The sequence below is a fragment of the Silene latifolia genome, chromosome 8 (assembly GCF_048544455.1).
Source record: "Silene latifolia isolate original U9 population chromosome 8, ASM4854445v1, whole genome shotgun sequence".
In the NCBI taxonomy this organism is placed as follows: domain Eukaryota; kingdom Viridiplantae; phylum Streptophyta; class Magnoliopsida; order Caryophyllales; family Caryophyllaceae; genus Silene; species Silene latifolia.
The window spans coordinates 102,252,877-102,324,965 of NC_133533.1; the positions used below are offsets into that span (position 1 = coordinate 102,252,877).

Here is a 72,089-nt window from a genome sequence, read left to right on the forward strand (position 1 = left end):
AATAAGCTCAAGAACAAAAGAGAAAGGTGATCTCTTTTGTGCCCTAATAACCGAAATTCATTATGTAAGGACATGATTTCTCCTCTATTTATATTATTGTTTGCATGCATAAGATCCGTTTTAATTTTATGACAAATTAGTTTAGACATATATGAGTATGTTAAATATGTATATGAATCTACATTTCCTTCAATTGGTATCAGAGCCACGGTTGTTTGCATGCAAATTGGTTAAAAGTTTTTCCGAGTTATATGAATAACAAAATAAAACTTGTAAAATTTGTGTTATTATGAGATATCACGAAATAATTACATGCATGTTAATATTTCTGGTCCTAAAGTGTTTTAGGATTTTTTGGTTAATTTTTCGGATTTTTATTGTTCATATTCAATAATAATGACATTTAAATGTGATTTTATGAGTAAAAATGTCATTTTTGGTCGAAAATTAGCTATACTTCGAATTTTCACTTGGTTTTTGGATATGTTGTTACATATATTATTTTGAGATAACCTGTAAATTTTCATAATTTTTGCACTTGTTATGCTCGAAAAATGAATTTTTCATTATTAAATTCGGATTTAAGAGAAAAATAGGTTAATATGAGTTAAATTTCGAATCTGGTCATAGAAAATTAATATGTTGTCACATGCAATTTTACAAGATGTGTGTAAAATAATTGGCTATAAAGAAGTCTTTTAGCATGATTTATGAATTTTTGAAGAAAAATGGCATAAATAGTGACATTATTAGTTGAAAATTAATAAAACATAATCTATGACTTAGGAAAAACGTCTAATGTTGCATTTTATTATATTTTCAGATCTTAAATTGAAAAGTTAATGAATATAATTTTTCCATGTTTTTATGATTATTTTATTAAATATCGATAAACCGCAACATTGTTTTTCCGGAAAATTTTCGAAATTTTTAACCTAAGATTTTGAACATTATGAGTGTCATGGAATTTTTCCAGAATGTTCATGAATTTAAATTTCAAATTTTGAATTTATTTGAAATTTTTCGGTTTATTTGAAGTTTAATAGCTTATTTTTGTAATTTTTGGTCCATTTATGAACAATTTTGTAAATAAAAGTTAATTATGGTCAAATTACTAGTGGAGACTATATTTTGAGTCCTAAGAGGTTAGGGTAATTAACTTATGCATAAATATGAGTTTATGCATTTTTGTGATTATAAAATGTTGAAATCACGCAAATCCGTAAAAACCGAGTAATATACGATATTGGCTAATTAAAAGGCGATTTAGCATAAAATTGAGCATGTTCATACATATTATAATGCTGCATTTTTCTTTATGATTGTCATAATTTTAATTTATGTAATTTTGAATTATGTAATTTTACTTAGTATGGCCTTAGATTTTAATTGGTATTTCCCGAAATGTATGGGAATATCGATTCGGTTGTAATTTTTATTGTGATCTCGTATCACCGTTTTGTAATTTAATAGATTATTTTATTTTAGTTACAAATGTATAATAGGAAATTATGTAATTTATTATGTAATTTTATTCATTCCGGAGTTCCAAAAGACGGATTTCTTCAAGAATGGCGATACATAAAGACGGTGTTACCTCGAGATGCGTGCCACAACCGAAGTTCAAGGGACCAATGGAGTTGGTTTCCGAATATGTAATAGATTAATAGTTTTTCTTTTTTAGGAAAGGCCATACTAGGATTTATTTACTTTTATGCTTGCATTTTATTTTATGTCACATGCATCGCTAAATCGCCATAACTAAACATGCATTGTCTTTTATCGAGTTTATCGACCGTGTCAATTAGAATTATCGTAGTTCACCACTTTAGTTCACTTAAAACATGATAGATAATAAATTGACATGACCTCTCGCTAAAACAATCAATTGAGACATAGCCTTACCAAATAGTAGAAACCATGAAAACCTATTTCGCGAGGGAGTGCACTTGGCCACACCGAGGTACAAACCTTGTTACGTAGGGGAAGTGGGTGATGAATGTTTATCCACCAAGTTCATGTTAATGAAGGGTATTTCGGCACACCGTGCCCTAAATTGATATGGGTTTGGATTATGGACACATTTATTCGAAATTTGGGTTGTACTCAACGAAAGTATTCACGACGATTTCCGGATGTGTTTCGGGCTAGAGATGAATATTAATGTAAACATCATCGACCAAGAGTTCTAAAAGTAGAATCGATTAAAAGGTTAATCCACCGAGTTATGTTAATAAGGGGTATTTCGGCACACCGTGCCCTAAGTTAATATGAATTTGGGTCTTGGAATCATTTATTCTAGTTGGGTAGAGGTCACTAGAAAAATGCATAAAACTTGTTTAAATCATTCATTTTTACGAGTTTTGTTAAAAACGACAATTGTTTTACTCCTTATATTTTGTTTTGTAGACCACTTCTTATTCATAACAAATGGCAACACCAACTCCTAATGCTACACCACTCGCTACTTCATCTTGGCTCCGATCCTTCATGGATCGATGTAAACTTGAAAAGAATGGGTCAAATTTCTCCGAGTGGGATGCCCAACTCAAATTAGCCGCCGAAGGTGACGACAAGCTTCGTTACCTTACCGAGGCCTCTCCACCCGAGCCCTCCACTAGGTCCACCGCGGCCACTAGGGAAGCCTATGAGGCTTACCAAAAGGAGTCCGCCGCAATGAAAAATGTCTTAATATTTGCGATGGAGGCGGAACTCCAAATGAGAGCCTTCAAAATGGGCAATGCTAATGAGATTTACTCCAAACTTGTGACCATGTTTTCACAAACTCCGCGGATCGTCCAATATGAGGCGGCCGCGGCATTCTTTGATCTCGACTTCAAAGAGGGCCAAAAGGTTAGCCCTCATGTGCTCAAACTCATGGAGCTTGTCGAGACCTTGAAGATTCAAAAGGTTGAAATCCCCAAAGAACTCATCGTAGATAGGATTCTACACTCCTTGTCTAAGGTTAAGGCATATGTGCAATTCAGGGTGAATTTCAATATGCAAGACAAGGATGTGTCTCTTGAGGAGTTGCACAAGTTACTTGTGCAAGCCGAGAGGGACATGGGGTTAAATGTGAACCCTCCCAAGGATGTGCTTAACATAAGCACAAAGAGTAAGGGAAGTTCAAGAAGAATGGGAGAAAGGGTAAAAAGCAAGCTCCCACATTCACCAAAGCTAAGTCTTGTGAAGCTAGCACCTCCAAAGTCAAGAAGGGTCCTCTTGACAAATGCCATTATTGTAATGGCATGGGACATTGGAAGAGGAATTGTTCCAAATACCTTGGTGATATCAAAGCTGGAAAGATCACTCCAGTAGGTAAATGACTAACCTTCTTTTATGTTTCTAATACAACTATGGTAATGTGATGCAAAGTTGTGATAATGTATCTCCCTTTTTATTGTAAATAGGGCCTCCACCAAGCAAAGACAAAGGAAAAGAAAAGCAAGCATAAGAAACCATGAAGAAGCTAAGGATAGCTTTTATGGAGCTTTGTTTTTCATTGTCTTATTTTAAGTTATGTTTTGAATTTTTAGAACTTTAAGTTTCCGTGTTCGACATGGAAAGGTATTTTGGATAATGGTTTGTATTTTGGATGATAGTGACTTGGTTTGCAACCCAAGTCACACGTTTCATCATTTATCCTTTATGTTCTAAAATTTCATCTTTAAATGCTTGCGTTTTGAAACATAAGATTATTCACTTAAAAGTGATCCAATAGACAATTATAATGACGGGTTTCATTATATGTCCACATGCTTAAGGCTTGTGTATGATCATTTATAAAGTGATTTTGAGTCTATGAACTCTCTTAAAGGTATGTCAACCACCAAGTACACATATGAAATCAACCTATGAGGTAGTCCTCCTTATACTTCAACATCATTAATTTGTGTCTCATATGCTATCTTTGAATGCTTAGAGTATTCATTCTAAAGATAGAGTGGGAGAAAAATGAGGACACAACACACAAGGCAAGATATAATTGTGTACTTGTGTATATGAAGATCTACGCAAGAGAGAATGATTTGAATGAAGGTATATCTATTTACATAGTATACCAAATAGATGAGATCTATAGTCTCAAGTTAGTTCTAAATGACTTAAGAGACCAAGTGAAGTAATCATAAGAGTTTATTCTCAAGATAACTACACGAGGAGACCAAAAGAAGTTTTGGAAGAATAATGACTAATGTAAAGTCTTAACAAGCTTTTGACTAAGGTTATGAATCATTTGACCAATAGTTTCAATCATGAGTTTTACTTAAGAGCCTAAATGAATCAAAGTAACATACTAGTTATGATCAAGTTGCAAAGATTGATATTCCGATATCTTCAATAGCCAACGTTTTAACCACGCAAATGTCATTGTTTAACCTCGCTATGAAATGGTTAAATCTCCTTCCAAAAGGGTATTTGCGAGGGACGTATTTTAAATATTATTTACTTGAATAATGACATGGCTGCACATCATTATGACATGAGTGTGTTAGAGATTTAAAATCTCTTTCCGTATGGTTGAGATAAGACCACTTCAAAATTGGCATTTTGAAGGGATATGATGGGAACATATATGGTTTTATCCTAATAACTTGGAAATGCAATTTATATTTCAATTCTTGATAAATTTCGATTGAGAAGTCAAATTCGAAATGTGTAGAATTGAGTGGGAGTTATGAAATTCTCATGTGAAGACATGGAATTTAGTGGGAGCTATCATCCTTAAATGTTTACAACTCATCACTCATTAAAGAATGACGAGCTAATACCTTCTTTTCATAAAGAAGCTTTTGAGTTTTCAATTCTGGATGAAAATGGACAAAGATGAATCCAATTACCTCATGGGATGTTGGATTAGTATTAAAGAGATACACATCGTATCAACATATACATAGGTTATTCATATGAATGAAAATGGGATTACCATTAGCAGTCATGGTAGTTCATTGAACCTGAGAACGATTGATCTCATGATTATTAGTGACTAATGTTTCCGCCATTAGAATAATCATGTACATGTCCAATAATGAATCATATGCATGAGAGCATGATGAATGATTTGTGAGCCATAATAGAAACGTCATGAATTCTCGAGTAGAATTCGATGAGCGATTTCAGTGATTGACGGAATGTTCCATTGTGTGTTAAGAGGTTGCACATATTGTAGAAAATCCGAGCACATATGAGGATTTATGAGAATCCCAAATCTTTCAAGCCTAGAAAGAGAAATAAGAAGTTTTGGAAAGATGCTTGGTCGAATAAGAGGTTATTCATAAACAATCTTTCCTAGTAAAAGCTAGGACTTATGAGAAGTGCTAAGCTAAATAATCTTGTCAATTGTTACAAGATTCTACAAAACATATACCTAGTGCATTGTGTGTGGATGGAATACTTGATCGGTACAAGTTGTATTATTCATCGCAAATTCGTTCGTTATGAGATGATCGATAAGAAAGTTCTTTCAAGTTAAAGAACCAAAACCAAGGTCGAGAACCTTGATGTGTACTTGGTAAGATTCATGCTATGAGAACATGAATGTGAAGGAAATTGCAAGTGTAAGAAGTTTGAACACATGGACACATGGGATGTTAAACTTCTATTGCAATCAATGAGTGTTTACACTTATGATATACATCACAAGGTTGTAATATGATATTGACTGCCCAAGTGTGATGTCGACATTTGTCGTTTGAGTTATTATTAACTCACTTGGAACATTGTTATATCCAAACGGGTTGTAGAGACAATTGAACCCCGTTAAAGTGAACATGGATTAACATTGTCTTTGCCCATAGTTACTTATATGAGGTGACGTCTCGAAGTGACTAGAGTGTGATGCGATTGATGACAAGTTCAAGTGCCATAGAGTCATGTGGGATGACTAGTCGATCACATAGGCAGACTGTTAGGAACATTTTGTCGGGCCTAATGACCGCTTATAGAGTTCTGGCAAATTTATATAGCCTGGTCGTGGCGAGAGCTACTATAGTATTCAAATGAGTCGATTCTTTTGACTAAAGACTATTCGCCTAAGATGGCACAATTTCAGATTAACTTTGATTTATGTTACTACGACCTTCGTAAATGGGGTCAAATGGGCATATTTTGGGTTATGATGGCTGTGGCTAGTCGAAGGGAATGAGTGCGATAGGAATTGTCCACCCCTAGTCAGGGTTATAACAATATCTCAGGGCCACTCGAGGAGTAATGAACTGGAAATGCGTGGCCACGCTCGGAAGGTATCCAGAGTGGATAAATCCGGTCAATCAGTTATTCTCCAGATCGAGGAAACCACTCTCGATATGATCACTTGCAAGTACGACCTGAAAGACACCTTGCATTGAGTGGGAGATAGTAATAGGACAAGAGAATTGGTGACGCACACTTGTCGAGGACAAGTGGGAGATTGTTGGAATATGTGTCCTCCGACAATAATGCGATCACGACTGTTGATCATGATGATCACATGTTTAAGTCTCATTATAATGAATACAATTGGGAAGTAATATTGTTACTGTCAACTGGTCAACATATATCGGTAATGATTGGCTGACTAGAGTTTGACATTCTTGTCGTGTGTGACGGTGGTGATCGAGTTGACCCCCTAGGTCATACCTAAAGGGCAATACTCTTAATTGATTATTTAATTAATCGTATAATGTTACGAGTTAGTTAAATTACTTGAAAATTGACGGACGATTTTGGAAGTAAAATTTACGTATCATATTGAAATGTGATTAAATAAGATACGGTCTGAGTAATTAAATTGTATAATTACTCGGATGAAATAAATTGTTTAATGTAACAATTAAATTTGAATGAATTGTTATAAATACAATCTGTTGTGATTTATAAATGGTAAAATATTTTTGGCACAAGTAATTATGAAATTACTAAGTCAATTTTTGTATGTGACGTATTTTTATTAATACGTTGATTTTTAACATGTTAAAAATACATAACAAATATATGTGACATATGACATGTAACATATAGACAATTGACAAAAATAATATGGATACCATATTACCAAATGGGCCGAAAAATAGAGGGACTTAAGCTAATTATATGTTGTTTATAATTAGTGGGAAAACACAATGATTAAAGGCAACCCTAGCCTTGCATACCTATTGTTCCTTGTGAAGAACAATTTCTTCATGCATTGGCTCCCTTTATGTCCTCTCTTACACGGTTTTGGAGAAGCACAATTCATCATTGTTTTTCCTATTTTTCCACCTAATAACACTAAAAATGTTTAGTAGGGTATTCATTCTAATTCCATCATCAAATATAGAGATTTTTCTAGAGAAATAAAATCCTCTCTTCTTCTCTCTAAAACCGAAAACACATAAGGGTTTTTATAAAGTTTTTGGTTCAATTTTCTTCTAAATTTAATATTATAACTAGTACTTGTAATATTAATTTTAATTAAGAGGAGCCTTGGGTATAATACATAGGGAGAGATCTTACACTTAGATCTTCATTCTTCCATTGGAATAAGCTCAAGAACAAAAGAGAAAGGTGATCTCTTTTGTGCCATAATAACCGAAATTCATTATGTAAGGACATGATTTCTCCTCTATTTATATTATTGTTTGCATGCATAAGATCCGTTTTAATTTTATGACAAATTAGTTTAGACATATATGAGTATGTTAAATATGTATATGAATCTACATTTCCTTCAATCACTTGAACCAGCCATTTGTTGTTAAGCAGTTTAAAAACGTGATCTACACTGAAAAAGAAAGAAAAACAAAACGAAATAAGCAACTCATCGAGGTGATTTAAGTCTATTTTAAAATTCATTTTAAACATGTAGACTCTTGCACTTGCATAATTGATCTCCCTCAAGAATGATACAAGTGATCCCAAGACTCAATTTCTGTAAATTGATAAGCCATTTGTTTGTTTAGCTAATTCTTAGGAAGAACTCTTGGTCGACAGATTTCCGTAAATCCTATCTATAGTCCACCATGATCACAGGATCGTACGAGTGACCATAGTGTTGAGATAAAATAGGTCAATCGGTTCCAACTTACCCGACGTAGAAGGGGTCATATTATGCCTACCGACGAAGAAGGGACTCATTGGAGTTTGACCTATAAAGACCGTTCTCAATTTTTGTTTATACGAGGAAGATCCCATCAACTAAATTATAATTCATTTTAAGTGAACAAATAACTAGCGTCTGTCGTGAATGAATTTATTTGGATGATGGCTTTAAAACGTGTGACATGAGAATGTCAATGAAAACTAACTCGTGACCTCTATATGTGTCAGTTTTCATGCAATTATTAGGTGGTTTGGTTTTTAGGCGGAAAATGATGCATATTATCGTAACGATAAAAAAAAATAAAAAATTGAATGCAATACGTAAATAAAAATTCCTAGTGTGGCCTATCCTAGTAAAACAAAACATAAAACAACTTTGGAATCCACCGTTGGACCCGAGAAGCTTGTCTTGATGTTCCATCTTGATCCATGTAGCGGGAGTGAGCATCCGGTCTCCATCTTTGGTCTTCTCAAAAATTACAATTTAAAATTACAAAATATAAACCTATTTACATTCTAATTAAAACTGTAATTACAAGTGAAAAATCCAAAACGGAGATACGAGATCTCAAAATACAACCAAGACCGTGTTCCATCATTACGGTAACACGTTCTACTAAGGCCACACTAAGTTACAATTTACTGTAATATTAAATACGTAATAAAAAGGCATTCACGGCATTCAAAGATTAACGATAAATAAAAATGCATCAACTAAAAACAAATTCATTCGTGACATAATTCCGTAATTATGTTAAATTTATCCAAACCACCTTTTAATGATTAAAATTCGTGTGATAAAACCGCTTCTATCATTTAATTTTAATCTATTATAATCCGTTACTTTAAATACGTTTTTAAAATAACTTAATGGTACGTGTGTGAACTGTTTCACAATCATAGCGAGTGTACAATATCCGTATAAAGTACATATTAAAGCCAAAAGAAAATTTAAATCAAAAGAAACAAATTTTCAAAGCTGTCAAAAACGAAATCCTTCGATCCAGGGACATAAGTGCTCGATCGAGGACAAAAAGAACTCGATCGATGAATTGAAAGTCGATCGAGGGGTGTGCTAATCGGGGAGGTGCTCGATCGACAACACTGGTGGTCGATCGAGGACTTATATCAGCAATACTGCTCGATCGAGTACGAGGACTTCTCGATCGAGCGGTGGGGTTTTTAAAAGCAGGTCGATCGAGTACAACAAGGACTCGATCGAGCAAAAACTTGTCAGAAAAACCACTCGATCGATTAAAACTTGGTCGATCGAGTGCAAAAACTTCTGAAAACTTCAAACCCTCGTGAAACAGTTTTGGCGAGACAAAACAAACGCTATTTTGATCAAAACTGATTGAAAACAAAACTACAAAATGCTAGACATTAACATATTGTTATAATGATCGTGTAAAATAACAATATGCATAATATCAAAACGAAAATAACCCGTGTAAAACATGTCACGGTACGGTTTTCGAGACAAAACAACAACAAGAGCAACCGTGTAAACAGGACACGGTTCCCAATGCAACCAAAAACGCAGCAATAACAACAACAAAAATTTCTGCCGTGAGAAAAACTGCTGCCGCACGGATTTTTATACAAAACAAAAATCGTTTCAAGATAGTTTTATGAAAAACACATGGAAAAATTCACGTGGCCTCGCTCTGATACCACTTGTGGGTTAATATCCGTATACTACCCTTTAATTGCAGGACTATAACGTAAATTTAAACATGCAATTTATAGTCATAAAACGAAAAACATAATGAAATGATTAATGTATAGAAATCAACCTCGGGTCCTTTGATGCACGGCGTAAAGAAAGTAAATCAAACCGATTCCCTCCTAATTGTTGCACCCAAGACCTTGTCGAGATATGCCCTTGTGCTAGATGGTGTTCTCCGATTGCTTTGCAATATTGGGAGAACTGATGTGTGTTTTTCTTTCGAGATGAGAGATCTCAGGTTTTTCAGAGGAGAATGCTCTTCCAAACCCTAATTTTGTTTCAAATGATGATTAGGTCAGAAGGGAGGAGAAGCTCTCCCTTTTGATCCCTCTCACTCGGCAAAACCGAGACCCACACAAGGGAAGTGGGCTTCCACTTCCTCTTGGTTTTAACTTGTGGTCCGGTTCATTAAATTCCAAATGTATATGACGCGGTCTGATTATAAACTGTTATCGGTTATCGGAAATTAAGGCATCGCTAATAATACGGGTTAGCTGAATTATTAATACGTGTCCGACAAAACAGTATTGTATAATTTATTCAATATACATTAATTAAATATAAAACGCTTATATTTAATTTTACGAATTAACTGGTTAATTCGCCTTAGCTCATGATATTTAATCCGTATTAAATATAATATCTCAACATCACATTTTGACTAATTACTAGTCAAATAACTCGGACTAACTGGTTAGTCAATTTTGGCATCTACATGACAGTATTTTCATACCGTCACATCTCTCGAACGTATCCTATAGGTGTGACTTTTAGGGACCAGTTGATCACCGCCATCTGTATGACAATAACGTCAAACTTATCTAGCAAGCCAACCGTTATTGATAAACGTGGATCAACTGATAATAATACCAAAGTATGCCCTTTGATCCTTTTAGAGGTTTATAAGTCCTTGCACTAACTGTTAAGGACACCAACCCCAACACTCCGCGTTTGAGTTTTGGTAGGACGGAAATAATTCGATTATCTTATGAATATTACGGAATATTATTTGCCAAAAGATAGAATTTGTGAAATATGGAATAGAAATATCCGGAACATTCCAGAACATTCCGACTCGGGATTTACATGATTATCGAGAAAATGGAGACGGTTTTTGACCCGGACTCGAATGTACTCTAATTCTTCGCCAAAACGACCGTATCGGGGCGTAGATGACAACTATGAGGTCGACATTAATATTTGAGCAATCACTTGACGATAATCTTACGAATTGTCACAAATCGTTCCGCGAATCAAACATGCGGCTCAATCATCACCGGGTGGTTTGCGGGAGGTGCGAAATGAGGTATCTCTGAGCCCCCACTTTGACCGAGGCTTGGACAAGGCGAAAGTTAAAGTATAGCCATCAGGTCAATCGAAGATTACAACTTGACGACTATGGCGACGCGAGGCGGTTCAAGAGGTCGAACCAAGGACTGTCGTCGGGAACATTTTAGAGTCGTCGACTATCGGGAGGGTCGTTTAAAGTCCATTAGACTACGTAAGGAAGCTCGCCAGCCATAAGAAGAGACCATACCTGAGACTTCTGGAGAACAACACCTTTGTCGAACTCCGCGGAGAAACAAGGAATATTGAAAGCAGCAGGACGTCGGTAGAAACTGCTGGGGAATCCGCTTGCGTCGGTCTTAAGCGAACTCTGGCAAAAACTTGAGGTTGAATCTGCTTGCGTCGGTCTCAAGCGAACTCTTGTTGGGGAATATATTGACGATTAGGAACATCTTGATCGTCGTGAGAGAAATCTTGAGTGAGCAGTACTGCAAAATACTACTGCGCTGGATGTAATGATCTTGAACAATACTGCAAAAATCTTTGCTGCTATTTGGATAAAATGCGGGCGGAACGAAAGAAAATCATCGAAACGGACCAAAAGAATATAATAGCGTTGAAGAAGAGGCGCACCAAAGATTGGCCCACAAATAACGAACTCATAACGAATTTTTGAAAATCCGTATGGAGGGAACACAAGGAAGAGGCGCAGCAAGAGCTGCGTCTCTTGGAAGAGGCGCAGCGCCTGCTGCGTCTTTTCCCCAATTTGGCTATGTCTGCGTAAAAACGCGAACTCAGAAGGATTGTATTTCATTATTTCGAAACACAATTCTTTCAATTTCTCTCTCAAATCTTCACCATTTCCGTCGAGGTTTGATCCAAAAGCTTGCATTAAATATGACTAATCGAGGTATGTGTTCCAATCTTGCATTAATCATCTACATTTGTTGAATTTTGAGCCGCGAAAACTAGGGTTTTCGACCCTTTTGATCGAAAATTTGGGGCTTTTCCCCCACATGATTTTGCTATGCCAAATTGATGTTAGAAATGGATAGTAGGCAATGTTAGGAACATAACCATGTATTTGCTTCGAATTTTCATCGAGTTTTGAGCCCTTGAATAAATTTTGAGACGGTTTTTACAGCTGAACCGTAAATTGCTTCGAAAATAGCCTTAGGATTGCCCATTGGCGATGAAATTTGATATTTGGGATCCTTGGATGATGGGTAAACTTTCTACCATCTCGAAATTTTGGTTCGTGACAACTTTTTCAGGACACCTTTCTAGGGCATAATCGCCGTTATGACGAAATGCTGCCGAATTTTCGACTTGAACCTAGAACTAGGCTTTGACTTGGACTTGACTTGACCCAATTTATCACATGAGTGATTGGGTTGGCGGGAATATGGCCAAAGATGGCATGGAAAGGGCGGTTTTCAGGGCTCTAGAGGCTCGAAAACTCCTTAACAAAGGCTTGTCGTCATGTGACGCGGCCTGAATTTACTTTAACGTTGCAGGTGATGAGGCTTCTACTTCCGGGAGGACTCCCATGGAGATAGACGCCGCGATCTTGTTGAGGAGGCTTTAGAGCGAGGCCTTCACCGCTGCGGTGATGGCCACCGGAGACGAGGCTCACGAGGAGGAGGCCGTCGAGGAGGAGGAGGAAGCCCCGAGGCAGGCCAACGTTGGGCGAGGAGGTCGTCGGTGAGAGGAGCTCTGCGTGGCCGAGACTTGGGAGAGTAGGCACCTTGTGTGGGCTGCAGAGGGTCACCTATCCTACAGGACGGTGAAGAGCTTGGTAAATCAGAATTCACTACTCATTACCTATTCTTTTTCGCTCTTTTTGTCCAAACTTCTTGCAAATTTCATTCAAAACTAAAGATAGCTTTGTTTCAAATCATTATAGGAGGCTGGGAACATCAGGTCGTTCTCGGGTTACACGACAGCGATGGAGCACTACGAGCGGCTGTCGGCGGAGGAGAGGGCCATGATCGAGCGTGGAGCGTTCGGTCCTCTAGTTGTGTCCGGAGGGATATCGTGAAGAGGAAGTTGCGGGCTAACCTTAGCCTGGTCCGCGCTTTCTTGGATCGATTCAGGGATACGACTTCCACGTTTCACCTGCCTTTCGGTGAGGTGGGAGTTACTCTGGAGGATTACGGCATGATTTCTGGTCTGCCATGTGGGACCGAGGAGATGGTGTGGCCGGAGACTGCCATGAGGGCGGACTCGGCCGAGGCGAGGAGATTGATCGGCTGGAACTTATCGCCGAAGGCTGTTGCAGTGCCGGGTTTGGTACCCAGTATCTACGTTCGAGACTACTTTGCGGGGAAGACCCCGGCGCTGGTGACGATCGATGAGAGGGAGACAGCTCCTCCTCCTTGTACAACTGAGCAGAGGGCTCGTTTGTGGCTTTGGTGGTTCCTGTCTTCTATTTACCTCGGAGACAAGGGCGAGAGGCTATCGACGAAGCTCCTTCCCTTTCTTTCTGACCTGAGTTCCCTAGGACGCTGGGACTGGGTTACTGCTGGTTTTGCGGTCCTCATCCGCTTCATGAGGGCCATGGTTCGTCCGGAGTTGATGGAGAAGGGGACTTCTCCGGCGCCGCTTTATCGGACGGACTCTGTTGGAGGTATGAACCTTCCTTTAGACCAAAGTAAATTCCTTTCTTTATCGAATCACGAAAGATCGTCATTGATTATTCTGTTTTACAGGCATGGGTGTACTCTAACTTCCCGAGTCTCGCGCCTAAGAGGACGGAGCCGTTGGAGAAGGCCTATCCCGTGGTGAGGGATTGGGTGATGTGCCGGACGAAGAGCAAGCGCTCTTCTCACAATGTCTACCGGCGGGACGTGAACGCCCTTGGTGGCGGACTTGAGTATCTCACTCGTATTCATTTATATTTCTTATCCTTTGCCTTCATTTGATCATAGGAATGGTCTTTGCCTTATCTTGTCGCAGTGGGTGCCCAGACCTTGGGCGGAGTACGCTGGAGCGCCTCCTTTTGTCGGTGAGGTCCTTCGACCTAGGAGCCCGAGTCATTCTTTGTTGTGGACGTCGATGGGTCCTGTGTGGTATCCGGGCGAGCGTTTGGCTTATCGTGCTCTCGGGACGCGTTGACGGTTCCGTCGATCCTCCCAGACGATGTTTAGGAGCCTTCGAGGCCGAGAGGGAGGCGGACTTGGGCGGGTGCCGTGGCGACGACCTTCTTCTCGTCTGGCGAGGACTACTCGGCGTTCCTTTACGGGAGGTTGGCGTAATGGCCGGTAGTGGTGAGTATCTTTTACTTTTTCTTGATTTTGATTTTGAGGATTACGACGAAAGATCGTCGATTAATGAGAGCTATTTGTCTTTGCAGGAGGTTGAGGCGGCGGGCGTCGAGCCCCCAGAGTATCCCGAGACCCTCGAGTACATTGACGCGACTGGGAGGACGACGATCTCCGAGTTGCGTGACTTTGACGTAGCTGTGACGGATGCTGGCTTAGATGACTGGCAACATCTGATTCGGAGGGTAAGCCTCCGACTTGTATGACTTTCGTGTAAGAACACATTTGGTTGAACTTGTTCAATTTACTGAGACTTTCTTTTGAAATGCAGGTCACGCCATCTCGGTTCGTGGCACTATGGAGGGTGGCCAACCGGCTACGGGCTACCGCCATCGAGGCACTCGTCGGTGGTCGAGGTCGTCAGGTATGAACCTCATTTGATTTCTTTTGATTTTTGATTTTCAGTTTTGTTTGAATTGATTGGCATGAGCCAATTTATTGCTGTTTATAGGCTGACCGTGAGCTGGAGCGAGAGTTGACCCAGTCTCGGGAGGAGACAGCTCGCTTGTCGAGGGAGCTCGAGTTTCGGGATGCCGAGATTGCTGCTCTTGCGGCGAGGGTTGCTGAGTTGGAGGGTGCCCAGTAGTAGTTTTGTGTAGTTTTGTAGACTTGTACATTTTGGACATTTTTGGACTTTGTTTGGGGCGCAAGCCCCCAGTTTGCTTGGACTTTTGGACTTTGTTCGGGGCGCAAGCCCCCAGTTTACGTCTACATTTGTATATACGATGGCCTGAGTGCCTTTGCTGCTGGGTCGTGTTGCTTGTACCTGCAGGTTAGTTTTTGAACAGGTTTGGTAGATAACGGTTTACGCCGTCAGGCTGCCGAAATTTACATAGAAATCACGCAAAACATACATTTAATACATATGGCCTTTGACCAGCGCAAAATGAGACTCGAAAGAGCACGAAAAATGCAAAAATGCAAAAAATTTTGTCGGAAATGACCGGACGGTAGGGAGGGTTACCCCCTAAAAAAAAAGAAAAAAGAGAAATATGTAAGTGTAGAAATGAAATGTTGAAATGAAAACAAAAGAAAATTATTTCCAAAATGAAATTTACTTCCTAAAAAAAATAAATAAATAAAAAAAAATGAAATTTATTTCCTAAAAAAAGAATTTAAGTGTCATGAAATGGCGAAGGTGTCGATGTCGCCTCGAAATGCGTGCCCGCGAAAATAGGAAACTTGAAACATGGTAAACTGCTCGTATTTACCAAAATAAAATCCCGTAGGAATAGGAAATTATTCGTTATAGAATTAGGAAAGATCCAAACGCGAAATCACGAAGTGAGATCGGGAAGAGCGCGCAGCATGAGCTACGTCCCTTTGAAGAGGCGCAGCAGGTGCTGCGCCTGTTCCCAAGCTTGTCCGTTCTGGCGGATTTTTGGAAACAGCAATTAGTATAAATAGAAGCGTTGACGGGGCGTTAAATCACACAATTCTTCCGTCTCTTCCTCGTCCATTCTCATAAAATTCTCAAAATAAATCTTCAAGAGAGAATTGTCATCATGAATACTTTGGAGATCCGCTTGAAGGAATGGACCAACGAGTTTTCGAATGTGGAGAAGCACGACATGGGTGCTTATAACCTTGGGTCTTTGTTGAGTTTGAAACTCATTAAGATTGTAAAACCGTTCTTGGATGCTTGCCTTGACTATTGGGACCCGAATTATCATGTTTTCGCGTTCCCGGGAGGTGACATTTGCCCATTTCTGAAGAAATAGTCGCTATTGGCGGATGGGATCCTGAACATTTACCTGCCATTCCTTCCACTTCACAAGGGTATAAGAGCAAATTCAGAGACTTGCTTGGACTGACCAGACTTGAGGTGGATCGTCTAGTTACCCCGAAAGGCGTGAGAATGTTGGATTTTATTGATCGATTCATCAACAGGGCTGACCCTACTGTCTCTCATGTTGCTAGGAGGAGAGCATTTGGCTTTTGTTTGTTGCATATGCATGTCTTCCAAGGGCATGTTGATGAAGACTTGAGAGGTGACCCTCGTCTTTTGTGCCTTATCGAGCAAATGGAGCTGCGCAGGAGCCCAGCTTGCTTATGCTTAGGAGAGATTATTTTGGGCTTGGATAATAGGAAATCCAACCGTGATCTGCCATTTTTGGGGAGTCCCGCCATCTTACAGGTAAAGACACCTTCCTTTTTTTTTTCTTTTTTTTTTTTTTTTTTTTTTTGGTGTCTAATACTTGCTTTTGGTAGGTTTGGCTTATGGAATGGCTCCGACTGCTCGAGCCCCTAGTTCATGCACTTTCCTATCATTCCCGTATGATTGCGATGAGGACGCGGTTGTACATGGTGGATTTCACCCAGGTCTGTGACTATTGGAAGAACAAACTGAAGAATGATGATGGCCCGTTGATTAGGTGGGTTGTACCGTGGTGGCACCTCAAGTCCGTCACTGGAGTGTCTTCTTTGGATCCCACTAGGTCCGTGCGCATTCCGGTGTTGGGGTTCATGGTATGCATCTTTCCGGAAAGATTGATGAGGCAAGTTGGGCTGAAGCAAACGATTCCGAGGCTTGACCCCGTCCCGCAGACTTCTATGGCGCTTACTACAGAGAGCCGAAGAGAGTGGGCTATCAAATGGGCCCAAAGGAACATGTGGTTCTTGAGTTTCTCCGCCAATGCTTTGTGGGTGTCGGATTCCTATCTGAGGTGGAGAAAGGCTACGACTTCGGAAGAGCGCGAGAGACTAAGGAAACGCGAACCTGTTGACTACAAGGTGCGCGAGGGCGAGAAAGAGAAGGAGAAGCATCTGACAAAGGAGAAGAAGAAGCCGGTTTTCAGGTCATTCACCCTTCAAAGAAATCAAAGACTACTCCTGTTGCGGAAATGGTGGTTAGCAAGAATGGCAGAGTCAGGCCTCGAGAAAGACCGTTGGTGATTAGGTGTGGAAGTCTTTGCAAGAGCGCCCAGCTCGAGGTCGTGACAAGAAGTATGACAAGAGTGACAAGGGCAAGGGGAAGATGGAGGAATAGCCCGAGTCCTTATTTATTATTTGATTATTATTATTATTGTTGTTGTAATAAAAAGGAGGGATTTTTAGAATCCTAGCCTATTCTATTTTTATTATGCAACGTACTATTATTATTAGAAAGCGAATAAAAAAGGTTGAATGGTTATGAAACCGTTGTGATTTTCTTTTATTATTCTTGTCGAATTTCAAATGCAACGCAAATGTCCTTCTATTTACATTTTAGGTATAATGGGTTGAATCCTGTGAAGGATTGGCTACGTATTCACTTAAAAAGCGAAATCAAACCCTTGCGTGTAGTTCGAGTAAATGTAAAAGAATAATTGTCCGAAGCAAGAGCTTGTAATGAACATAGAAACTAAGCATGAGCTTTTGCTTGTTCTCAAGGTGCGAATTTAGTTTATTTGATGATATGAGGATGACAAATTTGTCAAAATGCAAGAGCATGGTGACACTTAACGTATTTCAGCTGGGCCAGGGGCCGTTTATTTAGTGCCACAAGAGCGACACATGGGTTTACGCGAGGCGCGTTTTTGTCCTATTCTAGGCATAGTATCGTTTCAGTTGGTCAAGGTTTGTGGGGTTTGAAAATTCATTCCCATCTAGGTCTGTGATTCTAACCGCACCCCCTGGGAGTATGGATTTGACTAGATATGGTCCGGCCCAATTAGGTTTGAATTTTCCCCTTGGGTCGACAGGTAGAAGAGCTCTAACCGATTTGAGTACTAGGTCTCCTTCTTTGATGTTTCTTGGCCTAACCCTTTTGTTGAAAGCTCGTTTGATACGTGCTTGATAGGTTTGGACATTATGTAAGGCGCGTAGCCTACGTTCATCCAGGAGGATGAGTTCTTCGTATCTATCCTTCTTCCAATCGGCTTCGGGGATTTGGATTTCTAGTAGAATACGCAAGGATGGTATTTCTAGCTCGACTGGTTGTACGGCCTCCATGCCATAGGTCAAATAGAAAGGTGTAGCCCCAGTTGGCGTCCTAACTGATGTACGGTATCCCCATAGGGCAAAAGGTATCTTGCTTGGCCAATCTCTGTAGTTGTCAGTCATTTTCTTGAGAATTGTGACAACATTCTTGTTTGCCGCCTCTACCGCGCCGTTAGTCTGTGGTCTATAGGGCGAAGAGTGGTGATGCTTAATCTTATATTTGGCTAGCAATTGCTCGGTTTCAGCTTGGAAGTGTGACCCATTATCGCTAATGATCTCATGTGGGCAACCATATCGACAGATGATGTTGTTTTGTATGAATTTTGCCACATTTTTAGCCGTAAGACCAGTGTAGGAAGCTGCTTCTACCCATTTGGTGAAATAGTCAATCGCCACTAGAATGAAAAAAGTGACCTCCTGTTCGGTGGGGTTATTTTCCGATTATGTCAATTCCCCATGCGGAAAATGGCCAAGGAGATGTCATCGTGTATAACAATGAAGGAGGGACATGTTGTACATTCCCGAAGATTTGGCAATTGTGGCAATGTCTCACGTATTTGATGCAATCGGATTCCATTGTGGTCCAATAATACCCTAAACGTGTGATTTTCTTTGCCATCATAGGCCCACTCATGTGGGGGCCGCATTCTCCGTCGTGGACTTCTTCCATCACCTTTCGTGCCTGTGAATGATCGAGGCAACGTAGGACTACACCAAGAGGTGTTCTTTTGTATAACTCTCCTTGCACCAGGATGTATTGGGAAGCTAATAGGAGTATAGCACGTTGTCCCCTCTTGTCCATATCCGGTGGATAGGTACCATTAAGCTTGAAATTTAGGATTGCTTGGAACCAGGGTTCCTGTGCGATTTCCTCTTCATCGGTGATTTGATGGACATAAGCCGGTTCTGATCGTCGTTCGATACACAAAGGCATTTCCATCATGTGACAAGAGCGTCTGCAAATTGATTTTCCTCTCGAGGTAGGTGTAAGTAGGTTACGTGATCAAAGAATTGAGCGACTTGGTCTATCCTAGCCTGATAGGGTGCGAGGCTTTCACTTCGGATTTTCCAGGATCCTGTAACTTGGTTGATGATCAGCGATGAGTCCCCATGTACTCGGAGGTTTTGATGCCTAAGCTTCTGCCGCTTGCGATCCGATGAGACAGGCTTCATACTCTGCAGCGTTGTTTGTCACCTCGAAGTCGAGTTTGACAGCAATTGGTGTATGCTCACCTTCAGGAGAAATGAGCAACACTCCTATTCTGAATCCTCTTAAATTTGATGCTCCATCAAAGTATAGATCCCAGGAGTCTACATCTGTTTGAAGTATATCCTCGTCGGGAAATGACCAAGTATCTATGGTTTGTGCGTCGTTGATAGGATTTTCTGCGACGAATTCGGCGACGGCGCGACCTTTTATAACTTTTAGTGGCACATATTTGAGGTCGAATTCTGAGAGCATCAGAGTCCACCTTGCGAGACGTCCGTTGAGGACGGGTTTCTCGAAGAGGTATTTGACTGGATCCATTTTGGAATATATTTTGACGGAGTAGCTAAGCATGTAGTGACGTAGCTTCTTCGTTGCCCACACAAGAGCGAGGCATGTCTTTTCGAGTTGCGAGTATTTGCACTCATATTCCAAGAACTTCTTACTTAGATAGTAAATAACTCTTTCTTCACTTCCTGATTTGAGCCAAAGCATAGCACCCATGGCGATTTCGATTCTTGTGAGATATAAACCAAGAGGTTGATCTCGTTGTGGCGGCATGAGCACTGGTGGTTTAGCCAATATCTCTTTGATTCGGTCAAACGCCTTTTGACAATCATCATCCCACATGGCGTGGTCTGTTTTCTTGAGTTTCTTGAAGATAGGCTCGCAAATCATTGTAAGTTTCGATATGAATCGACTTATGTATTGTACTTTTCCCAGGAATCCTCGACTTCTTTTTTGTTTGAGGTTGTGGCATCTCGATCGAGCTTTGATTTTTGAAGGATCTATTTCTATACCTCTTTGACTAACGACGTATCCCAGGAGTTTGCCAGATGTTACCCCAAATGTGCATTTCTGGGGGTTGAGTCTCATGTTGTACTTTCGTAGCCTTGCGAAGAATTTGCGAAGGTTCGCAATATGTCCCTCTCTTTCCTTGGATTTGACGATCATGTCATCTACATATACCTCAACTTCTTTGTGCATCATGTCATGTAGGAGTGTAGTTGCGGTGCGTTGGTATGTAGCTCCGGCGTTGATCAATCCGAATGACATTACTGTATAGCAATATGTTCCCCATTGGGTGACGAATGCGGTCTTGTGCATATCTTCCATGGCCATCTTGATTTGGTTATAACCCGCATATCCATCCATGAAGGATAGTAATGCGTGGTCTGCAGGGTTGTCTACCAATATGTCAATGTGGGGTAGAGGAAAGTCATCTTTTGGACTCGCTTTGTTTAAATCCCTAAAGTCAACACAAACACGGATTCTCCCATCCTTTTTGGGTACGGGTACAATGTTAGCTACCCAGTCAGAATACTCGGAAACTTTGATGAACCCGGCTTTGAATTGTTTATCAACTTCTTCCTTAATCTTTAGAGCCCATTCTGTTCTCATTCGTCGAAGCATTTCTGGGTTTGAAACCCGCTTAATCGGAATCCTATGTTCGGCGATATCCCTGTCGATCCCTGGCATGTCTTTGTAGGACCAAGCGAAAACATCTTTGAATTCATTTAGGAGGTCTATGAAATCGGCCCTTTCGGTAGAGCTCAAGGTAGTCCCTATCCTAAGTTCTTTGGGTTCTAGTTCGGTTCCTACGTTGATGGGTTCGGTATCTTCTATTAATGGTCCCCCTTCCCCTTCTTGTAATATTTCTTTGGCTACGTAGGGAGGTATTTCGGTTAAGTCTGGGTCTTGGTCATCCTCAGTGTCATCATAAACAGAATTGCACTCGAAAGAACACAGAGAGTAAGCAGAACCTGATTTATTCATATTAAGATTTGAGTAAAGTTGAAACAAAGAAGCCAACTGATCCATGGTCAGTGGCGGCAAAGGAACAGTAGTTGGGGCATTTCCCGAACTACCGTGACTACTCGAGGCTAAGCTAGGAGAAACGAAGGGAGTGGGGATGACAACAGGAGTAGACTCTCTAATGACTTCTCTAGACTCCGACTCTGACTCCGACTCGAACTCATCGTCTTCAGGTTCTCCTTTGAACATCTCTCCTTCTCCAGTGGTGAGCTTGAAGAGTCTTCCTTGGTTGTTGGTCCATTTGATAGATTTTCTCCATCCTTCTCACGCTTTGTGTCGATTTCTGTGATCAACGCGGTGGGATTGAAGCGATCGTCCTAAAGTATCATAGTAATGATCTCATCCTGCGCGGCCCTAATGAATCGATCTTCTCCAAACAATAGGATCACAGCTTGTTCGTCGAAGCAAGGTGCTTGATGGGTTTTGACGGTAGGAACCGTTTCGGGAGGAATGAAGTAGCAATCGTGAAAGATCTCGATTCCGGCTAACTTCCTCTCAAGATAATGCCAAGGTTCGGGAAATCCGTGGAAGAGTTCTGAACTTCCTTCTTGAACGAAGTACCCATTTAGAGTGGGGAGATATGGTCTCATTTGGACTCCCGCGTGCTTGCGATTTTGGACTTGAGCGAGCATTTGGAGAACTTCTTCTTTTGTGGGTTTGTACCCTAGTCCAAGTGGTATCCTTGTCGAGTTGCCTTCCTTGTATGGTGCGAAGGTGTTCTTCCGAATTGGGTTCAAAGGCATTCCGGGAAGTATCCCCGAGATTTGAGTATTTGGTTGACCACCAAGTTGGAGTAGGGATTATAGTATAAGGGTGCCAACTCACTTTCTATGACATTCACACTTTGGAAGCCCCCAAGTTCGTATATGGGATCTGCAAGGACTTGATTGTTTGATTGTTTCTCGATTATTGCCTTGATGGGTGACGAAGTGATCGTCACAACTTTGCCATTTAGTGGGATCTTGATCTTTTGATGAAGGGTGGATGTTACTGCTTTGGAAGCATGAATCCAAGGCCTTCCCAGAAGTATGTTGAATGAAGCTTCGATGTCCACTATTTGGAAATTAACTTTTCGTTCGATTGGTCCCGTGGCTATGGTCAGGCTAGCAAGTCCAACCACTTTTCGTCGTGTACCGTCATATGCACGTACACCTTGATTTGTAGGAGTCCAATCCGACTCCTTCATGCCTAGATTGTATGCCGTTTTGAGGGGTATGACGTTGACCGCGGAGCCATCATCTACCAAAATCATTGGCACATTCTTCTTTAGACAAATGACAGTGATGTATAGAGCAAGGTTGTGACTGGCGCCAAAAGGTGGCAAGTCTTCATTTGAGAAAGTAATAGGATTACTTAGCTTCGGTGATTCTTGGAAGACCAAGTTGACTACATCTTCGGGAGTGGAGTTATGTGCTACATTCAATTTGGCCAAAGCTTGCAGTAAAGCTTGGCGATGCGGAAATGAGCTTGCCACTAGTTGCCAGACTGAAAGATCAGCCTTGGTTTTCTGTAATTGCTTGAGCAAATGATCAGTGGGGTCATCTTCGTTGTCATTTGGTGTGATGACGTTGGTTGGACCGTTTTGAGTAGTGCTTTGATATGGGCGACCCGAACGAGTTAGGTGATCCACATCTTGATCTTCACCATTTTGGACTATTTCCTTGACTAAGCAGTTTTCAATGAGGTATTCGTCTTCATCGTCATCGGCCCAAACCCCATTGACTGCAGCTAGTTCTTTCATTCTCATGATGTCACTTTCTAGTCGTATGATTTGATCGACTAGTTTATCGACCACGGTGACTACTTCTTGCATAGTGGCATTTTGAGAGAAGATCAATGGTACGCGTTCTTTAGGTATTGCGTTGGGATTGCGCAAGGCCGTTACCATGTTTTCTAGTTCCCACACTTGTCTATCTACACTCCTTGCCCATGTGATGAAGTCGGAAATGGTAGGGGAGATAGTAGAGTAGAGCCTTTCTTTCTCAATTGCATGAATTTCATTTTCGGTGGGAGAAATGAGGTGTGAGCAATCTAAGGTAGATTCATCACTTGTAATCACTAGAACTCCAAGAGGATTCTGAGTGTTGTTGGGCTTACCTCCTGGTGGAATTGGGAGTCGACCATCTTCGATCATATCTTGAAGCACGTGTTTCAACTTGTAGCATTTTTCTGTGTCGTACCCCTTGCCCCTATGGTATTCACAGTAGGAATTTTCATCCCAGAATTTGGACTTCTTTTCGGGTTCGGGAGTAGGTCCAATGGGTTGGAGTTTACCTTGCTTCATTAGCCTTTTTAGAGCGTTGGAGTACGTATCCCCAAGGTTTGTGAACTTCCTTGGTGGGCTAGTTTTCTTGGATGGCTCGAGAAGGTTAACCTCATCGGTCTTGCTAGTAGAGCCGTATGAACGACTCGTGGACCCTTGATATCCTCTACCTACTGTTTTGGACAAGAGTCCTTTACGGATGTCATCTTCAATTCGCGTCCCTAGTACAGTTAAGTCTTTGAAAGTCTTGATGTTTTGATATCTCAAATGGTTGGCATATATGGGCTTGAGATTATCCACAAACTTTTCCACAAGAGTAGCCTCATCCGGGCGTTCAACTAGTTGAGTACTAGTCTTCCTCCACCTACTTAGGAAGTCGGTGAATCCTTCTTTGTCATTTTGGGTAAGAACCTCTAGAGTACGCATGTTGACTTGGATCTCGGCATTATCCGCGTATTGTTTCGAGAACTCGATTGCGGCGTCTTCCCAAGTAGCGACCTTTTTGTGATCTAAAGTGTAGAACCATTGCTTCGGAATGGTGTCAAGAGATGAACGAAAGATCCTTACGAACATCTCGGGTTTGATGCCTTTGATAGACATGTAGTCCTTGAAGGCGCGGATGTGGTTCAAAGGGTTCTCATGTCCTTTAAACTTAGGGATATCCGTCATGCTAAAGTTAGTGGGCAATTTGGAGTTGACAGCTTTATATTTGCGATTGTTTTCCCTATAAATGTCATCCCCCTTAAGGTACATCAATTGCTCCTCTAGGTATTGGAGTCTCTTCTCGGCTGCAGTTGTTCCTATGATAGGATTCTCATCTTTAGACTCGTCATCGGAGAAACGTAGTACTTCACCTTTAAGGGGAGGCAACCTTCCCTCCACATCAAAGATACGACCTTCGATAAGTTCAAGGCGGTCATAGGTTTGTTCTTGAGTGATTTGCATTTGGGCTAGCGCGGCTAGGATTCGATCATTACTCTCTTGAATTTGTTGGAGGTTTGTTTCATCACTTGATCCGGGCATCTTGGAAACTGGATAAGAGATCGGCGACGAATCAAAACACGATCGACCATTCTATCACACTTGCTAAAAGAGGAAAAGTTTTGACTCGTGAAGTGGGTGTGTGCCACTTGTGTTGAGTGGATTTTGAAGAAAGACAAGGTCTTTGAAAATGTGTATCCTAGTCAACTGTAGTGTAGTTGTAGGAGTGGACTCGAAGTGAGGTTTTGAAAAGGGCTTGTGGCCCGAATTTTGACGCGACAAACGGACGGAGTTTTGACCGGATTTTGCGCTAATTAAAGGCCCTATTTCGAAATTCTCGTTTGAAAATAAGGATTTTGATTTTTTGAAAATTCGTCATGGTTTTGTTTAGAAGTGGTGATCACGTAGGGTTTACACATTTATAAAGGCATTATAACGGGATGCTGAGTGCATTTAGAAGGGTTTTGGTTTAAAGGGTAGGTTGCCATACCGAACCATCAAACCCGAAGTCTGTGGAGAGGCTCGTGCCAAACAAGAGTAAGGCCGATTCCTAGTCCATTTTCTCAAGTAGTGAAGGCCCTTGATACAAACAAGAGTAAGCATCATGGTATGGATGACGTCAATCGCTATCCATCCTTAGGCCCGAATAAGAATTAGGACCGTTTAGACGGGACGATTGGTCGAATGGGTTGGGTTGGGCCTAGGAAGGCCGAATTAAACGGTCTAGGAAGACCGAGTTATGAAAACCGACAATTGTCTTGTACAAATTATTCCCTAACCTTGTTCGAGTTTCACCCTAGCTACACGTAAGTGTATAATCCCCAGCGGAGTCGCCAAACTGTGGACAGCGGGCCGCCCACGGGGGCGCTTGGTGAAGGTCGGGAAAACAAGCGTTTGCATTTTGTAAGGAGTCGCCACCAATTTTTATGGGAAATTGGAACCGTTCGAATACCTCGTGTCATGTCAAGACACAAAGTAGTGACATGAACACTAAGCAATCGTTACCCTTAGCATTCTATGTCTAGAATGACTCTCGTGGATGCCAATGAACACGGGTGCTCACGGAGATCTGGAGTAAGGGGTGAGGGTACGTATTAGGAAGCTCTTTTGATCGAACACCTAATCCCGCCCGCCTCGATTGCGGCCTCTACTAATGATTAGGGAAGTTATTCGTACTTGATATATCGTCGGCTATATGCATGCAATGCAACATCCAAGTTTTAATCCTAGCATGTGAGAATTAACTAAGTCGGTTGACACGTAATTTGGCATACAATTGGGTCGAAGTTGGATTTAATGTTGATTTACATATGGAAACATACAAACAATAAAAGTAATACAATAACTATAAATTACAATAATGGAAATTACATTCATTACATCGAGATAGGCGATTTATGTCGAAAATACCTTTAAAACGGATAATTTGAGAAAACGAATAAAAGAATGAAATAAAATAACGAACAGGCATTAGCGTGATATTACGGATAATAGTCAGTTAATACATGGACTAATTAAACTAGGTCAAGGCAGAAACGGAGTTCAGGGACAGAAATAATCCTGGAACAGCGCAAGAGATCGCGCCCTGCGGAAGAGGCGCGGCGATTCTTTGCGTCTATTCCAAGGGTGAGTTCTGGCTGTGAAGCCGGAACTGCAAATCGTTAATGTTAATTGTTAATTTTAAGGATCGATTAAATTATTTGACTCGGATGGAAGTGATTAACAGGTTAATTACATGTCAATGATGGTCATGAAGGCGATAAACATGGATGAGACGATGCAAACGGATTAATTACTAATTAATTACATGGAAGAATGATGAAAACATTAATGAGTCCTCTATTGAAATAAGTCAATTACGGTAAATATGACGGATATACAACGAATATGCGAAGAACATGCGAATAAACAGATGAAAACTATATCAATGACGAATTCCAGAAACTCAATATGAACAAATCGAATCTCTAAAATCCGGGTTTGAATTTAATGACGAAAACCCGTAAATATGAATTATTTAGGATTTAAGCCAGATTTGAGACAATTAAAACATATTAATGAATGATGAATTATGCGATACAATATACATGTGATTATCAGTGACGATTATATCAAAGAATTAACGGACGAACAAATAACAAATAAAAAGAAACGAATTACAGAGGACGAGGAAGAAGAAAAGAAGCAGGAACTGCGGCAGCCTCACGAAGAGGTGCAGCAGGGACTGCGCTCCTTCGAAGAGGCGCAGCAGTTGCTGCGTCTTTTCTCGACGTCTGTCTACTGGAAATCCGCAAAAACAGAGTTTTAAAGCACGGTTTTAGAAATCGATTTTAATGGTGTTTTCGACATAAATCTTACAATGGTGATGCGATAAAGTAAATATGATAAATAAAAGAGGATTATACACCCTCAGACTTACATGTTGACGAAACGAAAAGGACTAAGAATATCGATTAGTGAATGCTCGACGCGAATGCAAGGAAAGTGCCCTCGTAAGAGGAAAACGATTGATTAATTTAAGTTGATTATTGGTGTAGTTGGTCAAATTGGTCGGTCATGCAACGGAGAGGCTGGTACCCGGAAAGATCCGAGCTTACGTGGTCGGAAGTCCAAGCACGTAGGCGCCAATTAGTAAGAACGAAGTCTAGAATGCAAAGGGAGAAGAGAAGGGCGGACACTCGCGTGAGAAATATGAGGAACGAAAGCTCCTATTTATACTAATCACGTGAAGGAATAGGGTTTCGGAGACTCTTTGGAAGTGAATCTCGGAAAGATATAAAAAAGATACGTGGAACGTGCAAAGAAGGGCATGGGAAGAGGCGCAGCAGCCACTGCGTCCCTTGGAAGAGGCGCAGCACCTGCTGCGTCTATTCCCAGGAGGTTTCCTCCTGCTGAAGAAAGATCTCCGCGTTTGAGTTATGGTAGGACGGAAATAATTCGATTATCTTATGAATATTACGGGATATTATTTGCCAAAAGATAGAATTTGTGAAATATGGAATAGAAATATCCGGAACATTCCGAACATTGACTCGGGATTTAACAGATTATCGAGAAAATGGAGACGGATTTTTACCCAGGACTCGAATGTACTCTAATTACGCCAAAACGACCGTATCGGGGCGTAGATGACAACTATGAGGTCGACATTAATATTTGAGCAATCACTTGACGATAATCTTACGAACTGTCACAAATCGTTCCGCGAATCAAACATGCGGCCCAATCATCACCGGGTGGTTTGCGGGAGGTGCAGAAATGAGGTATCTACAGTCTGATAATTTATATCGTCTTTATTTACAAAATGATACCACTCAAAACACTATGCATGTTAATACTGGTTTAAAAAGAAGTATTATGAATGAGGAGTCCTCTATGTTATGGCACCGGAGATTGGGACACATCTCCATTGAGAGGGTTAAGAGATTGGTAAAGGATGGGGTACTTGGTACTTTAGACTTTACCGATTTTGATACTTGTGTTAGTTGTATTAAGGGAAAGCAAACTAACAAATCTAAGAAAGGTGCTAAGAGGAGTTCTGACTTATTAGAAATCATACACACGGATATTTATTGTCCGGACATGAACGCTAATGATCCGAAGTACTTTATTACCTTTATTGACGATTATTCACGATATATGTACATCTACTTACTTCGTTCCAAAGACGAGGCTTTTGATGCCTTTAAATTGTTTAAGGCTGAAGTAGAGAAACAATGTGGTAAGCATATTAAAATCATGAGATCAGATAGAGGTGGTGAGTACTATGGTAGATATACTGAAGATGGACAAGCACCTGGTCCTTTTGATAAATTCCTTCAAGAGCATGGGATTGTTGCCCAATACACTATGCCCGGTTCTCCGGATCAGAATGGTGTAGCAGAAAGAAGGAATCGGACATTAATTTAAATGGTGCGTAGTATGAGAAGGAATATTAAACTTTCTTCATTTTTGTGGGTTGATGCACTAAAGACGGCTGCGTATATATTAAATCGGGTTCCTTCCAAGGCCGTCTCAAAGACGCCTTTTGAGTTATTCAAAGGTTGGAAACCGAGTTTGCAACATATACGTGTTTGGGGATGTCCGTCTGAGGTGAGAATTTACAACCCACAAGAAAAGAAACTAGACCCAAGGACTATTAGTGGGCATTTCATTGGATATGCCGAAAAGTCCAAAGGCTATAGGTTCTATTGTCCGTCTCATAGTACCAGGATTGTGGAATCTAGAAACGCAAAATTTCTAGAGAATGACTTAATCAGTGGGAGTACTATAGAAGTTGAACCTGAAAAGGATCAACATGAAGCTTCACCCTCTGTTTTAAGTGACAGGTTGATTATTGTTCACGGTCCTGAAGATCGACCGCAAGTTTAACAACCAAATACAGAAATTCCACAAAATGTCGATCAAAATAGGGTGGATCATAATGAGGAAGAAGTTCACCGTGAGGTTGAACAAATTCCATTAAGAAGATCTATTCGAGAAAGGAGATCGGCTATTCCTGACGACTATGAAGTATATCTACAAGAATCGGATTACAATGTTGGAGCTGATAATGATCCTATGTCATTTTCACAAGCCATAAGTTCTACAGATTCAAGTTTATGGATGGATGCTATGAAAGATGAGATGAACTCTATGGCGTCTAATCGAGTTTGGGATCTCGTCGAGTTGCCTGATGGTGTAAAAACCATCGGATGTAAGTGGGTCTTTAAGACTAAAAGAGACTCACTTGGCAACATCGAGAGACATAAAGCAAGGCTCGTTGCTAAAGGGTTCACTCAAAAGGAAGGGATCGACTATACGGAGACATTTTCTCCTGTATCAAAGAAAGATTCTCTTCGAGTTGTCATGGCATTAGTAGCTCATTTTTATTTCAAGCTACATCAAATGGATGTGAAAACGGCATTTCTCAATGGCAATTTAGAGGAAGAGGTTTACATGAAACAACCTGAAGGATTCTCCTCTAACGATGGTGAGCATTTGGTTTGTAAGCTAAATAAATCCATATACGGTTTGAAACAAGCCTCCCGTCAATGGTATAAAAAGTTCCATGAAGTTATTTCTTCATTCGGTTTTGAAGAAAATATCATGGACCAATACATATACCTTAAGGTCAGTGGGAGTAAGATTTGTTTCCTTGTGTTATACGTGGATGACATTTTGCTAGCAACCAATGATAAGGGGTTACTATATGAGGTGAAACAATTTCTTTCAAATAACTTTGATATGAAAGATATGGGCGAGGCATCTTATGTCATTGGCATTAAGATCCATAGAGATAGATCCCGAGGCATTTTAGGCTTGTCTCAGGAGGCCTATATCAACAAAGTGCTTGAAAGGTTCAGAATGAAAGATTGTTCACCAAGTGTAGCACCTATTGTGAAAGGTGACCGATTCAGTTTAGACTAGTGTCCCAGGAATGATTTAGAAAGGGAACAAATGAAAAATTTTCCATATGCTTCAAATTGTTGGTAGCATTATGTATGCTCAAGTCCCACGGACGACATTGTATATCTTTGTTGGAGTATTAGGCGGATATCGAGCAACCTGCACCGATCACCTGGAAGGTCGCAAAGAAAGTGTTAAGGTACCTTCAGGGTACTAAAGATTACATGCTTATGTATAGACGGACTGATAGTCTTGAAGTGGTGGGGTACTCCGACTGAGACTTTGCTGGCTGCATTGATTCACGAAAATCCACATCAGGATATGTGTTTATGCTAGCCGATTGTGAGTCGTATCCTGGAGGAGTACTAAGCGAGACATTGATGACCACTTTTACTATGGAGGCCGAGTTCGTTTCTTGTTTTGAGGCTACCTCACATGGTGTATTCTTTGAAAGGTTTCATATCGGGCTAAGAGTCGTTGACTCTATTAGTAGGCCAATTCGAATGTATTGTGATAATTCAGCTGCGGTATTTATGGCTAAGAATAATAGAAGTGGAAGTCGAAGTAAACACATCGACATTAAGTATTTGGCCATAAAAGAGCGTGCTCACGAAAAGAAAGTGATCATAGAACACATTAGCACTGAATTAATGATTGCTGATCCCTTGACTAAAGGCATGCCACCTAAAGGTTTCAAGGGTCATGTAGTGAATATGGGACTTGGTCCCATAATGTGATACATTTATTTATTGTATTGAAAATTTTCATTTAGTTGGATATTTTCTCATTTTGGATTATGTATGTACATACTTTGGTTATTTATTTTTATTGAGAAATATCATTATGTTTTGACCTAGAGTAAACATATGGTTTATTCATTAAGTTAAGTGTGAGTGGTGAGAGACTAAGTGTATCGTAATACATGGAAGATTAATTTTCGCTCAAGAGAATTCGTCGCTATGATTCGTATATGAAGTTTCTCTTGCTTAAATGGGCCAAGTGGGAGAATGTTAGACTTTTATTTATATTAAGTAAATAATATTAATTATATTATTAATTCAATTAATCAAAGTCTAATTATATGGCCCATTTAATCTGGCAGTCAAAACCATGACAAAAACTGCCCTATTTTGTCTCCCTTACTTCAGTTGACCACCACTCCACTCTCCATGTTTATGCAACTGATTTTTGATGGAAAAATCAGTATAAATACATCATAATTTCTGATTGACAAGGTCACCAAACCTACTCTCCCTTAAGAAAATATACACCATCTAAATCAGTAAGAAGGAGGGTTCGGAACCGAAATCAGAGAAAGAAGAGACAGGCGTGCGGACACACAGACGAGTTATCGGAATGATGGAAACGGGTTTATTTCTTTATTCGGGTTTAGAAGCTGTTCAGGAATACCGATAAGCAATGGCTGGAGGTTTTAATTCTCGATCTATTTATTTATCGCTTCCGCAATTTAGTTTATTGTATGTTTATTTAAGTAATTAAACATGCATATAGAAGATTAAATATCTTACAACCGGCACTAGCTGATCGCCACCACGGTCGTACCGGGCAAATAGTTTTCAAGGCAGTGGCTTCTACCACGGCACTACTTATTATTGTGATTCGAATTTCTGATCGCTTCTATTCGTCTGGTATTTCTACTCTCCTCTGGTTATTGCAATTATTTTTCCTACATGTATTACTACTCATACGATATCAATGATATCCATTTCAAGTAAACTTCACTAACCAAAATTTATTGTAGATATGAAGCTGAAAAGCAGAGTGCATAGCTCGATGACATCAGCATAACAAAATTAGTTATTTGACAGTTCATATATCCAACTAATGTACAGCTAACAAATTTATATAGATAACTAACTCTCATATAAATAGTCATGTAAATATCTCACATTTATTATGAGTGTATAACAAATCACTTTTATTTTGTTGTGTGTTGAGAGAGCTAAGCTCCAACCTTCATTCATGGAGTTTTCTGAGTTCCATACTTTTATCAAAATTGTCCTTGTACAGATAATGTTTTGCACAATCATGATTGTACCTGATCATAGATAGGCAGAATCATAGATTCATACGCCCTCTCTTAACAAGTACGCTAACCATTCAAATAAATTTATAAATTTATTTAATATATACGAAGTGAAATTTATTTGAATAACGTACCTAAGAAATAAATTGTGCGAAGATAGAAAGGTTAGACCAAGGCAAAAGGATTTTTTTTTCTTATTAATAATTGTGTGAATACTATAGAAACGGGTTAATATATGTTGATATTTCATTTGCGGAAAAAAATGTTTTTGTTAATTATATTTTAGAATAGGAGAGGGATTTTTCATTAATAAAAGTAAACGAGGAACTTCTCTCTAGAATAAGAGAGCTCTTTTTCTCCCAAAAAAGGGAGCTTGTTCTTTCGCAAATATCAAAAAATCGCTTCTGAAAAGCCTAACTTAGGGTTAAATTACTCCTAATTAGCTTAATTCTTTAATTACTACCTGTCTAATGATTAAAGGGAAGTGCAATTAATTGGTGGTCTGGGATTTTTTGGTTCATTCAATAAATTTCTCCTGGAATCCCTAAATACCTACCTCGAATTCCCTTTGCCTTCCCCAATCTTTCATTCTGTTTTATTCCTTGCAATCCTTTTTTCCTCTTTCTTGATTGGGGGATACGAATATTTGGCTTCAGTCAGAAAAAGCTGCACTGAGTTGTATTAATTGGGGGTTTTAATTGGGGGTAAAAACCCTAGATTGGTTTTTTAGGTTTTGAGGTAGCGGAACCATTTCGCCAAAATCTCTACAGCTTGTTGTAATAATTGCTACTGAGTTATTCTTATTGGAGGCAGTTGGTTTTGGGTGGCTCAAGAGTTTATTACTAATTTGATTGGGGTGTTGTTTTGCATTGATTTGAAGGGACGCTGCATATTCCGGTGTAGTAACGTGTATCAGCTCCTCTTCCTTCCCTATTTAAGCAGTTTGAAATGGCTGTTGGGTATTCCACTAACTCATCCCATTTCATAAATCTTCTAAATTACAAGAAAAAATCACGTTACAAAACCCAGAATCCTTCTTACTCGAATCCTTGCAACTTTTACTTCACTCCTTCACCAAAGCCGAGTATGGAGGTTGGAGGTAATCCTAGGAGTAACAATTCTGATGCTAGGGGGATGGGCACTGAGGATCATCAGCATATCAATGAGTTTCAGCCGGCCAATCCTTTTCATGTTAACATCTGGAGATACCCAAGGTCAGGGGGGGTCATCAACATTGATCCCTCTGAGTTGGGTAAGTCCAGGGATTTTTGGAGCAGGTGTGTTTTGGGTTTCCTGGTGGATTACCGGGTCTTTGAACCACAGCTGATCAATGAGGTCCTTAGGCGTAAATGGACGACGAATGGTGCTATTACAGTCTTTCGTATAGGGGAGGTGTATGTGTTTCATTGCTCTGCTGGGGAGGATATGGAGGCTCTACTGCAGAGAACTTCAGCAACTATTGATGGGGCAGTAATGGTGTTTTCCAAATGGTTCCCTGACACTATCCCACGCACTGTCAGGTTCCCTTATGTGGAGGTGGGAGTACGGGTTTGTGGTCTCCCATTTGAGTACCTGACTATGGATGTTGCAAACATAGCGGGTAAGCTCCTTAGTCACCATTATCAAGTAGAACCTTTTCATATTGTTCCTGAGAATGATTACCTGAAGTTGAAAGTTTATCTAAGGTTGAGTGAGCCTCTAATGCCTGGCTTTTTCTTAGCTATGGAGGGGGGTATCTTACGTGGGTCCAGTTCAAATACGAGGAAGTTTTCAAATACCGTATCAGGTGCGGTAAGATTGGTCATAAAGGGGTTCAATGTAGGGAGTCACTGATGACAGAAGTGTCAAGTATCAATGGTATGTTGGATAGATCAATAGCAAAAGGTTTTCCGGTGTATCAGGCCAATAGCAATCACACGATGTTTAACCTGGATCTTAGAGCAACACCATCCACTACAAAGTTTTTGTCTTCCAGGGTCAAATTGAGTTCTGACACGGGTAGGAATAGAAGGAGGAGAAGGTGGGAATCACTAGAGAGGGGGGTGGATTTTGATTTAGGAATTACCCCAGGGGGTAGGGTGCTCCCTGGAATGACTTTTGCTGTTACTGCATAGCCCTTTGTAGGGCCCGTGGTTTTTCAGGGTGGTGTGGGAGAGGGAGGTCATAGGGAGAGAGGTATAAGGTCAAGAGGGGATGGTTTTGATAGTCAGGATAGGGATGCTAATCACAATGGGGCATCTAATAATGGGGCTATTACTGGAGTGGGAAATAATGGGGATGCTGTTATGGTTGAGGCACATGAAGCTATCTTACAGGGGGATGCAGGTTTTGGAGAGTCTCAGGGCCCTGTTGGTGGGGGTATTCCAGGTGCTGGGGGTTGGCTTGATGAAGATGTTATGAACGTTGAGATCTTCCACAGTGCAGGGGAGGAGTTAGAGGCGCAGAAGACTCCTAACCTGCTTCAACAAGGGGTCCTTAATCAAATTCAGGCTGAGGATCCTTATGTCATTTATTCAAAACATGATTGCCACGAGTGGCTTGGTTGTGAGAGATCAAAGGAGGCAAGAGGCCATTCTTTGCGAAATTGAAGGGGATGTGGATTGGGCAAGAATAGAGGAAGAACAAAGGGGTATAACGGACCTTTGAACCACCTATGGGGGTATTCCTAACGGTATCACTATCCCGAGTGGCATACTACCAGAGAGAGGTGGGGCAAGGCTCAAGACCCGCAAATGAGAACAGGGGAGGAGAGGAGTTAAGGGAGGTGAGGGGGTCGTCATCGAGGCGGTGGACGAGGAGGGGGTCAATATGGTTAACCCCGAGGACGCGAATATGGCTGATGATCTTTGATGATGAAGCTTCTGCAGATATCGGGGGCCTGTTCAACAAGGAATGAGATGAGTTTGAGGATGTTTCTTCACGGGATTCACTAAGTATCAGGGAGGAGGAGGTCATTATTATCTCGTCTGATGATTCTGCTGAGGTTCAGGATGCTGTGCAAGTAGGGAGAGATGATTTTGCTGATAATGAAACAGAGTCAGATCAACAAGGCTCTAATGGCGATTTACTGATCACTGGTGCTGATAGGGGGACACAACAACTAGCATCTCTTGCTTCAGATGTTATCACTAGGAAGGGCAAGGAGCTTTATGAGGGGACATCTAATCTTGTCCCTCTTGAAAAAGCGATACTGAGGAGGCCTATGAGGATGAGGTGAGCGGATCAAAGGGAGAAAGCGATTAGAAACAAAGGGCTCAAGTTCTTTGATATTCTGAAGTTGGGGCCAAGGCAAAACAAATTGCATCTATCCCTGTGGGCGTAACTCGACGGTTTTCTTTTCTTGGATCTGGTGATGTGTACCACTATTCGATCCGAGGATACTTACGGGGAGGAAATATGTCTGCAAGGAAGCGGAAATGTTGCACGGAGGCAGGTGATTATATCATTCCTGGGGATGCACGAAAGTCTCTGGAAAATGCGAAGGCTTATCTTCACAGGCTGGCCAAGAAAGGACGTTGGGAGCAAGGAGTTGCAGGGGGTGAACTCCCACAATAGCAATGGGGTTTCAAGATCAATGTGGCGGATGTCGTTATGGTGGATTCGAGTGACTCTTCGAACCCTTCTGTCAATGGTAGGGCGAATGATTGGGATGGCTTTGCGGAGGTTGGGCCTTCACAACCTCCTCACTCACCATGATGGGACTTGTATGGAATTGTAGGGGCCTTAATAACACGCTCTCCCCTACAATTCCGAAGTTAAGAGCGTTATTAGGTAGTAAGTTTTATGATTTTGTTTTTTTACTCGAAACTAAATGTAGTACAAGCCGAATTTTATCTATGTTTAGAAGTCTAGGTTTTGTGAGGGCTTTTGGTGTTGACGTTGTTGGGGCAGCGGGTGGTCTATGGGTAGGATGGAGGAAGGAGTCAAAAATGTCACTTGTTAAGGCTTGTAATAATTATATTATCCTCTTAGTCGAAAAATATAATGGACGGTTATGGTATCTTGTTCTTTTTTATGGTGCCCCGAGTGTTAGTTTGAGGGCATCGGTTTTTGAGGACTTGGAGCAATGGTTGGTCACTTGTCACCTCCCTTTCCTAATAATAGGGGATTTTAATCAAGTTGGGTATGTGATAAATTAAGTACTAGTCAAAGACCGATTGCGGGTGCGGAGGATTTTAATTTATGGACAATACGGAATGAGCTTGTGGATATTCCGTTCAAGGGACCGAGGTTTACATGGTGCAATAATAGGAAGGGAGATAAGAGGGTGTATGAAAGGCTGGACAAAGCCTTGGGATCCAAGGATTGGTTGTCTCTTTTTCCGGATACGGGCATTAAACACTACCCTATACAAATTTCGGATCATGCTCCTATTGAGGTGGACTTAAATCTAATTAATACCAAAGGTAGCAGACCCTTTAAGCTTGATGCCTGGGCTTTGGGTTTTGAGGATTGTTTGGAGCGGGTTCGTATTGCTTGGACTGCTGTGGATTCTGGATCGCCGACTTATCGTGTGGCTAGGAAACTGACTAGAGTGAGGGGCAGTGTTAAAAAATGGACTTTGGATAAAAAGGCAGAGTGGCAGGACAAGTGGGATGAGTTTGATTGGAAGCTAGAGCAGGGGATCAACACAACTTGTAAGAGGGGGGGGGGGTGATGAAGAGTACACTCGAGTGCATGAGGAGTTTCGAATTTTTGCCGCAGCTGCAGCGGTATATTGGAAACAGCGAGCAAAGGTCAAATGGACGGTGGAAGGGGATACGTGTACAAAATTCTTTTTCAATTGGGTCAAAGGTAGGGCGGGGCGAAATCTTATTCATGGGTTAAAAGGGGAAGATGGACAGTGGAGATACGATGATGAGTTAGTGGGTCGTGAATTTCAGCGATTCTACATGGATTTGTATCAGTCTTCCATAAATGGTGGGGCCTCAAGGGATACAACGGGAATTGATTCTATCCTAGGTCATGTGCAGAGTCGGGTGGCTCATGATGAGGCGGACCGGTTGAGTAGACTTTTTACGGCTAAAGAGGTACGTACTGCTGTCTTTCAAATGGGGGCCCTTAAAGCTCCAGGCCCGGATGTATTCCTGCGTGTTTCTACCAAAAATGTTGGTCTCTGGTTAAGCATGATTTCACTACTAGAGTTCTTTCCATTCTAAATTCGGGGAGGGTTTTGAAAGAGCTTAATAGGACTTTTATTACGCTTATACCAAAGACTGAGGCCCCGGAGAGTGTCTCAGACTACCGACCCATTAGTCTTTGTAATGTGATCATGCGTGTTGTGACTAAATGTATAGCGAACAGGCTTGCAAAGGTGATGGGTTCACTTGTCAGTGAGTCACAAAATGCTTTCCTTCCGGGTCGAAGTATCAGTGACAATATTCTTTTGGCTCATGAGGCAATACATCATATCACGCGGACACAGGAAGGGAGTACATGGACGATGTGCTTTTAAAGCAGATATGAGCAAAGCGTATGACCGGATAAAATGGGATTTTTTTGGAAATGACATTGGTAAAATTTGGTTTTCCTTTGAAGCTGGTACAATTTATTATGAACTGTGTCAACTCTGTAAGCTATGAAATCCTTTATAATGGGAAACCATTACCGCAGTTTCGACCACAGTGCGGCCTGAGACAGGGGGATCCTCTGTCTCCGTATCTCTTTTTACTTTGTATGGAGGTCCTTTCGGCAAATATTGATCAGGCTCAGGATTCAGGCCGGCTGGAGGGTTTTAAGTTATGCAGAGGGGTACGACCAATGACACATTTATTTTTTGCTGATGATGCGGTTTTCTTCTTCAAGGATAAAGGCGAAACAGCTTATCATCTCAAGAGCATCATAGATTGTTACTGTGAGGCGTCCGGCCAAATTTTAAACCCGACGAAATCGGGTCTCATTTTCAGCCCGAATACTACCCTTGCGAAGCACAACAAATCCTTAAGGTTTTCAACGTTAGATCTAATAGAGGTATTGGGAAATATCTCGGAATACCGGCAGAGTTTCAGGAGTCGAAGAAGGGTATTTTTCAATCCTTAGTGGACCAGATTACGAAGCGGATCTCATCATGGAACGGTATTTTTCTATCACCAGCGGGGCGGTTAACTCTAATTTCGTCTGTCCTTTCCAATCTCTCCAATTACTTTCTATCGGTTTTCAAAATACCGGTAAGTGTAGCAAAAAAGATTAATTCTCTTTTGACACAATTTTGGTGGACGGGATGTAAGTTGGGAACGACTGTTCACTGGTGTAGTAAGAACTTCTTAAGTCTTCCAAAAGGGAAGGGAGGACTTGGGATTCGCAATATCGAATGCCTAAATCAAGCGCTTTTGGCAAAGCATGGGTGGCAGCTGGTTTCGGGAGAAAACTCCCTATTTAGTAGGATTTTTAGACAGAAAGTGTTCGGTGATGATATGGTCGATCCTACTAGATTATCAAAAAAGGTAACCAACTGCTCGTGGGGGGTCCGTAGCATTATTCATGGATTTCAGGCAATTAAGGATTACTTCGGATGGAAGCCGGGTCGCGATTCAAGACTGAATATATGGGTAACACGATGGGTGGGGGGTGCATGCCCGGAACCAAGGGACCAGTGGTTGGGGGATAGGGATATGCACTTGGCGAATCTGCAAGTGAGAGATCTTTTGCTCCCTAATGGTGAGTGGAATGAGCTCTTCATCCGGGCTTTGACCAGAGAGGAGTACGCGGCAAGGATTCTGGCAACCAGGGTGCGGGATATGAACGTATCCGATGTGATCTTTTGGCCTTTTACAAAGGACGGGGTGTTCACGGCCAAGAGTGGCTATGGATTGATTTTTGATGAGTATATGAATAAGAAGGGTACAGTTAGAGATCAAACTAGGATCGGTGAGCGGGAAAGGGCCTTCTGTCGAAAACAACTATGGACGCTTCAGGTCCCAAACTCCTGGAAAATACTGGTATGGAGGATCATTACGAACACACTCTCCGTTGGAAAAGAGTTTCATCGCAGACAACTGGCGGTTGATGTACTGTGTAGCTTGTGTGGAGAGAATCACTGTTGTATGGAAACTCTAGAGCACCTGTTTAGAGATTGTGAGGTGTCCGCTAGGATCTGGGCGGGATCTTCGCTTGGTATTAGAGTGGGTGGTGCGGAGTCGGTTTTTATGGCTGATTGGCTAATTGATTGGATTCGGTATCTTTGGAAGCAGGATGAAGGGCAGTTAAGACTCATAAACTTCATCGCAATTTTATGGGGATTATGGACTATTCGTAATAAGGTCAAGTTTGATGGAATGACTAAGAATCCTCATGTACTTGCTGATTTTTTGTTTGGATCGATTAAGGATAAGGTAGGCATTTTAAAGGATCAACTTGAGGGAAAGGGTATGATAAAAAGATTAGAAGGGGGTGTGGAAGAGCTCCTGGATCAACGAAGGATGGATATACGGACCGGGCATCCTGTCCAGCTGATTGGATGTCCGGATCGGTGTAATGTCATCAGGGTGAAAGTGGACGCCGGATGGGAACGGAATTATGTGGCAGCGTTTGAATGGGTGGCTTATGATGGGCAGGGGCAAGAACGTATGCGACGACAGGTGAAAACTAAAGCTGAATCAGCTTTGCAGGCAGAGGCTTTGGGTGTTAGGGATGTGCTTTTGTGGGCTAGATCTGAGGGATGGTTGCATATGGATATATCGTCTGATTGCCTACAACTTATTAATGCGATGGCAGGAATCGATAAAGTCGATCATCTGATTGCAGGCATCTTGGAGGACATGCATAAACTCGCAAGCTCTTTTCATTGTTTATGTTTCAGTTTTATTCCTAGAAATCTTAATAGTATTGCGCATGACTTGGCTAGACAAGCCATAAAGCTGTAAAACTTTTCTTTACGGCTGCCAAAAAAAAAAAAAAAATATAACTAAAATCAATAATAGAGCCTGGTAAAAAACATTCGTTCTTTTATGCTAAGCGTAGTGTTTTCACAAATTCTCTTTTGAAACGTCACTATCCGGTTACTAAGACACAAACGACTTTGATTCATGTGATCCAATATTCCATCTTGACAAACGAATATCAATAATAATCGAAAAAATACAAATCAAAATCATAAACAGTAAACTTTTTAAATCAATCTTTTTCACAGTGAGTCATAAGGACCTCTAAAGTTAATTTAAATCTCTATAAAAGTAGCTACGTTCGATACTGCTAATAACAACAACAATCTAAGTATTCTATGACAAAATCTCAAATCTAAAGGTTCTAAAATGAAATTTTGGGTTACCCATTACCAAAACCGATTTATGGAGATGAGAATTTAGATTTAGTTAGAGAGAGTAGGGTTGATAAAATATGTGAGAATTAGCTCAACTTCAATGGAAAGCTAAATATGTTCAAGAAGCTAAAACTGATGTCGCTTTGTGGATCACAAATAATTAAATAATTTGTATACTATGTTAGCCTGTTAATAACATCAAGTGGACGTGCCGGAGTGGTTATCGGGCATGACTAGAAATCATGTGGGCTTTGCCCGCGCAGGTTCGAATCCTGCCGTCCACGCTTTTTTATTTTCTTTTTCAATCCTTGACTATGAACTGTTCTGAATATAGTGCAACCACATCAAACATAGAATAAACCCAAACCCTAGGATTTAATTTGTAGGGAACGAAATTCCATTGAACCACTAAAATATTCCCCATACATGTGAATTAACAATTAAGCCAAATTTATATTTATTTGTAAAACACAAACTCAAATTCCAATGACTATTAAGAATCCAATGACACATGAAAAAATTCACTTGACCATGATCCTAATTTATTCTTAAACCATAAACTCCTACTGAGTAGAACCAACTTCCTGACCCAAAAAGGGATAATCAGTATAACCCACAACAGGATCATGCGTATAAAAAGTAGACCTATCATACTTATTCAATTCAGCATTACTCCTAAACCTCTCTACTAAATCTGGATTAGATATAAACAATCTTCCATAAGCCACTAAATCAGCATTCCCCTGAGCCACATCCTCCATCCCAAGCTCCTTCGTGTACCCGCCGCTACTAACAAACGTGCCATCATAAGCCTGTCTTATTTTCAGCAACAACTGAGAATCAGCCAATGCTTCTTCTGCAGGCTTAGCCAGGGTTCCTTGCGCTGTGAACCGCGGCTGGGTCACATGGAGGTATGCTAGCCTTGAGTTGAGCTCGGCTTGGAGGTTGTTTAGTCTTTCAACGACACCTAACCCGAGGGCCAGTGGGTCTGGATCAGAGGCGTCAAAATGGTCTATTGCTGGTGAGATTCGGACGCCTACGTGGGCTGGGCCTACGGCTTGTGCTACTGCTTGGACTACTTGGAGTAGGAACCTGAGTCTGTTTTCGAGTGAGCCTCCGTATTCGTCTGTTCTGTCGTTGATTGCTTGTTTTGTGAATTGGTCGATTAAGTATCCGTGTGCTCCATGGATCTCCACACCATCGAAACCAGCACGCATGGCATTGAGAGCAGCCTGGCGATAGTCATTGACCACTTCATAGATTTGAGGAATGGTCAACGCTCGAGGAACTGAGCAATGAGCGTGTGAATCGTCCGGCTTCAGTAAACTCCATTTGTCGGAAACTGGTTTGTTTGTTGACGATATTGGTGCACCTCCTTCTGGTTGATACTCTACCCATAGTGACGAAGTCAGGATTTGAAGTCAACAGACCCAACCCGTAGAAATGTTAAAGTAAAAACGGTTTTATAAGAAAAACATGTTTTTATGAAGAGGAATAAAACCGTAAGGTCGTGTTCAACAAATGACCATATATTGAAAGTTTGAATGCCTTCTGAAAGATGGTCTTATGTTAAACTGTCTTAGACGAAGTAGTAAAATTGTTATGAATTAAAACATGTTTTTATAAGAAGTGGAATAAAAAAGTAGATAAAGATATATAGTATATATATACCATTATGAGAGACACGACCAACGTGCCACAATTGACAGAAAATGATAGCACCCTTATCATGGACGGCGTCAACCACTTTTTTCCATTCTTCCACATGTTCATCTTTGTATATACCCGCACAATGTGGAAATCTGAACGTATCACCATCAATAAAATTAAGTTAGTGTTTCGTCGACTTGATTACCATAAAGAAACAACAACTACGTCGACTAGTAGACTCAAAAGGAATACTAGATTATGTTGTATATATAGGACGGACGGAGGAGGGCACACGTAAGAAGTGTCAAGAAATCATCTCAACCAAAAGTTAGTGTGACGATTTTCGTATGAATTGAGCAAAAGAAGAGTACATACCCAGAGGCAGTTTGGGAAATGAGGGAGCCTTCAGTAATGAGGAAGCCACCAGGAGTTGAACGTTGAGTGTAGTACTTGAGTAGAGCTTCATTTGGTATCTCATCTATTGCCCTACATCTTGTCAAAGGTGCCAATACTATCCTGTATGTACAATGGCGGAACCAGAATCGTTTAAGCGTAAAATTAATTTTTAAACTATCACATAATTTAAATATGAAAAACTTGATACCATTATTTAAATTTATATTTTGTTGTAGAACTTATGAATGAAAAAGTGTCCTAACATATGGAATTTCTTATTTTCTTATATCTCAAATTATAGTGAGTACTATTTTATCTTCCTAATTATATGTGTATATTTGATTATAAATTAACTATTACCGAATAAAACTAACTCATACCTATGAGAAAGGTCGAATTTGCCCATCTTAAAAGGAGAAAAAAGATCAGGTGTTCCAACAATCTTACTTCCAACTTGGATTGCCATTTTCAGAAAAGAATTAACGTAGTAATTTTCAATTGTTTTAATTTGAGAGAATTTGAAAATAAGTTGTGTGTAAAATTAGAGGAAGAAAGGAGGTTTAAATAGGCATTCTAAAAGTTATGTTTGGACGGTCCAACACAAAAAGTAATGCAATCTGAGAAATGTGCCAAATACATTAAACCGTGTGTATTACAAAAGCAATGGCGTCATGCTAATAAATTACTGTATAATAGAGGAAAGTGATAGGTTGGTGACTAAAAAGTTTGACGGTCTACTTTTATCAACATTGTTAATTTGTTGACTAATTAACATGTTTTTCATTTATTTTACGTAGGAAGTAGAAGTATTTATTGAGTTTGCCCGCAGACTTTTGATTTGCCATGAAGTTTGTAGTCAAATGTCAACTAGTGCGTACTTCCATGGGATAGATACGTCATCCTAGTTCCGGCATTTTCTCACCTTTTTTATTGTTTGGTGAGCTAAATGTAAAATAGTTCATAGAAATTTTGAAAGTGAAAGATATAATATTGAGCGAAAGTTTGAGAATTAAATGTTACGTGTTTTTTCATTTATAGGATACCATATATTAAGTATATACTCCGTAAAATATAATATACTGTGTATACATTTAATGTATTGAAGAAATTTGTCATATTTACTATTGTAAATATATTATAAATATGGATTTTGCTGAGGACGGTGGAGTGAATTCTGGAGGTGAGATTTTCACGTTGTCGGATTGACAAGCCTGCTCCAAACTATGTGCTAAACTGCCCATAAATCCCGAGTGTGAACACCCCTCACGAGGGCCAACCCTACGGAGGAGGAAAATGACGAGACACCACCTCTAATAAGTATGGATCCCCAAGATATTCTGATATAGGCCTGATATAGTCCCCACAGACACGACCCCTCTCTACCATCACCATAAAACCAATTCCAAAATAAACCAATATACCCAAATAGGTCAAACCACAACTAAGAATTCTTTCCAATAACTTCAATATCAACTAATGTAACAACCGTGAAATTTCATGAGATTGTTTTTACTTTTTAGAAAATACATTTATTTACTAAATTTGTAAAATGAATGCTACACGACGGTGGCGGAGTTAGAGGGAATAGTATGGCACTTCCCTAATGGGTGGAAATTTCAAAGTTTTTAGTTATCATTTAAAAAAAATTCCGAGTATCAAATCATCATAAATATATGGATCAATTATTGAACACTACCTTATAAATACATTTTTTTTACATACTGCTACCTTTTATTCAATTTTTTTTGTCAAACACTCCCTTAAAAATATGTTTTGATGTTAAACACTATCAAAAAGTTATTTCAAGCCAAAAAAAGTCAAAATCTGGCATTAACCACCGCAGGCACGTGATTAAAATTCAGTTTTTCAAACCTAACTAATTTCCGTCTACTTTTTTGCCCTCTTTTTATTTTCCCCTCCAAATTTCTTACTCATTATAAATTTCTCACTCTTTATCTCCTATTAATTACCCCTCTTCTTTATCTCTCTTATTAGTCAAATTTCACTTTCCAAAATCTTACTCAATCCTATTCAGCCTATAGTTCCCCTTTCTCTAATATATGTGAGGAGTATTATAATGAAAGGGGAAGTATAGGCTGAATAGGAGGGAGTATATAATAAAACATGGATCTAACGAAACTTAATTATCTCAAAGATTTAATTCCAAAAGACGATTTCATTAAGATTATTTTTATTTGGTGGAATGCATGGTTTCATAGAAACGATATTATCTTTAATAATGTTAATTTAAGTATCAACAAACTTATTACTTTATGTAATAATAGCACTAAGACCTGGAATGTGACTAGATTTAAGGATCTCAACAATCCTCAGATAGAAGAGTCAGCTAGAAACAACTCTAGTAAGGAAGAAATTTGGTGGGAAAAACCTAGAAACGGTTTCCTAAAGCTAAATTTTGACGGATCGAGAATAGAAGGTAATAAAGCTGCTTTAGGATATTCTATCAGAGATCACAATGGTAAAGTCAGTTTGTTGGGAGCAAAAATGTGCGGATCCAATAGTATCCTTGTTGCGGAAGCTCTCGCTTTAAAAGAAGGTATTTTAGCAGCTAAATACTTAGGAATCTCAAAGTTAATTGTGGAGGGAGATGATTTATGTGTTATTAACTCAATTCGAGGTACTTGGCAAATTCCTTAGGAAATTTCTAGTATTATCAAGGATGTGAAATTAGACTTTAATTTTCAATGAAGTGATAATTAAACATTGCTTTCGTGAAGCCAACAAAGTTGTTGACTTCATGGCTTCTATTGGACATTCATGTCCAACTCTTTCGAGGTGGTTTGATAGCCAGTGGCTTCAACTTATCTCCCTTATTCGAAAGGATAAGATAGATTGATCCTACCCAAGAGGATCAACCTAGTTTTCTTACCTAACAAAAAAAAATATATAATAAAACATGGACAATTAAAAAGGGAACAAATGGTTGTTGAACTTGAGGCGGAGACGGCAGTGTGTGTACTTCTGACAAATGGTTCAGCTTAAGCAGTGCTCAACTTCCATTGAGTGTGAACAATCACATGTCCCTGCGGAAATAGATTGCGAAAGTCATTAGAGAAAGTAGAATTTGAGTAATAAGAGAGGCAAATAAGAGGAGTTAACTACGAGGAGAGATAGTGAGAGATTTATAATGGATAAGAAATTTGGAGGGAAAATTAATTCGGGTGGACAAAAGTAGAGAGAAATCAGCTAGGTTTACGAAAAAAATATTTTAATCACGTGCCTCCGTTGGTCAATGCCGGTTTTTGACTTTTTTTTGCCTGAAATTGCATTTTGGTAGTGTTTAACATAAAAACATATTTTTAAGGGAGTGTTTCACAAAAAATTGAATAACAGGTAGTAATATGCAAAATAGTGTATTTATAAGGTAGTGTTCAACAATTGATGCTAAATATATATACTTAATATGTTTATCTGTATGGTACAAATTCGCTAATATTAAATTGCCTAAGGATAACACTTGGTGACTTGAACAATACCGAACATCATAAATTATTACTTTTGTCGGATTTTATTATTATTATTAGATAAGAACTCGAAAATAAATCTTAGAGTAAGACGGTATCGCACTTCGATACGGTTCATTTTTATAAGAAATCAGTTATCCTTACAAACGCCTCATTTTCTTTTCGTTCTTCACACTACTACGAAGTACTCACCATTGTATTTTATTTCACAAAGACCGAGTTCCCGCACTGACGTACTACTCTCATTTAAACTTAAAAACAATCTTTCTTATTATACCAAAAGAAATAGTAATTAAATGATTTATTAACTAGTTTTTGAACCCGTGCACTGCACGGGTGGTAAGGTAGAGTGATAATAAAAGTAAATCTCAAATATATAGCGTTTTGGGTGAAGGTGTAAGGCTAATTCATTAGTACTCGTAGAGTTTAGATGAAACTTTTGTAAAATTATTTTATTTACGCATATATTTGTAAAGTCATAGTACTTTAATTTGTGATTTTTTTTTCTTTTTATCTTGTTAAATTATGCGAGTTTTAAGAGAGACTTACTGTTATTGATTATTATATTGCCTTTTAGATGTTAATTATATTCATCTGATTAATTATATTACAGATTTGTTTAATGGAGACATAGTTTTATTAAGGATTATTTAATGAGAATACTCCAAATTATTGGGGTGCTTCTCAAAATACTCCAAACTCTATTTTAACTACCAATATACCAAACTTTTATACCCCTCTTCTTATATTAAAATAGGGGGATAATTCACGTGGTGCTCCTGAGGTTTGGCTTAATTCACGTGGTACCACTACTACAAATCCAGGCAACTACAACGCCCTTTTAACAACTATTATTAACGAAAATCACAATAGACGTTGTAGAATGTATGGCGCGAATTTTACTAAACTTAAATACAACGGGTATGGTTATAAAAATCGTTGTTATTAGTTTTAACAACGGGTCACACATGCACAACCGTTGTTAATAATTTGGCGCAAAGTTAGTGAAAAGTAATCACAACGGTTACTTTTGTAACCCGTTGTTAAAACATATTTGACAACGGGTGTTTTTTACAACCGTTGTTAAAACATATTTGACAACGGTTGTTGTTTAATAACCGTTGTCAATACCTTCCATACTATAAACCACACAAACACAAGTCTGCTGCAGCCACAAAACACAACCCTTAATACACAAAGACAAACACAGCAGACAAACACAAACACAAAACACACACTTTCTCATCGTCTCTTTCTCTCTTTCTCATCGCCGCTTTATCTTCTCGCCGTCACTGTTGATTTCATCGTCTCTTACGTTCTGTATTTATCAGGTAAATCTCGCCGTCACTGTTAGTTTCATCGTCATTATTTTCTTTTTCTAATTATTTCTTTTGCATGTATGTGTTTTTATCGACCATTATGTTATTTGTTTAAGTATTGTTCGCATAATTAGTTAGTAAAACAATGAAGAAGCAAGATGAAGAAGCAAGATAAACATAATTATATATATATATATATATATATATATATATATATATATATATATATATATATATATATTTATAAATACATAAATTAAAAAAAAATTACATTAATGAAAATGCAATTCTTATATTTTCATAGAGGATCTTATTCTCCTCTATCATATCCGTCCTCTCCTCCTTGGCTATTTGGAGGTTCCGTTTGCAGATTGCTATATCGTCATATAGCCGCAATCGTTCTCGCTCATCAAGCCATCTTCTTTGGCGTCCTTCAAGATCTGGATCGAGCATCCGCAAGGTAGCTCTTGAAACTTTCCTCAATATGGAGCAACCGGCGGATGAAACTGTTGTTGTTCTCGATCATAGTAAGAGTCTTAAGGATGAAATTATTCATTTTGTTGGAGTTTGGAGTTTGTTTTGAAAGATTAAGTAGGGTTATTTATTTGGAGTTTGTTTTAGAAGTTAGGGTTTGGAGATGTATATATTGAGATAATGGAAATGTTAGTTGAGATAATGCAATGTATTTATACTAAGCAATGTGTGGGTTGAGTTGTTTTTTAATTAATATATATGTTAGGAAGTTGTGCCATGCATAATCATCATCATATCTCTCAATGCTGCTTCAAATCTTATTACTAACCCTTCTCATTCCATATTGTCCGTTCATATGCACAGTGATGTCAGTAATAATGCATGCATCGGAATTATAACGGGCCGTAATTATGCATATGCATCTAGTAATATTTAATTTAATTTTTATTTTTATTTTTTAAGAACAAACAACAACGGTTATTTACAAACAACCCGTTGTCTTTAGTTATAACAACGGTTTTGTATATTAAAACTCGTTGTTATAACTTTCCCCCCAAAATTGAGTCACACTTTCCACAACGGGTTTTTATACTTAAAACCGTTGTTAATATTTTTAACAACGGTTTCCGTAAGAAAACCAACCGTTGTTAAAACCTTTTACAACGGACGCTTTAACAACGTCCGCTTTTTTATATAACAACGGTTTTTGACCGTTGTTATAGCCTGTATTTGTAGTAGTGTACCTCTGCCTTTAAGAATGTGCACATGGTGCCCCTGAACTTTCAGTTTAGTGCACCATCTACCTCCCCCCCCCCCCCCCTTTTTTTTTCCTGTTATAACGACGTTAGTTTTGGCCTCATATTTCATTTTATACAACCATATCTTCACTGTCTTCTTCAATCACACTTCACCTTCCTCAACAAATCAACTTCGCCTCCCTCTTTCCATGCTTCTTTTCTTTATCAATCTCCTTCTAATATAAAAAAATGCAACCTTATTTATTATGGCTCAGCAGCACAACAACTTAAACCCCGACTCCGTTGCACTTTGTCTCACCAGGAAACGAGCATTAGAATATATTTACACCAACGGCAACAACCTATCACCTCCATTATCAATCAATTCATCACCTCAATTGCAGCACCTTCACATAACTCGACATTACCTCCTCCATTAAATACTACAACAGCCTCGACACGGCACTTCAACCAAGCTCGCCATCATTCTCGCTCTACCACGAGTAGCAGCCAACAACGAGCAGCTTTCATGGCTAAATTTCGACATCACTTTGCAGCTGCAATCTCCGACAACTACTCAAGCCACCACAGCTCTTGCTCAGAACCCGAAACCACAACACCACAAGCATCGACTCAGGCCACCATAACGCAGACCGAGCTCATTGTAGCCGCCATATTAACCACAAGTGACCTCCGCCGTTCTCGCCAGGTGTCTTCGCTCCTTCTGTCCGCCATAATTTCGACATCACTTTGCAGTTGGTTGCATTATATGATCCAACCAGAATATCATTCAAAATTCCAAATCAATTCGAATCATGTCCGCAAGACTATAGGGTTCGGATATCAATATACGAAATGTTGGATATCATAGCAGATATGGGTACCAATCTCACAAATTTCAGAAATCCATAATCAAACCAAAAACAAAATCATTTTTGTAAATAATTTGACATATTAAAAAGGAAAAATTACAAATAACCACCACGTATTTGCGTATTTTTACAACTTACCACCACGTATTTGCGTTTTTACAAATAACACCCAACTTTCACCGTTTGTTCCCCAATTACCACCGTATTTTAACCCCGGGCATTATTTTTCTTATTTCTCGACTTATTAAGTAACGATTTATGCAAAATTACCAAATTACCCTTGTTTAGTTACACCAATCCTTACTGCCATTTACCCAAATAACACGACTAATCCCCTAATTTATACCTAAACCCTAAATCCCCAAATCCATTAATCCCAGATCAATCAATCAATTTCTCTCAACCCTTACTTCCCCTAATTCATTCGACCATGAATAAAAATCCCTAAACCCAGATCGAATTCTTTAAGTAAGTAACTTCGATGGTATTGTTGATAATTTTAGATAAAAATCCACATTCGTTCAAATCCTAAAACACACCAATTCATCCCTCCATGAAACTTGAGTAACCGGGATATATCGATGTTCAGGAGGTCGTGAGGGACATTAAAGATGACAAGGAAGAACAAGAAGATCATGATATACATCTACGGGAAGGCTAATTTTGTACACCAAATGAGACTGAAAAACAAACTCTTCTAAGAAAGTTGATTATTTAAAGGAGGGCCATTGTCGAAAATCGATGCCATGTTATTCAGGCGGCCTGATATGGATTCATTGTCGTTATTTGACCCGAAACTTCTGGCTGCATTCAAGTACACGATATCATTGCACACCAGGGCATGTGAAAGCATCAGTAATGGACCAGATGAAAACCCGTGGCATAAAAACTAAGTACCCGTTTTTCCAACCTGAAGAACAAGCTGAAACTTCACCAGAATCTAGAAATGAACCCGACCCGTTATTGGAATTCAACGAGAGTTTCACTCATGGTTGAATAAATTGGGGGAAGTAAGAGATTTAGGTTGCAGAGAAATTGATCAATTGATTTGGGGATTAAAGTATTGGATTTCGGGATTTAGGTTTAGGAATGAATTTGGGGGATTTGGGAAATCGATAAGAATGTACAAATGGTAATGAGGGTAATTTGGGAATTTTGCATAAATAGTCACTTGACAAGTCAGAAAATAAGAAAAACGATGCTCGACGTAAAAATACGGTGGTGATTGGGGAATATACGGTGAAAGTTGGGTGTTATTTGTAAAAACGCAAATACGTGATGGTAATTGTAAAAATACGCAAATACGTGGTGGTCATTTGTAATTTTTCCTATTAAAAAGGATAAAAGTGGTGATTTAGAATTTGAGGTTGCTCTAAATCTCATATGTTTTGACAAAAAGTGAATGAAATTAAAGCCCACATTTTTTTTATTTTAGCATAAATCCAACGAAAATCAAATTATTCTTCTGAAATATTTTATATTTTTCAATGTAATTTTTTTTCTTAATACCGTGCCAAGTTTATTCTGATTTTAAAACCGTTGGATCACCCTATGCTAATAACAAAAACGAACTCCTAAACTCGACTATACAATATACATCCATGCCTAATAGATCCCTCAAAATTCTTCATCCATGCTCTGGAATTAGTGCTTAAATGCTTGATAATTGATATTGGAAGGCTATGAAACAATGGCTTTGATCAAGCACTAATTTCAGAGCTACCGAAATCACTCTCGCCCCACACCGATTTACCACCGTATTAACCGTCGATTAAGCCATCACCACCGTTAAACACTCGTTAAACACCGTTGTACATGCCATTGTTTAGAAGTTCCAGTTAAATTTATCACAGAAATTGTCGGCGAGGTCAACTCTATTCAGCGAGTTTTCGATTTAATTGAGGCGATTCTACTGCAACGTTTGTAGTTGGCAGTGGCGGTGGTATGATGGAAGCGAATCGGAATCAGAGGAAGTGGTGTAGTGATTTTAAGACGGTTAAAAATGGCGTTACGGTAGTATTTCCTCTCATGCCAACTGACAGTCGCCCTTCAAAGAGTCGTTGACCACGTCGTACCGTCAGCCACCCGTGAACCACCATTCCCGTGGTTGCGTGGTATAGCTTTTCTGCATTTTTTTGAATTTCTTTCCAATAGAAATCCATTGGGGATGACGATGTGTATTAAAGGGTGTTGTGTATTTTATATTTTTGAATGTCTTTTCAATAGAAATCCATTGGCGGTTGTTTTGAGAATTTGAGCAGATGAATTATTGCCAATTTACCATGCTATTGATAATAATGGTAAAGTAGTTGGGGAGGTATTGTACGGAGTATTATTTTAATTAACACAAACTATCCATTGGAATAGGGAATGGTGGTTTCGTTTTACAGTTGTACAACATTAATGATAGAAGTTATTCACTATTTTGCCCCTGTTTTTTCTACTAAACTATCAAATTGTATAAGTGAATAAACGATTGTGTCCAATTAACAAGAGGCATTCAAAATGAGTTTTCTGAATTCTCATGCGGCCACATCAGCTGAGAAGGTGTTTTCTTTAAGTAATATAATGATGCCCCTCTAATTTATTCTCCTTCTCGATTTTCAGTGGAAACCATGAATTAGTGCTGCTAGCATCAAAGGGAATAAGCTCAAAATCATGATCTCTGGCATCAAATTCAGAACCCATAAATCTCTCAGGCTCAAATGAATAAGGGGTTTCCCACAAATCGGATTGTGAATTAATTCTGCCATCGCCCATTCCATGAAGCAACCTTAAACGAGCCACAAAAAATAAGGTTGCACCACTGTTCTCCGTCGCCACAGACTCGCACAACCAAGCTGTGACCACCATGGCTTCGTATTTCAACCGTCCCCAGTTCAGGCGAACCCATATACGCAACCACCATCAAACAACCCAACCCATGATTCGAATGTGGTACCGAAACCCAATACCAATTGACAACCTCAATATCGTCCACCAAGGGCGATTTAATTGACCTAATTAATGAACACAACACTTTCAACGAAGACGCAGAAGGGCGATTTAATTGACAACGAAGACGATTTAATTGTTCTTCAGGGGCGATTTGGAATGGATTCAATAATCATTGTAGTTTTGTTTTGTCTTTATGTGGAAGTGGTAGAGTTGTATTTAGTTTATTAGTTTATGGGGGAAATAAGAGGGAAAGGTAATGCTATGAGGGGAAAGGCAGGGAACTTAACGCCGTTATAACAGAAAAACAAATAAGGGTAGATGGTGCACTAAACTGAAAGTTCAGGGGCACTATGTGCACATTCTTAAAGGCAGGGGTACCACGTGAATTAAGCCAAACCTCAGGGACACCACGTGAATTATCCCTAACTAGGTGAACATGCAACCTGTTGAACCGATTGCTTTTTCTTTCCTCTCCTATTCTCGTCTACTTTAGATAAACACCTTATTTCACTTTCTTCTTCAAACACCAATACACCATAGATATTCTTCTATTCTCATCTTCTCCAAAACGCGGAAAATCATCAGGTCCTAGGCAACCATTTTCGCCTTAATTTCCGATTTTAAAGATTGATTATTGAGTAATGAATGTTTTAACTTGTAATATGTTATTATTGTGTATTTTAATTTAAGGTACATAAATGATTGAGACGGAGGGAGTACAAGGTGCCATTTTCATGGGTGTACATATTTGGAGATAAAGTAATTGACTTTAAGTGGAACTTAACTTTTGTTGAATGCAGGGATTTGTGGGATTAAAGTGATTTAACTCATTGTTTTAATTTATGCTCTCACAATTAGCGATTGGATAAGGAGAGTTTCATATTTTGCTGCTTGTTTTTGGACATTTCTGACCAATTTAAAGGGTCTTTTAGCTTGAAGAGTATGTGCATTGTGCTTCTGAATGCTTAAGGATCTCTCTGCTACGTTTACGAAAGTCTTGGCATTGTCCCATTTGAGCTGCAATAGTTTAGATTTTGCATATTGAATAATTTGTGGATTGTAGAATGTGGGTAATGTATGAGTAATGAGCCTCATGTGTAAGTTCGACAGTTATGGCGTTCACATTCTCGCCTAGATTCCCACAGGAGCATAAAATGTGGGGTTTTATTTGTTGTATCCTCTAATTCAACTATGGAAGTAAAAAGATTGAGTTCAGGGGTGGTCTTGTCTGATGGATTTAAGTTTCCCTGAGGAAAGTTGAAAAAAAAAATTGCAGGTTAACATAGAAGGGTGATGCTTGTCGTTGTGTGCACCAAAAATAATATTTATAATACCTATTAAAACTAACAGAAGTTAGTGGTAACAGGATCGAACCACAGAGAGGCGGGGGAATTTCTATTATTTAATATTCTAGTCTTAGGGTAGCAATTTGAGGGGGTTTGGATTTTATCTAAGTCTAAATGTAAATGAAATAAATAAGCAAATAAAAACAAGCAAATAATAAGATGATGTAAACAAATAATAGAAAGGAACTAGGATGATCGGGTCACTATAGCTACGATGACACATAAGTCTAGGTAAGTCTCGAAATACAGTCGTGGGTGATGGGTATGACAAGTCCTCTCAGTCCAAGTCAACTAATAGCCCCTCTCGGTCTATGCTATTAGTCCCTAGGTGTCACTAATACTAACTTTCGTTCTTGACTAGTGATCCTAATGCCTAAATTACATTATCTTTCGATCTAGCAATTTAGCCGTCTTAGTTCGTTAATCTAAGTCCTTCCCTATCTTTCGATCTACGGGTTGGTCAAAGCTAAGCATCTAACAAGTCTCCGCTAGGTCTCATTGATAGATATTGCACTTAACGAGTCAAACGAAGAAAATCAGACACGAAGGTGGTCGATCGACCAGCTACCCCAGTCGATCGACCAACCGACTCAGTCGACCGACCAGATAAGCCAGTCGGTCGACCAAGCCCTAATCCGAGGGTAACCTATTCTAATGCCATCTACGCTAATAGCTCGCCTACATCCTAGCAAGGATGATTTAGCTACACATACTAACAACGATAACAACAATGTAATTTGCGATTAAAGGAATAGAATTCATAATTAAACTAGAAGAATAATTAAATTGCATAAAACGTTAATGACGGTTTCAGGATATCTACACTAGCAATGACGACCACATGCTATGGTCGATCGACCAACTATCGGGCTCAGCAATGCTACTGTTCACATTTTGAATCTGGCGCTGTAACTTATGCGGTCGACCGACCATAGGGCACGGTCGGTCGACTGATGTAGCTGATAGTTCGCTTCCAAATTTGTCTTTCAAGCTTCGAAATGCGTGCCAACCTTGTTCCTCGAGCATTTTCCTTATGTCCAATCCTATGCTAAGTGCTCCGGGACAGATTTGGTCCATTTTCCACTGAATTCTTCACATTCCTACAAAATCACACGAAAAGGAATAAATACACGAAACAAGGGAAATAGTAGCATAAACTACTCAATTGAGCTCTGAAATGCGTGTGAAATGAGGTGCAAAACATCATATATTAGACACGCATCAAACTTCCCCAAACCAAACCCTTGCTTGTCCCCAAGCAAGAACTAGACTCGATTTTAGAACCTAATGGAACGAGTTCAATCTCAGAGCGAAATGCAGCAAGTAAAGCCTAAACCAATTTAATGCTATAAATCAACAATCAATTAGCAATGTGAATCATGCAAACGAGTTATGTAGTCGTTAAAAACTTGCTGAACCGTCAACTATAGAGACTTATCATTATGGACTCTCACGGGTCGCTCATATCACACATAAGCACAGGTGAATATATGTAAAAGATAGAAAGAAGTAAATTTTGTAATGACACTCACCTAACTACGACCTATGAAAACATGCCTGCAGTCTAATATGAAAATAATCTCTACAACAGTACATATGCATTCCAACCAAACAAATGACCATGACACATGCCGAGGTAAATATGGATATGTGAGGTAATGGGTAAGAAGGGGCTAAGATAAATTTGGATATGAGGAGTAATAAGCCAAGCTAGTACTACAATCCAAACTATAAGCGAATCCCAACTTCAAACTCAATGTAAATGATACAATATGGTGCCAAATTGGAGCACAAAACTCACAACCTCCATAAAATTCAACTCCCCAAAGAATATAAATGATAAAATGGGAGTGAAAATCACCAAATTATAATAATTAAAACGTGTGATTTTTCGAATTTGCAGTAACCATGGTCGACCGACCATAGGGGACGGTCGGTCGACTGAATGTCGGGCCTGATACAATTTTTTCGTCTATTTTTTTTCCTTTTTTTTCTCTTTCTATATTTTCTTTCTCTTTCAAACCTTTTCTCTTCTTTTCCTTCTCATCATTTCACCAATCACTCAATTGAGCATATAACCAAATAGCATTAAGCACATTCCCAAAAACACCATTACTAGCTCGGATAAGGTAGGCTAAATATAGAATGTAGCTTATTAGACAAAAATGGCTAATTTGGCTATGAGGGGCTCATGGGTAAAATGAGAAAAGGGGTCTTCTTCCACATGTGTCAACAAACCACAAACCAAATGCGTACAGGTATTAAGCAGATTAAGTTCATATTTATGCATATTGATATAACATGTCTCATAAGGAGTAACTACTCACAATCCTAGATAAACTGGTCATGAATGACACCAGTTATAAGGCTCTAAAACTCAGAAAATGATGTAGTTTGCCAAAAATCAAAGTCAAGTCTAAAGATTCAGCGAATAATTTAACGAAAACTCGTAGATATGCATATGATTCTACTAATAACATGTCAATTAAGCAAGGCTTAGGCGTAAACAGATGCAAATGCAATGTCATCATTGAAATACTACCGTTCTGACTCGGCCTACATGCTAAAATAAACGTGCATTTTTTTGAATTTTTTGATTTTTTTTTTTTTGGTATTTTGGTATATATGGAGAAATTAAATAACAATGCAAACAAAATAATTAAACGTGAATGCAAAAACAAATGAATGCCATGCAATGCAAAACCCTTCCCCAAACCAAATCACACAATGTCCCCATTGTGCAAAATCATGTATAAGAAGCGAAAAAAGAAATGGGAATTTGCATTTAAAGAACTACAACTAAATAAGACATAAAAGAAAAAGATTTCGGGAACTCACAAGATTTAAGCGCGAACGGAAACCTCCCCAAACCAGCGCGAGCTAGGATGTTTCGGTAGCCAGCAGTGCTACCATAAGTTACCTGAAAGACAGAAAAGCAAACATCGTTCGGAAATAAAAGAACTTGGGCGGGAAAAATGTGCATGAATTTAAAGTAGAAGAAAACGAGAGTCAAGTATAGTAGCGTTGGTGGTCGACCGACCAAAAGACAGGTGAACAGTGCTTCTGAAAATCTGCAACCCGATCGATCGACCAAGGGAACCGGTCGACCGACCATTGCACCTGATGCAGCAGTCTTGTTTTCTTCGAAATAACTCAATAGATTGAGTTATCATGGTCTACAAACCTGCAAATGCACAATATTACGCGCCCAAAATTCGCGCAAACCCAATAAAAACAGTCTATAGTCTTAAAAATCCTAAAACAAACCAAACAAAGCGAAGTCTCGCGCAAACCAAAAAACCATAAATAGTCTTAAAAGCAATAAAAATGTCTTAAAAACTCAAGCAATAAAATGTTTATCCACGAAAAATGCGGAAAATCTCCGACCATGGCTTCTGGCTACACAAAGTACCCTCCACGGTGGTTATCTTCTCAGCACTCCAATCCACAACATTGTCCGACGGATCTACGTCTGACGCATCCTCCCACTTATCATCTGTCTCCTTAAGCTCTAGGTCAGAAATTGTAACTTTGGCCGGCTCACCTCTTCAGGCTCCTCGTCAGTGCCATAACTCAATAATCCAAGACCACCTCTCTGCACAATAGGCTCAACTGGAGTAACGGGCAGCTCATCCTTCCCCAAACCAGCTCCTGCAATAGATGAAACAGACAAATCGTCCTCCAATTTCCTCCCAATCTGGGGCGGAGGTGTCACAACAGCAGGAATAATGGGTACAGGCAATAAAGTAGGAACATCATAAATGACCACATAAGACGGTTTAGCAGAAATAGCATTGCATGAAACAGCCCACATGGGATCTTTCTTTCTAGCGGTTTGAGCAAAAACAATGGACTGTTTGCCCACTCTAAAGGTTAAGGTCCGCTCCCCAACATCAATTATTGCACCAGCAGTGTGCAAAAATGGTCTCCCTAGAATGATAGGTATATGATCGTCCTCGGGCATGTCTAGGACAATAAAGTCAACAGGGAAAAAGAATTTCCCTATTTGGACAGGAATGTCCTCTAAGACCCCTATAGGCTGGACCGCAGAGCGATTAGCCATCTGAACAGTCATGTTGGTTATGGCAAATTTGGTCAAGCCTAATTTCTTCGCTAGACTTAAGGGTATGACACTAATGCTAGCCCCCAAATCACATAAGGCTTTCTCTATGGGAAAGGTGCCAATAGAGCATGGCACAGAGAAACTACCCGGATCAGCTAATTTCTGGGGGGTAGTCTGGGTAAGATAAGAGCTAGACTCCTCAGTAAAAGCCACGGACTGGACAGGCTCAAGTGACCGCTTTTTAGTTAAAAGTTGCTTCATGAATTTCATGTAAGCGGGCACTTGATTGACCAACTCAAGGAAAGGTACTTAAACATTTAAACTACGAATCACATCTTTGAATTTATCGAAAGATACCTGTTCTTTGGTCGGAATTAGCTTCTCCGGATATAGGACGCGAATAGTACCATCCGTAGTTGGAGCTCTCCTCAAAAACCTCGGAGTTGAATCGCCTTGGAACAAGAATTCACGTAAGTTATCAGGCATAGATGGGCGATAAGGCTCAGCGTCAGCAGCACTGGTGGTCGGTCGACCACCCTCCTCGGTCGGTCGACCAGGGGCAATTTTACCCGAATTGTCAGAAGCATCAGGGAAGTCCTCTAGAACAACATCAGTGGTCGACCGACTGGGTGATGCGGTCGGTCGACTGCTTCCACTGCCATACGTCTTCTGTTTCTCCCCCTTTTCAGCAGCCTTTTTCTTTCCTTTAGCATTTTCAACTGTAGGACCCTCATGTGTAGACCCACTCCTGGTAGTAATAGGATTAAGAGTCTCCTTCTTTTGGTCCGGCTGCGACGGTAATTGCCCCGGAGCTCGAGTTTCACTCTTGCTAGCCAGTTGAGCAATTTGGCTCTCCAACATTTTTGTAGAAGTATCTCTAGCTTGAGACTCCTTTTGCAGCAAACCCGACAGATTTTGAACCATGTTTTTCAGCTCAGAAATGTCAGAACTTTGAAATTGCTGCTGCTAAGGCACATAGGGAGGCTTTTAAAACTGTTGTTGCTTATGAGGGGGCACATAACTTTGCTGGTGCTGCTGCTGCTGTGGAGGTGGCGTCGGATTTTGGACGTTTTGGCTACTCCACCTCAAGTTTGGATGGACATTCGGCTCAAAATAAGTGTTTGTCTGCCTATAATGTTGAAAAGCAACACAAGACTCATAGGGACTAGGACAAAAATCTGCAACATGTCCTTCTCCTCCACATCTCTTGCAGACAAAAGGACCGTCTGACACAGCATTCACTTGATAAATCCCTCCTTTTGAAGCTCCTCCCAACTCGTACTTATCAAATCTCGCCGTAAGAGCCTCTAATGCAGCCACAGAAGGGGATTCAGCAGCTCTCCTTTGATTTCCCCTGGAATTTCCATGCTCAGCTTTATGGGTGGCCATATCATCAATGATTTTCCACCCCTTAGTTTCTCCAACATTCTCCTGGAATCTGCCATTAGCTGCCGCATCCAGGATAGCCCTATGATCGTCATAAAGCCCATTATAAAATTGATTGCATAAGCTCCATTGCTCGAACCCATGGTGCGGAATAGTTCGCACCAGTTTCTTGAAACGGACCCATGCCTCATGAAAATTTTCATCAGGACCCTGTTTAAAGCTCGTGATCTGAGCTCTAATAGCATTAGTCTTCGAAGCAGAGAAATATTTCTTGTAGAATGCTAGGGACAGCTAATTCCAATCAGTGATCCCATTAGCAGCTCGGTCCAGGTCTCGGTACCACTCCCTAGCAGCATCACGGAGTGAGAATATAAACATCGTCTCCTTCACCTAGTCCTGGGTCACACCTGCTGGTGGGGGTATGGAGCAGCAGTAGTCAATGAATGTCTCCATATGTTTAGTCGCATCTTCATTTGCAGCTCCCTCAAATTGGTTTCTCTCAACCAAATTAATATAAGACGGTTTTGGCTAAAATTTTCTATCCGTCCCTGGTAATGCAAATCCCTTATAGAGATTCGCAGCTGTTGGCTCGAAGTGACTGGCTATACTAGCTTCTTCAGCCATCTCTAGAAAATCTGGAGAAGTGACGGTCTCTGTGGAAGAAACTGGAGATGGTGGTGGGTTTTCTTCAAAAAAATCGTTCTCGTAGAACTTGTCCGAGAACTAGGCTCTTCCTCGGACTGTGCTTCTTGAAATAGCCTTCTCTTAACTCGCAGGGTCCTCTCTAGCTCGAGATCAAGGGGAAATAATTCGCCTTGTTGAGACCTGCGCATAAGAATAAACTACAACAAAAAATGAGAAAAGTTTAAGGAACAAAAGCTCCTTAAACTAAGAAAAAAGCCTAAAATAATAAAACAATAAAAACTAGCGCTGCCTCCCCGGCAACGGCGCCAAAATTTGATGCCTGTCGTTGTGTGCACCAAAAATAATATTTATAATACCTATTAAAACTAACGAAGTTAGTGGTAACAGGATCGAACCACAGAGAGGCGGGGGAGTTTCTATTGTTTAATATTCTAGTCTTAGGGTAGCAATTTGAGGGGGTTTGGATTTTGTCTAAGTCTAAATGTAAATGAAATAAATAAGCAAATAAAAACAAGCAAATAATAAGATGATGTAAACAAATAATAGAAAGGAGCTAGGATAATCGGGTCACTATAGCTATGATGGCACATAAGTCTAGGTAAGTCTCGAAATACAGTCGTGGGTGATGGGTATGACAAGTCCTCTCGGTCCAAGTCAACTAATAGCCCCTCTCGGTCTATGCTATTAGTCCCTAGGTGTCACTAATACTAACTTTCGTTCTTGACTAATGATCCTAATGCCTAAATTACATTATCTTTCGATCTAGCAATTTAGCCGTCTTAGTTCGTTAATCTAAGTCCTTCCCTATCTTTCGATCTACTGGTTGGTCAAAGCTAAGCATCTAACAAGTCTCCGCTAGGTCTCATTGATAGATATTGCACTTAATGAGTCAAACGAAGCAAATAAGACACGAAGGTGGTCGATCGACCAGCTACCCCAGTCGATCGACCAACCGACTCAGTCGACCGACCAGATAAGCCAGTCGGTCGACCAAGCCCTAATCCGAGGGTAACCTATTCTAATGCCATCTACGCCAATAGCTCGCCTACATCCTAGCAAGGATGATTTAGCTACACATACTAACAACGATAACAACAATGTAATTTGCGATTAAAGGAATAGAATTCATAAGTAAACTAGAAGAACAATTAAATTGCATAAAACGTTAATGATGGTTTTGGGATATCTACACTAGCAATTCTAAACTAAAAGGCAAATAAAGTGAACTGTAAATTAAAAGAGAATAATACCGAAAATAGCAAAGCAGAAGAAGATCCGAAGCAAAGCTTTATTGAGAAATAAAGTATGAAGAACAATCTAACGTATTGAATAGTTAATTGTAAGCTAATGATAACCTAATAGGAACTGAATGATGAATACAGGATATGAGGTTACGTTATATAGAGTTTCACGTAACCTATATCTAAAAACCTAATTACAATGGGCTTTTACTAATCTTTTAATTTCCGTCTAACAGCTATGGTGGTCTACCGACCACATGCTATGGTCGACCGACCAACTATCGGACTCAGCAATGCTACTGTTCACGTTCTGAATCTGGCGCTGTTACTTATGCGGTCGACCGACCAAAGGGCACGGTCGGTCGACTGATGTAGCTGATAGTTCGCTTCCAAATTTGTCTTTCAAGCTCCGAAATGCATGCCAACCTTGTTCCTCGAGCATTCTCCTTATGTCCAATCCTATGCTAAGTGCTCCGGGACAGATTTGGTCCATTTTCCACTGAATTCTTCACATTCCTACAAAATCACACGAAAAGGAAGAACTACACGAAACAAGTGAAATAGTAGCATAAACTACTCAATTGAGCTCTGAAATGCGTGTGAAATGAGGTGCAAAACATCATATATTAGACACGCATCAAAGGGTAAGAGGAGGAAGATGAAGATAGGTTTTAAGAAGAAAGGTTGGACCCCCGCTACGTTTTATCTGCTACAACAGGTTAAAAAATGACCAATTCTATTGGAAGAGAAAGGGTGTAAAAGTTGGGTATATTGGTAGTTAAAATAGAGGTTGGAGTATTTTGAGAAGTACCTCAATAAGTTGGAGTATTCTTATTAATAATCCTTTTATTAAAGTTATAAAATTTGAATAAATAGTCCTCTTTGACTCTCTTTGTTGAAAGAGTGTTGTTTTTTATGTATATGATTTACTCAATCACATACATGTTTTTTCACTTTATCCCTCTAATTTCACCTTCTCGTTTTTCAATTCGAACTCATATAATTCTCTCTTTCAACTTTATCAAACCACCACACCCCAGCGCTATCACCTAACCACCTACCCACCTCAACCGCGCCACCTCTAACTTTACCCTCACCAACCCTAAACCCCCACCCCATCTCCATACGCCTCATTTCAATTCTCCACCTGCGTCATACCCTCCCTTCCTCCAACCGCCACTTAGACCGTACCCTTCATCCCCCCACCCTTGCTCACCTCGCTCCTTGCGGTAAGCTTCCCTCATCCCGCTTGTCAACCCAACCCAACGCCTAAAATTCACTTGTCATCAGGACTTACAACAATGTTAAATAAATGGGTTGTATTTAAGCATTTAATATCTTCAATATTTGCTATTATTTAGAAATTCAAAATTAAATTATACATAAACCAATATAATTAATGCATATATTAAGAACTTCTTTCTTCATTTAGTTCTTTAAATACAGGTCATTGGGTTGTATTTATCATTTCCCAAATAATATATGTGAACATGACTTAAATCAAAAGTGAAAACAATAGAATATTTTTCTTTTTAGTAACCCAAATTTATTACGTAAATTGAAAATATTATGTAAAATAGGTCATAATATGCATAAAATATAATTTTTAAGTTATAAATCAACTTTGGTGAATAGAAAGAGTAATTGGTATAACCGTATGACCAGCAAGTCTCCTTGTGCAAGATATCGTACAAACTTGCTGAACGGGTCAAGATCTTTCTCATGTGGGTAGATAAAAAAAAAACGTGAATAATCTTGGCCCGTCATAATTTGCGATATATATGCCCGTCACAAATAAAAATTTGTGTCATATGACTATATTATCGTACAAAAATACCTCGTCATTGTGAATTCCCCACTTTCCTCAATTGCAAAACCAAGCAAATTTATCATGTTGCTCACTATTTCACTTTCTCCACCACCGTCCTTATCTCCAATCTTCCTTTTCAATTTTGTTTAAAAAAAACAATTAAAATCGCAACCCACAATTAGTTAGATGATACTTTCCTAATACATTCTTCACACTTATCTAGTTGTTGACAATGGTATTTTGCTAAACTTACCCAAATTGAGTTCAATAAATGGGGTTAGCTAAAGCGGGAGGTAATTTCATGTTTTATGCTTTAAATTGTTTAATTTTTCGTTCGATTTCAATCTTCAGTTAATTTTGATGATGGATTTTTGGTAATGTGTTTTTTGCAAATGTTGGTTTTCGATTAAATTTTCAATCTTTCATGGCTTTTGACGGTGGTATTCTGCTAATTTCGTATTTGATATGGTGGAATGTCCGATTTTAGTATTTAATTTTCTATCCTTTTGTTATTTCTGATAATGCTGGAATGATTATCTTATCTCATGCATGCAATTGATTTTCTTTTCAGATTATAATCTTACCTCATCAATGTGAAGAAAGGATCATTTAAAGAGTAATCGTATAAGGGTTTTCTTGATTAAATTACAATTGGTCTCTCTTGTGACGGGTTACCATTTGTGACGGATATTTTGTGAGATAAAATGGTAACAAAATGGGTTAGTGGAGAAAGGGGACCACATGAATAGTGTTGCAGAGAGAGAAAAAGTGGGTACATTGTGAGGTAAAATGGTATCCGTCTTCAGCTTGTGACGGATATGTCATGTCTTCAATGAGAATTTGTGTTAAATTATCCAGTGATCAAATTTGGGCATTGATTAATTGAACAATAAAAGAAAAAATTCAACTGGATTTTGCTTACGTTTTGAATACACGGTTACTCAGGTCTAAATAAACTAAAACTGACAATGGATGGAATCGGATAAAAAAATAAAATAATTAGAACTTTAAGCTATACTCAATTGAAGTACATAATCTTACTATTTGTCCAAGTTGCTGCTACAATTTGAAAAGTTTTTGCTATAATAATGGGGAGTCGGTTCCAACACCGCCAATGCACTTAGAGTTATAAATTTATAATGACCGGATTATGTTTATGACATCCTTATCATTAATGGTCTCATAAGTCATAACTTAATGTAGTAATAGTTAGTTGTTACTCAATTTTAGGTAAATTTCAGTCCAACTTAAGACGGACATAATTCTCCTATTTTGAGTTTCTTCTAATTAAAACATGTCATTTTTGATTAATTATTTCATTCGCAACATTTTTCAGACCAACTTAAGACGGACATAATTCTCTTACTATCTATATTATAATCGTGGACATTTATAACTCAACGTTAGTACGACTATAATAAGTGATCCAACTTCAAAAATAATATTTTCCTTATTAAACTATATCGTCAAGGATATTATTTTGAAACGTAATTTTTATCCAAGTATTATTTTATTTAACGGTAGATAATACGTAACTTTATAAGTACGTTGTTTAAGTAATCTATGTATAATACGTTTTAACATCGTCTATTAATTTGGTTTAGTTTATGTAATATCATGGTGTCGTTAATATTATTATTATGGTTATTGTTATTTGTAGTAGTATTATTAGGTTGGTAGATAATAATGTATGTGAAACCATTACATGAAACCCGAACCCGAACTTAGAGTATTTTGTTAAGGGAGATGACCCGTTAATGTAAATTTCACTACCCCAAAACTTTTAAAATAAAACTTTATTTTTGTTTTCCGTCTTGAATTTCAAATTATTTAATATTTGCCGTTTTATATTTAATTCGACTCAAAGCCGTTATTCTCAAACGGGTTATTAAAACCGAGTCAAAAACACGACGCAAATTTCCGATTGGATCACAACCCTCCATGAGACACTTGGCATTATACATGTGCTATAATGCATGCATTGGACAAGTGTAGTAATTAGTGTTTCCACCAATCAAAATACATGCATTACATTCCCCGCATCATTACTCCATTTAATTCATTTAATCGAAATTGATGGAACAATTTTCTCCTCTTTCCACCTCTTTTCCGTGAAAGCCTCTTCACCATACAAAAAAATATTCTTGATTTTTCATTAAATGATAAACTAATTACTCATCAACTCGGTCAAGCTCATTTATACATATTATTAAATGTAATTTTTGCACATCTTTTCCTCTTAAACTAAGTTCTTATAACTTTGATTTTTATTATAATACTAGTTTTGTTAGCCGTGAAAATCACGGGTTATCTCTAGGAAAATTAAAAATTTAGATAGTTAATTTTTTTTTTTTGTAAATATCAAATGAAATTGGAATTTATTTCATCAATGATACATATTCCTATTCTTTAAATTTGATCATCATCTAATAAAAATTTATAAATTTTAGAATTTGATTATGTACGAATTAGAAAACTTTAAAACCAAATTGAAGTATTGAAGTTATTAGTTGTATAAAAAGTGAATTTAACTGTGGAATGTGCATGGCATCAATAGTTAGCCGCTAAGCATACGACTTCACCACAAGATCTTCCTTTCGTACCGCCTACAAAACAAAAATACAACAAAAAACAATACACAAATTAGTAATTCGTCATTCCAAATTCAAGTTAAAGAAAATACTGCAAATTTTTACCACTCCCAAATGATTGTTTTGGAGGAAAACAAATGAGACGATCTTAAATAGGAGAGGCTAAATAATGCTATTTGGAAGTTAAATGATGTACACTAAAATTAGTGTTCACACACTTTAAATGACATAAATATTAATTAGGAAAAAAACAAAAGCGTTCAAATGGTTGTATAAAACGGGTTGCTTTATATAATCTTTATGGTGGTAGGAATTATTGCAAAATTAGTATGAGAGTTAAATGGAGTAACAGTTAGGCTAGGGCAGGGAATTAGAAGAGACTTGTGAGAAAATTTGACGATGCCTTTAAGAAAATCATTGGACTTATGCGAAAATTATCGTGGGTTGAACTTAAATAATGGTTGAATATAAAATACCATAATTTTACGTTTAGGAATATTATTAAGCTACGCATTTATTTTTCTTTTCAAGTTTGTGTAGTTTTAAATAAATAAATAAATGTATAACGTTTATGAGCTATATTACTATGAAAAATGTTAATCGATTCACTAACATTTTTTTAATGTAAAATGAGAATTTTAATTGTAAATTAAGAAATTTTGATGTGAATTTTGGTAAGTTACATCTTTTTTTTGGAATTTTTTAATTCAACCATGAAATATAATTTGTAAGTTTGGAAGTTCACGAGTTATAGTTATTAAATGGAGTATTAGTGAATGAAAATTATTGTAGGTTTAATAGCCATTATAAACTATTGATTTTCATCTTTTTAATTTGCCTTTTCATTTATTTTTGAGTTGTGAGTATTATTAAATAAATAATTCATTAGTGAGGAGCTCAAGAGGTAAAACAAATAGGAAAAAATGTTAATGAAAATTACTCATATTATTATTGATCTTAAATAGTGGTTGAAATAAAATGTCATACCTTTACTTTTAAGAATATTATTAAACATCACAATTATTTTATTTTTAATTAAAAGGGTTTGTATAACGATCTTAAATAAATAGATGTACGTGTAAATTTTTAGTGGTACAATTTCAGGAAAGTTAAGTTTAATTTTTTACCAAAAAAAAATACACAACATTTTCAACCAATATTTTATCATATGAAAATAAATTTAAAAAAAACTATGAAAAACTTTAATTAATTCATTAACATGTTTTATTACAAAACATTCAATTAAAATGTTAATTTTATAAGTTAATGTTATGTTGTTAATTGTCATTAATCAAGTAAGCAATATAAATTAAAATTAATTAATATTAACCAACCTAAAAATGACACGTGGAATAAAATTAAATGGTATAAGTAGCCTTTTAACTATATAGTATAGATTTTAATACTCACAAGTAGTTGTATTTTATCACTTTAAAACTAATTTTTCTAAGAAAGTCTCAAATATATTTTTAAGGGTGGAAAAATTTATATTCTTTTTATGTGTGACCCTTTTTGGCCGAAAAAGAAGAAGGGGAAGATGGTGACGACATTTTGAACACTCAAGAAGCGGAACTTGACGATTTACATTAGCTAATGTAAGTGAATGATGACTAACCCTTGAAAATTTTATTTGACAAAATAAGATTTTCATTGTATTGTTTGAAATTATTGCATGCATGTTATTTTAAGTGAATTTATATGATATTATATAGAAAAATTATTACTAGCTAATTTTTTTGATATAAGAATATGAATATTATGTTGCATGTTAATTTTATGAGATCAAAGACCTTTATTTTGTTATATATGGTGGTAGTAGGATGAATCTATAAAATATTATTAAAAGGCTAGCCTAAAAATGTCACGTAGACAATGTCACACGAGATGAAAAAAAGCCACGTCACAATAACAATGTGACTTAGCAAACTAATATAACACGAATAACCAATTTATTATTATATTGCATTAATTTAATTCACTTAGTTTTCTTTTAAAAATCCATCCATATTCCATTAGCTTTAAACTTAATTAACTCAAAAAAAAAACTACAATAAAAAAATATTGATTAACTATATGTTAATAATTTCAAAATATTTCATATGGAGTAGTATTATATGTATTCGAAATAAAAAAAAAACTGAATACATAAGAAATTAAGAATGAAGAATAATCTATAATATCTAACTAAAAGGCTAGGAAAAGTCATTTAATTTTATTCCAAGTCATTTTCAATATTTGCTAAAATATTTAATTTTATTCCATGTCGTTATCAATAATATCTATTATACTTGATTAATTTGGCATATTTACTTGGTAAGATTGTTAGTATACCTTAATTAATATAACACAATAAATATTTTAATGATTTTTTAACACCTAAGAATATAAGGAAATATATATAAAATGTATTGACAAAGAAAATAAAAGACAAGGTTATGAACTCATGGTAAAGAGAGAGACATAGATTAATCTTATATATAATCTTAAATTTTTATTGTACATCATTGTAAATGCCATATTTTTTTCATTTTGTTTTTCAATCTTAATGTTTTTTAATCTCTGGAATAGTTATCTTTTGTCTCTTTATTTATACTTAATTAATTTAGTGTATTAACTTTGTAAGATTGTTAGTGTACCATAATTAAGATGGCACAATAAATATTTTAATGGCTTTTAACACCTAGGAATATAATGAGACAAATAAAAAAAGGCGTAACAAAGAAAATAAAGAGGCATGAACTCATGGTAAAGACTAAATTTTCTATGTACATACTTATAAATACAAGATTTTTTTTTGAGTTTTCTTTTTGCATTCCTAATGTTTTATAATCCCTCGAAATAATTTTGTATTATAGTTATTTTTTGTCTCTAATTTTATTATTCACTGTAATTGCTCTTATCAAACTATTTTTACCTACTTATTTTGTGAATAATTTTCAGATATGCTTATTTGGACCAAGGACGATCACAATGAAGATAGATTTTCCAACCGATTTTTCGTAATCCGTGGCGCCAAGAATATAGACTCTCTACATTATTTACAAGCGAGATTTCCATCAATGGTATGATAAAATGATAAACACATGTAAGAGTAATTGTTTAATTAAATCTATATCTATTAATTCCAGAGGCGTTTCTGGCGGAGGTGCAGGGGGTTCATCTGCACCCCCTTTCTCGAAAAATAATTACAACATTCTTTAGTAAATGAGCACATTAATTATGTGGGTCTAGTGGTTATTAAGACTATTTTTAGTAAATGAGCACATTAATTATGTGGGTCTAGTGGTTACGTCTCCAAAATAATCAACAACAACAAAACCTCCAACATATACAATCACAACCGTCACAATATGAAATGCATGATAGGTCATATAGACCATGACATGCCAAACATGCCATGGATACCATTTCCTCAAATCTCGACTCGTCGAGTCGTCAACAACATGCAATACAACTCACACTATGCAATTAAATGACCAAATAACTCATTTAATGAATAAATACGACAATGAAACTGAGTAGGATAAACCTACCTTTTAGCATACTCAATAAGATTATCCAAGACAACAAGAATTCATCTCATAAAACCGTCTCATCCTACAATAATCACATAATAACTATCATAATACATCCTAATATATTATACAATACAAAATCCCTTATCATTACCCTCGAATTACCCATAAACACATACTAATTGCTAATTAATCAACCCAATTGAAAATTCCCAAAAGTTAGGGTTCATAAGACTAGAAAAGGGTAGATCTTAACTTAAAAATCAAGAGGAAGGAAGGAGGAAGGTGAGCAATCCACTAAACCAAGCTTGGATCCCATGAGAATGTGTATATGGAAGTTTTAGAGAGAAGGGAGATGATTTGGAGTGAGAAGGAAGAAGATAGAAATGAATTGGATAGGATTCACGATTTCCTTTTCACGGGTACTGTTCAGTGACACTCGATCCAGTGACGAGTTCACTCGATCGAGTGCCACTCACTCGGTCGAGTACAACACAGTTCTCAACAATAACCAGTTTTCGTAAAACAGTCATATCTCACTCGTTTCTTAGTCATTTTGGGCCTGTGACCTACCGTTAGAAATTTAAGAGAACAAGATATCACCTCCAATTGGAATCACATCAATATCATGTCTAGATCTCAAGTTATGATAGTTTTAAGACGACCCTTCTATAGACGGACATTATAATAACTCCCCTAAGTCTAGTATTGGTTATACTCAGTCTAATCGTTCGAGTGAACGCCTTAGAAACTACGAGGTATTACATTCCCAACCCCATAACCATTTACATTTCCTCACCGTCTTCATCTTCTATGCAATTACAATTCTCGGAATAAAGTAAAGTTGCTCTTCATCCATCTTTATAAGGTTTTAACAATTTTCAAGCAAAAATATTACAATGTACGTCTTGCTATTTTATAAGTGATGAAAATTTAGATTATCAACAACTAGCAATGTATCGCATATCATTTCTCTCTCTCAGTGAAGTAGAGATTCGATAATTTCTATATTGTTGGGCGCAGCAGCAAGATGCAGAGCCATCTGAAATCATGCAGAGAAAACTGAGTCAACTCTGAAAATCAAGAAATGACAAAATACCCACATAAAAATCCAAACTTTCTACCAAACCCAATCATCCTAATAAAAAAATATTCCAAGAAATTATATGCCACTTTTACAACCGGGAAAGTGACAAATTACCCCCATAAGTTTGCATATATGTGCAATTGACCCCTTTAAATTTTAATTGTAGTAAATTAGCGCCATTAGTTTTCATTTTGGTGCAATTAACTCCTTGACTTATTTTCAATAACAATATCTCTTAAAAAAAATGTGGGGCAATTTCTAAATTTAGAGAAGTCATTTTTACCCTCTTCTTCAATGACATTCATCCTCACATTTTATTTATTTTTTGCTTGGTGTTCATTAAAATTATGAACCGTTAAATTGATATGTATAAAAATTATCTTTAGTCACTTTACAATTTGTGGCAACTTTTGACGAGATCAAAATAAAGGATAATTTTTTTGTTTCTATGAAACTTTACGCATAAATTTGGGATGGATTGTAAGAGAGTTGTCTAAACCCGAAATCGAATGTTTTTTTTCTCGGAATATTCAATCCAAATACGCCTTACGAGCTGTACTTACAGCCATAAAACAATTGGCTATGATGATTAGTACTTGGTGTGGGTGAGTAGACTGGGAAGTGAATGTAAGGGTAATTAAGATATTTTGCAAATAGAATTGACAATAACATTTTCTTGTAAATTTATTTGGCATATATTATCAATTAAATTATTGATAGAAGTTGATTGCACATGGAAGGGAAGTAATGGGGTTAATTTGCTACAATTAAAACTTAAGGGAGTTAATTGCACATATATGCAAACTTATGGGGGGTATTTTACCCCTTCCCCGCTTTTAAAACTAAATAACAAATTTATATGAAATTCGGGAAAAATAACATATACTCACATCCCATAAATCCCTTATCTATAAAAGCTAAAACATTTAGGGGATTGTGATTGGCTGTTGAATTTTGGAAAAAAAATTGATTTTTGTTAATGTAGAGCCCCCATGATCACCAAACTAATTGATTAGCTTCTCTCCTCCTCCCTCTATTCTTCTATTAATTCAGTAAACAACTCAAAAATCATTAATTAGTTTCCAAAATCATTAGGTTATTAACTTTTTATTTTTAAAAACGAACAAATAATCGTCATATAGAGAATATTATTGATTGTATAATTTCTTCAGATATTAAGTTTTACAAAGGTTAGAGAAAAAGTATTGTATTAGCAGAATAATATCAGATCTAATTTTTTTTATAGTTGTGTATAATATTTTGTATATCAGAAATTTAAAGCAAACTCGTTCATTTTTTGCACGGTATGCACGGGTATAAAACTAGTTAGTTAAACAAACTTAAATCAAACAATTAATTGAACAAAAACCCACGTCAGATTTACAAAAATGGAACAAATTAAGATAGACCCACCAAATAACAATCGAAATCGTGGCATTTTTTTTTGTTTACGACTCCCTCCGTCTCGATCAAATCGTAAGGAAAAACCGAGTGAACTCGAGGGAGTTGACTTACCGCCGACATTGCATAAGTCGCCATGTGGGGCGAGCGACGTCCTGGATAAAAACCTTGACTTTGCAGACTCGCCGGAAACCGCACATATTTTTATATGTATATAAAGTTTTACCGTAAAATGATTAAGATGAAGATTTGATAAAATTAAGAAACTTGAAAATTAATTGTTTCACACAAATCACAAAAAAAGTTTGCGCGTTTTTGCTTATGTTATATAATGGTGAAACTGTTTTGAGTATGACATAGTCGTGGCAAAAATGCATTTATCCATGAACTTTATCTATTGCAAATATATATTTAGCCACGACTTGCATTACTTCCATGACAGAATATTGGAATTAAGAAGTATTTTATTATCGCTCAATTCTTGAAAACTTAGCCCCTCTAGAAGATTACAAGATTTTATTATCGCTCAATTCTTGAAAACTTTCAAGAAACCATGTAACTAACTAACTGAAGATTTTAAGCCTTTAAAAGATGCTTTTATTTGAAATAGACACTAAGTGAGGAGTATCACATCCAAGTATCACCGTAGTTCCACTTCATGTATTGTAAATATCACCCGGTATCGCTACCAGATACTCATATCCTAAGAGTCATCTGCTCGGTACATTTGGCTTGACCTTTCAAAAAGCTGACATAGTCAATAACAAGATGCAAATATGTCACTCCATTCTACAGGATCGAAAGACATAAATATATGAATCGTAAGATGTCAAAGAAGCCAAGATCAACATCCACCCAATT

At 38.3% G+C, this 72,089-nt stretch overlaps 2 protein-coding genes and 1 non-coding gene across 3 annotated transcripts; 2 read left to right on the top strand and 1 right to left on the bottom strand.

Moving 5' to 3' along the window:
* The first annotated feature begins 33,848 nt into the window (after positions 1-33,848).
* Positions 33,849-39,878, top strand: LOC141595608 (uncharacterized). Its single transcript, XM_074415571.1, has 8 exons — positions 33,849-34,014; positions 34,141-34,577; positions 35,006-35,229; positions 36,268-36,653; positions 36,811-37,046; positions 37,142-37,414; positions 37,555-37,986; positions 38,508-39,878. Exons 1-8 carry the CDS (start codon positions 33,849-33,851, stop codon positions 39,876-39,878), a joined length of 3,525 nt encoding a protein of 1,174 aa, XP_074271672.1.
* A 597-nt stretch (positions 39,879-40,475) lies between these two features.
* TRNAS-AGA (transfer RNA serine (anticodon AGA)) lies at positions 40,476-40,557 on the top strand. The gene has a single exon. It is a non-coding gene; the product is annotated as a tRNA-Ser (tRNA).
* Positions 40,558-40,706: 149 nt separating this feature from the next.
* Positions 40,707-42,856, bottom strand: LOC141597154 (artemisinic aldehyde Delta(11(13)) reductase-like). The gene is made up of 4 exons (XM_074417508.1): positions 42,700-42,856; positions 42,299-42,439; positions 41,945-42,075; positions 40,707-41,663 (listed from the first exon to the last, which is right to left on the bottom strand). The coding sequence occupies exons 1-4, from the start codon at positions 42,783-42,785 to the stop codon at positions 40,837-40,839; spliced, it is 1,185 nt and encodes a 394-aa protein (XP_074273609.1). The 5' UTR covers positions 42,786-42,856; the 3' UTR covers positions 40,707-40,836.
* Positions 42,857-72,089: the final 29,233 nt, after the last annotated feature.

Bases quoted from the DNA above. Each gene is read 5' to 3' on its own strand.
- LOC141595608 (XM_074415571.1), top strand. From the start codon at position 33,849: ATGACAGAAGTGTCAAGTATCAATGGTATGTTGGATAGATCAATAGCA. The intron at 37,047-37,141 runs GTACGTACTGCT...TCTCTGGTTAAG, and splicing joins GACTTTTTACGGCTAAAGAG to CATGATTTCACTACTAGAGT. The intron at 37,415-37,554 runs GCAATACATCAT...TTTCCTTTGAAG, and splicing joins ATATTCTTTTGGCTCATGAG to CTGGTACAATTTATTATGAA.
- LOC141597154 (XM_074417508.1), bottom strand. From the start codon at position 42,785: ATGGCAATCCAAGTTGGAAGTAAGATTGTTGGAACACCTGATCTTTTT. The intron at 42,440-42,699 runs GTATGAGTTAGT...TTGTACATACAG, and splicing joins AAATTCGACCTTTCTCATAG to GATAGTATTGGCACCTTTGA. The intron at 42,076-42,298 runs GTATGTACTCTT...TGATACGTTCAG, and splicing joins ATTTCCCAAACTGCCTCTGG to ATTTCCACATTGTGCGGGTA.